General features: G+C 37.6%; 3 protein-coding genes and 1 long non-coding RNA gene across 6 annotated transcripts; 3 read left to right on the forward strand and 1 right to left on the reverse strand.

Moving 5' to 3' along the window:
• The first annotated feature begins 5611 nt into the window (after window positions 1–5611).
• LOC145766885 (uncharacterized) lies at window positions 5612–12386 on the forward strand. Its single transcript, XM_082578585.1, has 5 exons — window positions 5612–5764; window positions 6331–6399; window positions 6919–7007; window positions 9076–9199; window positions 9686–12386. The coding sequence occupies exons 1-5, from the start codon at window positions 5738–5740 to the stop codon at window positions 9818–9820; spliced, it is 444 nt and encodes a 147-aa protein (XP_082434711.1). The 5' UTR covers window positions 5612–5737; the 3' UTR covers window positions 9821–12386.
• Window positions 12387–26761: 14375 nt separating this feature from the next.
• On the forward strand, window positions 26762–31004 carry LOC145765945 (uncharacterized). The gene is made up of 9 exons (XM_082577605.1): window positions 26762–27172; window positions 27280–27348; window positions 27526–27666; window positions 27747–27803; window positions 27977–28070; window positions 28204–28349; window positions 28632–28742; window positions 28864–29016; window positions 29126–31004. Exons 3-9 carry the CDS (start codon window positions 27544–27546, stop codon window positions 29816–29818), a joined length of 1377 nt encoding a protein of 458 aa, XP_082433731.1. The 5' UTR covers window positions 26762–27172; window positions 27280–27348; window positions 27526–27543; the 3' UTR covers window positions 29819–31004.
• A 4544-nt stretch (window positions 31005–35548) lies between these two features.
• LOC145767609 (ATP-dependent RNA helicase DDX19A-like) lies at window positions 35549–41371 on the forward strand. Of its 3 annotated transcripts, XM_082579461.1 has the most exons (6): window positions 35549–36278; window positions 36709–36785; window positions 38646–38846; window positions 39105–39349; window positions 39687–39939; window positions 41099–41371. In XM_082579461.1, exons 1-6 carry the CDS (start codon window positions 35660–35662, stop codon window positions 41111–41113), a joined length of 1410 nt encoding a protein of 469 aa, XP_082435587.1. In that variant the 5' UTR covers window positions 35549–35659; the 3' UTR covers window positions 41114–41371. The 3 variants fall into 3 exon arrangements, with proteins under 3 accessions (XP_082435587.1, XP_082435586.1, XP_082435588.1); XM_082579460.1 differs by having other exon boundaries at window positions 39687–41371; XM_082579462.1 differs by lacking the exons at window positions 39687–39939; window positions 41099–41371 and adding an exon at window positions 39440–39544.
• A 2482-nt stretch (window positions 41372–43853) lies between these two features.
• On the reverse strand, window positions 43854–44588 carry LOC145767610 (uncharacterized). Its single transcript, XR_014288820.1, has 2 exons — window positions 44509–44588; window positions 43854–44329 (listed from the first exon to the last, which is right to left on the reverse strand). It is a non-coding gene; the product is annotated as an uncharacterized LOC145767610 (long non-coding RNA).
• Between the last annotated feature and the right edge of the window lie 27501 nt (window positions 44589–72089).

A 72089-nucleotide genomic window follows, 5' to 3' on the forward strand; every position in this document is an offset into this window, starting at 1 on the left:
TTAGTGCTTGCTAGCTGGACAAAAGTTCCGTCTTTTATCCAAGTAATCTGTTCTGTAGTGACAGTTTTCAGTGGTGTACGCGTTGCACCCCCTCGTTTTCGGTAGCCGTGGGCTAATTTTTACAGAAATACACTTTTTGAAAAGAAGTTCAAGTGTGTGTTTCTTCGGTCATTATATGCAGACGAAAGGATCCGGGAACTTTAAGTTACAATTTTCCCACGAAGAAATTATGGTTTACCGCTGTGACCAACCTGACAGAACAGTTTCTCTGTAGGGGAGATTGTGAAGTCCTTAAATTCATTTACAATCGCTTTGACTTTCGCTGCATTTGATTCTTTCATTTTTGGCATGCTGAACCAGATATTCTCTCTATGTCTAAGTCTCTGTATATATTTAGCTGTTATATTCTTCAGTTTGCTACTAGTTGCAGGGCCGGATTTAGCTGATGGGGGGCCCGGGGCACTTTTAGATCGGGGGGCCCCCGTGCAAAAAATTTTTTGCCCCTATGGCACGAAAAACCACCTCTACGTCCACAGTAGCATTAATCCAGCACTGCACAGCATTTTGCAGAAACTTCGAAGGCTGAAAGAAGAAAAAATAGCACAAAATCACATTTTTTCCACGTAGGGGGGCCCTTCAAAAGTCGGGGGGCCCGGGGCACCTGCCCCCTCTGCCCTCCCTAAATCCGGGCCTGACTAGTTGTACTGTATTTGTATATAAGTAGACCAAGGTTGAGCTTTTTAGCTTGCCTATCCACTGACTGAACTTCACATGACGTCCCACTTCAATGCACAGAAGTAGAACAGATTGTGTTGCAACACAATTAATGTGTGACCTCATAATGCAATGTGTGACCTCATAAAATATAGGTCTGTGACTGTAAGTGTTATGTAGGCTAATCCCACAGTTTGCCTTTGTTCAATCAGAAATTGCCTTACTTTCTTAGTGCTTAATTGCTTCACCGCTTAAATTGGTACTTTTTATTTAAAGTATACAACGGTATGACTTTATAACTTAAAAATATGACTATATAACTTAAAAAGCTGATTTATGACCTAACCAGGAAAATATGACTTCATAACTTTCTTAATATACCTCATAGGGATGCGGTTTTTGCGTTAAAATTGATTTCACGACTTACTGATGCATAGAAAAAAATATGACTTTAATGACTTTAAATGGCCCTAGTAATTACCCATAGGTTAAGAACCACTGAGCTAGACCTAAGCGGGTAAGATGAAAAGCTGAGCTTGTTAAACTGGACAACTGCTGTACCGGTATATAGGCTAGTGATGCAAGCCGCGCCGCGCCGCGCCGCGTACGCGGCCGCTTTTGACTTTTTCGCCGCGTGCCGCGCCGCGCCGCGTGGAAGGTTGAAATGACAAAGCCGCGCCGCGCCGCTTGCCGCGTAAACTTTCAAGAAATTAATTTTTCGTAAACGTAAACTTTCAAGAAATTAAACTTTCGTAAACGTAAACTTTTAACTTTTCAAGAATCAGCTATGAAACTTCAAATTTAAATTGGAAACACGGATCAGTTATTTTTCCCTTCGGAAACCCTAAGATGGAAAGCTATGCAAATGCAAATTGCAAATGGCTTGCAGTTGACAGGGTTTTAGGGCTTGCTTGTCAGGGAAGCTGTACGAATGTTTTTGGTTAGTAGCCTAGCTGATAAGCTCAGTTACCAGGCTATAGGCCTAGCGCAACTACCGCATTATTTACTATATCAGTTAGCCCAGTGAGTTCAGGCTATAAGTTTTACTCTTGTGTGTGTAGTTCATATCAATAGGGGTTGTGACAAATTTGTGGCAGTGGCACCTGCCGCGGCACCTGCCACTAGTTTGCGTGGCACCTGCCACAACTTTGCGCGGCACCTGCCACCAGTTTGCGTGGCACCTGCCACAATTTGCGTGGCACCTGCCACCAGTTTGCGTGGCACCTGCCACAATTTGCGCGGCACCTGCCACAGTTTGCGCGGCACCTGCCACAGTTTGCGCGGCACCTGCCACCAGTTTGCGTGGCATCTGCCACAATTTATGCGACACCTGCCACCAGTTTGGGCGACACCTGCCACTAGTTCGTGCGACACCTGCCACCCATTTGCCCAACTGCCACCACCACTTTGCGCGACTGCCGGCCACCAGAGATGTACATGGATTCAAGGCCAATGAGAGAAGGTATGGCGTACGGTACCGTACCCTTGAGGGCCCAGGCCTGTGATTGTTGGGGGGACAAAATTGTGATTTTTCAGTCTACGCGCAGAAATGTTTGGTTAAGACCATCATAAACGACTAAATTCAAGCATAAAAGTTGCTATTCTTTAGTCCCTGGGGGGGGGGGGGGGGGGACGTACCGTAATGCAGCAAAAGGATCCGGAAAGGTAATTGAGTGCATTGTGCACAAATTAGGGGCCCAAAGTGGTGATTTAATGCTTTACGTGCAAAAATGTTCTGTTAAAAGCACCCTAAATTAAATCATAAAAGTTGGTTATGCTCTTGTCCAGGGGGGGGCATAATGTAGCAAGGCTCAGCCTCAGCATAGAATCAAAGTTAGCTAGACAAGTTCACTTTGACAAAGTTATTAAAGTTTTTGCAGGAAAAAAGGCAAGAAAAATCTGTTTTGCTCAATAGCTTAAATAGATTCAGTGATGTACAAAATACGGTGTTCTTGTAGAATCCGGAATCCGCCACCCTGGTCAATATGACGTCACAAAACGGACGCAACTATTATTGGGAGAGTGAAAAAAGGAAAGTAAAAAGCGGCTAAATGGAGGTGATAAGGCGGAATGGATATGACTTTTTTGACAATTTTACTATGTTTTTACAATAAAAACATTACACCAACGTCGAGAGTTCGATACAAGGCCCTAGGATGGCATAAAACTTATCAATTTGCATAAATTCAACTAAAAATTTATCTATATAATTAAAGTTTAACATCAAAAATATGAAACCTTTGCCACTATGTGTTGTAGCTTTCTCATACTGCTCGGATTTTAATAATTTTACCATCGTTGGAAAGCACGATCATACATCTACCTGAATCAATTGGCTACAAATCCAAAACAAGTACTATTTTTATCTTGTGATGACTTAAACTTCACCAACTTGTACTAATTCTCATAAGCCACCCCCTGTTTGCTGTGATCGACAAATAGTCCTTCCACTAAAAGTGCTGTGGCTTTCTCATTTGTGGTCGGATTTTAACAATTTTGCCATCGTTGGAAAGTACAATTATATATCTACCCGAATCAATTAAACACAAACACAAAGTAAGTACTAGCTTTATCTTGTGATAAGTTAAACTTCACCAACTTGTACCGATTCTCAGCAATTTAATTTTTACAATAAAATTGTAGGGACCCGCGATGTAATTTCCATTGTTTTAATTTCCAGTATGATTTTACCAAAACAGCATGATGACGTGATGTGTTCCAACTTCTATGTGGTTCTCAGCCATTTGATGGTATTTCAGCTCAGTTTTTTAACCAGATTTTGGAAATATCATCAAGATCTAAAAGGATTTTTTTGTATTATTGTCATTTTTTGAAAAGTTTTTTTTTCTGAAGAGTACGGTATCGTACTCTCAAGAATGAAGATACTAGGTTGTGCAATAGCAGCAAGTGTAGGCTGAGTTTTGTGGCAGTTTTATCCATCTTTTACCGAATCCATTACTTATTAAGGAAGAAACCTTCGATCTTGCAGCGTTTTGCCTATTTGGCATTTTTTTAGTTCATTTGGCATTTTTTGACCAGTTGTTTGGCATTTTCTCCATAAGTGGACCTGGCAACCTTGATCTGCAGCAGATACCGGTAACTCAATATCCGTGGCAGTCTTAATATTCGTGGCAGGTAAACTCAATATCCGTGGCAGTTTACTCAATATATCCATAACAGGCAGCTTATATATGCGGAAGTTAACAAAGGCAACATATATCAATGCCAGGATTGATACCTAGGTACATTGCTCCGTCAAGTTCACGTCTGTAGCAATTAACTAACTATCCGTGGCAGTTAACTAACTATTCGTGGCAGTTTACTCAATATATCAATCAGGCAACTTATATATGCGGTAGTTAACTAAGGCAACATACATCTATGTCAGGATTGATACCTTAATACATTGCTCCGTCAAGTTCACATCTGCAGCAGTCAACTAACTATCCGTGGCAGTTAATTAGCTATCCGTGGCAGTTAGCTAACTATCCGTGGCAGTTTACTCAATATATCCATAACAGGCAACTTATGTATGCGGAAGTTAATTAAGGCAACATATATCCATATCAGGATTGATACCTTGATTCATTGCTCCGTCAAGTTCACGTCTGTAGCAATTAACTAACTATCCGTGGCAGTTAACTAACTATCCGTGGCAGTTTACTCAATAAATCAATAACAGGAAACTTATATATGCGGCAGTTAACTAAGGCAACATATATCTATGTCAGGATTGATACATTGCTCCGTCAAGTTCACATCTGCAGTAGTCAACTAACTATCCGTGGCAGTTAATTAACTACCGGTAGTACTGTACCGGTATCCGCGGCAGTTAGCTAACTATCCGTGGCAGTTTACTCAATACACCGTTTTTGGTATGTTGGATTTTTCTACGTTATAGATAAAATAAAGTCAAATGAACTATTCCATATTAATCGGTCACTTCTTTCTTTCAGTTTTTGACAGTAATTCTCTTCCCCATAGAATATTAGCAGTAACTGTATATAAAATATTAAATAATACTATTTCGACAAAACTCTGCACATTGAAAACTTCCGTGAAGCACGAAGATAAGAAATGTGAGTTTGTTATTGATTTTGCATATAATGTTAGTTTACCCTATTGTTAGCATAAATATAGCTTTTGGAGTAGGCTGGTAATATATTTCTGGCAAAAATATATGTTTTACATTCATAAGTCATAATTAAATGTTTATGGGGTTACTTTGCACAGTATATTTTATTACACAGTTACTAACAAAAATATTATTTATCTTAGACTGACAATGCCTAGAAAGCATAAAAGATCACTTGGATCAAGGAGCTACAAGGACTATGATGAAGAGAATTTACAGAAGGCAGTAGACTCTGGTCTGTCTCTAAGAAAAGCTGCAGAGGAGTGTGGAATCCCAATGCGACCTATCAAACATAAGCGACAAGCGTGATAAACGTCATTTACAGATGTTGGAAGACCAACAGCATTTTCAGATGCTGAATAGCATTGCCTTAGTCCACATCATTCAAACATGTGGTTATTGGGGCCAGCCCCTTGATATATTGGACGTCAGAATGATTGGTCACAGAATACTAACACAACAAGGAAAGACTGTTGCTGCCTTTCGTAACAATATTCCAGGTTCTGACTGGAGTTACTCTTTGCTCAAACGAAATGAAGCTGAAATTACCCAACGCCACTGCCAAAATATAAAGCGTGGTCAAGCAGAAGTAAGTGCTGAAACTGTGAGTGTGTACTTTAACAATCTAGAAGAAAGTCTTCTGAATGTGGATGTGGAACCACAGGCAATAATAAACTATGACGAAACAAACTCATCAGACGACCCAGGCAAGAAGCGATGCATATTCAAATGTGGAATCAAATACCCTGAGATAATTATGAATCGTTCAAAAGGATCAACATCTATTATGTTTGCTGGCACTGCATCGGGACAAATGTTGCCAATGTACATACACTGTGTACAAAGCAGAGCACCTTTGGGATACATGGATGGAAGGAGGCCTAACGCATGCACGATATAACAGATCAAAGTCAGGTTGGTTCGACCATGCTTGTTGTAACGATTGGCTTCACACTATAATTTTGCCATATATCAGAAACATCGATGGTCCAAAAGTATTGATTGGTGACAACCTGAGTTTCCATCTCATCTCATTTCGCAAACCGCAATTACCATTAATTGAAATGGCAATTAGGTCTAGGTACACTAAAAATTACAATGATTTAAATTAGGATTATTTAAAATGATCACTTATTCAAGCTATATAATTAAATAACATAAGCACGAAGTTCGCAAATCTGAATGGATTGCTCTGATTACATTTAGTGATGGAAAAGCGAATGGGCCGCTTGAAATGCTCAACATAGCGGACGGGCAGAAAGCTTTGTGGCATTTCAAAATATTGTATTTTACTGTAAATGGTTAGGCGTAAAGTTTCGTCTGATAATTTCATTTGTGGACTGTTGTTTTATAAATAAACTTTCCAAGGAATCAGGTTTTTTCTGGAAGCTCCTACGTTCTTTTCTATGTCAATTCATGTTCATTTCATGTTTTTAAGTTTGAAGTAGATTAGCCTGTCTGATGCATTCACTTTGTTTCAGGTAAATTTTAGCAGGATAGAAGTATTCATGGGAGCTTACAACAAAAGTGGTACCCATTGGAATCTACTGGTATGTATACTTGTGTGGGCTACTCTGTTCTTACCGTATGACTTTGCTTTGCGGTGGTATAATGTAACTTTGCCCATGCGCATGCCCAATGTTTCAGATAGCCTTTATATAAGTGTTATTTTGTACTGCAATAGAAAAACTTTGCTATGTTATCATCACATTTGCAGATTGCAACTTGACCAGGTAAACTTACCGTATTTTACGGACCATAAGACGCACCCGACTATAAGGCGCACTGTCAATAAATTGCTTTGATCAGTTTTTTGTTCATACATAAGGCGCACCGGACCATATATAATAGTAGTATCGGTACTGGTTTTGAGTGTAGGCAATACAGCACTACCGCACTTGATCCATACATTAGGCGCACCGGACCGTAAGGCGCACGATCAATTTATGAGGAAAAAAAAGGATTTAAAGTGCGCCTTATGGTCCGTAAAATACGGTAACTTGTAGGCCTAAAAAGGCTGTTCCTCTCTCTTCATCGTGTGTGTCCAATGCAACTAATTTTGTTCACAGTATGTTCACATACCTTCTTCCACGGTTTATCTGGTTGAACCATATGGGACGACAAAAGAAGGAAGTTCTAAAGCATGTGACAGTTTAAAGTGAGAGTAGGCTATGATTTTTAAAAAGTTTAGCTTCGCATAACTCACATTGTTTTGCATTGCAATGTGTATATGTTCATGTGTAATGTTTTCGCGGATTATGGTACATGTAGGGCGTGAGACCAGAGGGGGGGGGTACCCAAAAAATAGTATATCCAATTTTATTTTATAGATATACTAAATCTAGGCTGTATACCAAATTTTAGGTCAAAATATTGAAAAACCATTCATTAGGGGCAAAAAGTGTGATTTTTGACCCCAGTGAGGGAATTTTTTTCATAAAAATTAATTTTGGTTATAAAATCTGACACAGTTGAGAGAATCAGTTGATTTAAAAGACAGTGTATTCCTACTCATTTTTCAGCAATGAATCCATTTTTGGTGGTTAAAATCATCTATCTCATGTAGAAAGTGGCCAAAACTTGATTTTTCTTCCAAAAATACTGAAAAAATACCCCTCGAAAAATAAATCATTGTAAAAATCTTCTTGCTGTGCCCCCCACATCCCAATTCCAGTATTTCAAGCCCTCTTGTGAGATGGTCAGAATAAATCCAAACATTTTGGTGCAAGAAAAAGTGAAAAAGCTCTTGAAATGGCCAAATGGTACCATTTTTAGTACTAGCGAAAAAAATGGTACCATTTTTACTGCAGGCAAAAGTTTTGAGAAAATTACCAAAATTATTTACCATTCTCATTTATTTTGACAGATTGTTAATATTCTAAGTTTTTGAGTAGTATGGCACCTACATCTACTGATTATGTATTTTGTTTCAATGATAAGCTGCCACTGAAGTATGAAATTGTGTTTGGAGTTATTGACAAATCCAAGAATGGGCCTCCATCTGGGCCGCAAGAAACCAAACTACGGAAGGAAGTTATGATATGTATGACCAAGTCCTTATTGGATATTTGGAAGAAGGCATTTGAAGATGGTGACTTGCTTCTGCCCTATGCACTGGTTAGAAAAGAGCTTGTTAGCCTCTTGACAGACTTTCATAATTCAGTAACTTTCTTACAAGTTGCGCGTGATTGCTGTAGAAAAACCGTACTCCCATCGATTCTTAGCGAAGACTTCACCTTTGTTACGCTGATTCGATGTCATCGATCGTTGAAGCAACGTAAAAATCAAAAGTTTTCCTGCTTGAATGGAAGCTAATGATATCATACAGTATTTTCATTTTCTAGATGCGCGCTAGAATGCGCGGGAAATTATATTCTTGCAGCAATTGTTCGTGCTATGCAATGACGATTTGTATTGCTAGTTTCTGTGTTATTTCTTGGCGGACATGACCGCCGTGTCCGCCGTGAATTTCGAGGCCTGCATTCACCATCAATATTGTTTCTTTGAGTAGTATCATACAACAGAGATGTTTAAGTGTTTGTTCAAATCTTTCAATCTTTTCAACTCTGTTTTATGATACTACTCAAAGAAACAATATTGATGGTGAATGCAGGCCTCGAAATTCACGGCGGTCATGTCCGCCGTCACAGCTGTCCGCGGGAAGTACCATCTAGGTCGGTCATATTTGTCCGCCGAGAAATAACACAGGAACTAGCAATACAAATCGTCATTGCATGGCACGAACAATTGTTGATGTGGATGTGGAATTGGGATGTGGGGGGCACAGCAAGAAGATTTTTACAATGATTTATTTTTCGAGGGGTATTTTTTCAGTATTTTTGGAAGAAAAATCAAGTTTTGGCCACTTTCTACATGAGATAGATGATTTTAACCACCATAAATGGATTCATTGCTGAAAAATGAGTAGGAATACACTTTTAAATCAACTGATTCTCTCAACTGTGTCAGATTTTATAACCAAAATTAATTTTTATAAAAAAAATTCCCTCGCTAGGGTCAAAAATCACATTTTTTGCCCCTAATGAATGGTTTTTCAATATTTTGACCTAAAATTTGGTATACAGCCTAGATTTAGTATATCTATCAAAATAAAATTGAATATACTATTTTTTGGGTACCCCCCTCTGGTCTCACGCCCCTAGTACTTGTTTAAGCAAAGCCTGGTTGCCATTTCTGTGTTTTAGGCTACACAGTGTTTGCTTTAGAATATTCTTTACCACACGAGTGAGCAAAACGGACATGGCGTTGAGAGAGGTGTGCTGGGTACCAGGGGAATTGTTTCATCCGAAACAATACGGCGCCAACAATTGTGGCATTTTTGTGATCAAGGTAAGAATCCAGCTTGCTTAAACAACACAATCATACTTCTAAATTCTTATATTTTCGACAGCCCATAAGGTGATGCTACTAAACAAAAATATGTCAAAAATCCATTTCTTGAAACAACATTTTCTTTTGAGATGCAAGAGAAATTGGTTTGTTATAGTCTAGGAAACATCCGTGGCGACTGACGATGGTACACTATTGGCAACTATTTTGCGTGTTTATCACATACGTAGTCTTTGCTGTAGCCTACATTACTATAGTATATAAACTTATTGGTTAAATGTAGCCCATTCCATACAGATGGTATTGGGCTTGATATTGTTTTGCACTACAGATTGCCGAACTTTCATTGCAGACTTGCAGTGAAAATAGGCCTACTACCCTACATTAGAACAGTTAGTTTCTGGAAAGAGGCGCGCTTTACATCAGAACGCGCCTCAACCCTGGCATGCAGCCTTCATTTTCATCGATGTTTATTGCCCATCACAGATTAACCAACATCTAAACAGACCCATGGCGAAGATGAAGCTACTTGTACAGCTTTTCTGCAAATCCGGTTCTTTTCAAAACTTTAGTGCCCTCATCATTGTTGATGTGTTGAAGCCTAATGGACTATCAAAGTGAAATTCATCAAACATGGAGTCAAAGACTGAATTGTTGTTCACTCTACTTCCAACGGTTCTAGGCCTTCGAAAGAAGCTTCCTTTGTTTGTTTGTTATCTTTATCCTGCATTGCGGGAAAGCGGACTTGAGCGCTATGCATCGGTGTATGCCTTCCGACGCGGACGTACACCTGACCCACGCTGCAGCCGACGACAATGTCTGTTTCCGGTTGTCTACTTTACTTATGACTTAAATTTGGTACTACCCATTACTCGAAATTGATCCCTGGGTAGAGGCAATTATTTCCAATTCCTTATTTCCTCAGATAACGGCAACAGCGAAACGGCAATAAATTTCCTAGTAGCCGAATGTATTGATTTTGTGTGTGTTTTCATGGATTGACATTTTTGTTTGAAATGTTTTGATTTAACGTTTTGTTTTAATTTTTATCTTAAATTCATGCTCTATGCGGAAATCTTGCATTACGGTATGCAAAGACAACTTTGGTCCTCAAAAGATTGCAAATAGGATTGTTCTATTCCCTACGATCGTTTGATGAAGGTCCCAAATTTTTGTGTAATTTTTACAGGTCCCCGGTGTAAAAAGGTTGGGAATCGCTGCTTTATAATTTTGGAGTCGATGTCGTGTTTAATAAGATATTGTGTTTCTTTTAGCGTACCGTAGTAGCCTGATGTGAACCTTCTGGCTTAACATGAAATATAATACAAATAAACCAATAGCCTACATACGGTACTACATAGGCTAAAGAAGTTAAGTATTTATTTTCGGACTAACACATTATCTTGGTAGTGACGAAATTTATAATTAGCAATATGATTTTCAATCCAGTACATCATGAGCTAAGCCTGAAGGTGAAGGCTGACAAAATTTTTTAAGGGCATATCAGTCTGATGTATGTAGGGCCGTTGAGAGGATAATTGTCCAGTTATTTGGTCAAATTGTAAATTAGGCCTACTACGTTTTCATAAATATATTTGCATTGACAAAATTTTGTTTGCACCACCAAAATGGTTAATGCAAAACTGTTTGAACGTTTTATTTTGAATCATCTATTGCCTTTCTTGAATACCAGTGACAATCAATTTGGGTTTAAGTCTGGTCATAGTACTGACATGAGTGTTTTTTCATTAAAACAAGCAGTATCTTCTCATATCAGTCATGACACTCCTGTATATTCTGTCTTTTTGGATGCTTCAAAAGCCTTCGACAAAGTCAATCATCATTTATTGTTTGAAACGCTTATCACACATAACGTGCTTATGTATTTTGTTCGCTAAGGGAACGTTCAAATATTACGTAACGCTTTTTTCCGAATTTTTGACCCCCCTCCCCCATGTAACGCTTTTTCACTACGAATTCAGCACAAAAAACTACTATTTTGTACTCCAAAGCGTTACGTAACGTTTTGCTTGAACCCCCCGATGTGACGCTAACGTAACGCCTTGCATAACCCCCCCCCCTCCCCCTCGAAGGCGTTACGTAATATTTGAACGTTCCCTAATGGGAATACTATTATAGTAAACAAACCATGCAAGTGATGTGGGGAGGTCACTTGTCCCAATCATGTACTGTGTCCAACGGAGTCAGACAAGGTGGGGTGTTAAGCCCCTATCTTTTTGCCGTATATTATATTGATTAGCTTTCTTATGAGCTTTATAAAACAAAAGTTGGTTGCTATATTGGCAACTCTTGTCTAGATCATAGCCTGTTATGTTTGCTGATGACATTTGCTGCATCTCGCCTAGTTTGTGTGGCTTACAAAATTTGTTAGATGTTTGCCACAAGTATGCTGTTGAACATGAAATTACTTTCAATTCTAAAAAGTCATTTGGTATGTTATTCTCCCCAAAAAAATTTTATCTTTCACGTGCTCATTTGCTACATCTAGGTAAATCTGAAATTGTGTTCACAGACTCTGTAAAATACCTCGGTGTATTTATTGAGTGTTCTCTCTCAGATGAAAATGATATTACAAGGCAAGTACGCTCTCAGTACTGTGCTGCAAATAATGCAAAATCTCATTTTTCGAAATGCTCACCCGCTGTAAAAAACATTGTAACTTATTTAAATCTTATTGTATGTCGTTTTACTCATCCCAGTTGTGGAACAAGTTTAGATCTTCTATAATATAATATATTCTATATTCTTGTATAATAAGTATGAAACGATTGCTTGTTGCTTATAATGACTCTTTCAGAATATTGCACAATTTGCCTCGTTATGTCAGTGCCCGTGAACATTAAAGTAATGAATAATGTAGCAACGTTTGATGCTTCATTGAGGAAAAACATATTTTCGTGTATTAACCGTTGCATACACTCCTCAAATCGCTTTATATCAGACATGATGTCATCTGATTGTTTTTATCGTTCTGAATACTTTCAATTCTTCCAACGCTCATTGTATGTAAATTTATAACAGTAGATAGCCTATTTAGTGAGCTTTTAAACCGGCGGCATCCAAAGTGGCTCTCTGTGCCCTTTGTGCATTTGCAGTTTGTGTATTATTTCGTTGTTTTGTTTTGGATATGGACAGCTTTGTCTGACGCAAATAAATAATAAATGAAATAAATATTCTTCTATGATAAATTGTTTTATTCTATGTTTAGCCTAATTCTACGGCTATGATGAAAGGGATTAAACGTGTTTGAAGTTCGCAGTAAGCTCAGGGCCGGATTTAGCTGATGGGGGGCCCGGGGCACTTTTAGATCGGGGGGCCCCCGTGCAAAAAAAAATTTTTGCGCCTACGGCGCGTAAAAACCATCTCTACGTCTACAGTAGCATCAGTCCAGTACTGCACAGCATTTTACAGAAACTTTAAAGGTCAAAAGGAATAAAATAACACAAAATCACATTTTTTTCCACATAGGGGGCCCTTCAAAAGTCGGGGGGCCCGGGGCAACTGCCCCCTCTGCCCCCCCCTAAATCCGGGCCTGAGTAAGCTAGTAGGCCTATACTATAGCTGCGTTAACTCGATCTAGGTTAAACTTTGTTTCAAATAGGCCGATGCCTTTACATAAGATAGGGACAGTGAAAGATCGGGACGACTTGCTTTACTAATTTTTCTTGCAATATGGACAACTGGAGGGTTACTGCGAAATATTTTGCTATATTTTGCGTGAGATTTTGGGTGGTAGAACATTGGCAGAACCTTACTACAGCAGTGTGAGGCTAACTGTTGTGACCACTGTAGCATGAAATTTATCGCTGCATTATTATGACTAGAATAATATTCAACAAACATGATATGACGTATTTTCATGCATACATTTTGGCAAAACACACGCAGCCAAGTCACATACGCTGCACCTTGGTATGCGACATATGGCGGTAGACCTCAAGCTGTATTTGCACCAAAATGTTTCATAGGACTATAACCCTCCAGTTGTCCACCTTCTTTTTGAGTGAACAATCCCCTACTTCTACCATCCCTAACATAACATTATCACCTCTCCCGTTACATTCTCATGTTCTAATTGAATATGAGCAATCATTCAACCAAGCTTATTTCGGTACAGCTCCACATTCACTTGAATGAACGAAAACATAACATAGCCTGCTGTTAGAATACTTTTACTGTATTCAATTAGTGGAAGCTATAGCCTACATAGGCTATGAAACATACATGCGCTTATCTAAGTCAGCCAAAACAAAGCGAAATATTCTTGTTTGAAATGAATTGTGATGGACATGCCTAGGCCTGCAAGAATGGAGGCATCTTTTGTGACATGACCGAGGTTTTGGTCGTAATTGACCAAAAAAGTTCGGCAGTCCACAACCTGTTTGTTCGCATCTGAAATAGAAGAAAAGTTCTACCAGGCTGTCACTGCAAGAGTAAGCCTAAATAAGTAGGCTACTACTCATCGACACAGGCTACCAGCAAACATTTGCTTTAACAATGTTCAATCAATGACGCCAATCCAATGCTCCACTGCACAGGTAGCCTATAGGATGGTCGACTGCTTTAATACAAAGCTCACTGTAAACAGATGATAGACAACAATTTAATATGATTGAACATTATTCAAAAAACAAAGCACCAGTGCATTATACTTAGGCCTATCTGTTTATGGTATTCTGCAGTACTAACTTAATTGTTACTCTTATCTAAGCCAAAAGCTCACTAATTCGTGGAAGTAGGCTATCGGTACAATTAAAACAACTGTTATAAACTTGGATGACACCTGTCACAACCATGGGTGACACCTGTCACAAACTTGGGCGACACATGTCACGAATTTGGGTGACACCCGTAACAAAATCGGTGACACCTGCGACCAAAATCGGTGACATCTGCCACAAAATCGAGGACACCTGCCACCAAAATCGGTGACACCTGCCACCACAATCGGTGACACTTGCCACTAAAACAGTGGCACCTGCCACCAAAATCGGTGGCACCTGCCACAAAAGCAGTGGCACCTGCCACCAAAATCGGTGGCACCTGCCACAAAAACAGTGGCACCTGCCACCAAAATCGGTGGCACCTGCCACAAAAACAGTGGCACCTGCCACCAAAATCGGTGGCACCTGCCACAAAAACAGTGGCACCTGCCACCAAAATCGGTGGCACCTGCCACAAAAACAGTGGCACCTGCCACAAAATCGGTGGCACCTGCCACAAAAACAGTGGCAGGTGCCGCGGCAGTGGCACCTGCCACCAATTTGTCACAACCTCGACTCGTTCATATAGCCACTGGCATTATAATTGCATTATTGCTTACAAAAAGTGTTCAAAAGTCCTGATACTGGATCCAGGAACATTCTATTTGTCTTAGTTTGTATTATGTCTTAGAACTTAGATGCATTGCTGATAAGAGAATATGATCTGGTTAGCCTGGCCAATTAGTGCACAACTGTATTGGTACTAGGTTACCAGTTATATGCCATGGATGCTTTTTCCTACAATTGACTTTCTAAACAATAACTCGTTAAAATATTTTTTTTTAATTTTGTAATTTGCGGTGTGCGGTGCGGTGCAGTGTCAAAGTTCCAGATAAATTGCGGTGTGCGGTGCGGTGCGCGGATAGATGAGTCAGTTGCGGTGCGGTGTGCGGATAAAAATTTTGGGTTCGCTGCATCTCTAATATAGGCTACTTGTTTTCTTTGAACTTAGGGATATTGGACTTAGGGGATCCGAAGCTTATCCGTTTTTTCATTTATTCCGTCCAACTGAAGGGCATGCCTAAATCGTGGTGTGCTCGTTTTTAGTTTGGTTTAAGCTAGTAGGTTATGGATATAGAAGACAAAGTTGTGACTAGTGTCAGTCTGTCAGATAGGTTAGACCGAGCAGATTTTTAATTTTCAAAATTATGTTGATTGGGTGAAGTGTCAATCTGCTATTGCCTGGAGTGGTCATTTTCTAGGCCTCAGGGTACCAGTACGGTATGTTTGTATGTTGGAGGGTTGATTGATTGAATCTTTATCCTTAGACTGGGAAAGCTTCTTGCAGAGCTTAATCCTGGCAGTTTCGCATACTTGTAGAGGCTTTGAATCACTGACGCAGGCCCGGTCACCGAGATTGACAGAGTGAAGTTTCCGATTGTTGAAGTCTTGTTGCCGGGGAACTATTCCATCCATTAGATGCCGCTGAATGGAAAGCAATCCTTAACGTGCGTTGCTCAAGTGCACACCCCGAGAGTCGAACCAGCGCCGCTTGATCTTGAAATAGTTAATTTCATTATAAACTGACGGTCTAAGTTTATTCATAATAAAAACATACTTGAGTTTAGTACTAATCAGCTGGAAGCAGCGAATGACCAATGAGATTAGTAGGCTAACACTGGGGGAGCAAGTCTTTTAGGCACAGACAGTTAGGCGTCGGTCAAATAGACGCGCACACCGTGGCGTCTGGATATAATTAGGTGCGGAGCACAGGGGCGCCCGTTTATTTAGGTGCTATTCCTAGTAAAGTCTGCAGATTGTATCAGCTTGGCAGGTAGGGCAATGCTTTTCACACAAAATGTTATATTGAACTAAAAAATATGTCATGGCTTCCGTAAGTGAAGCTGCTTATGCCGGCAATGCTTTTCCCACAAAATGTTATATTGAACAGAAAAATATGTTGTATTTTAATGCGCGTGTTTGGCATTTATTTGTTGTTAGTCCAGGTTTGCGTCGGCGAAAGTTTTATCAATAAATTATTCAAGTTTCCGAACATTACTGAGTTCACTTTTAGTTAAGTCAAATAATAACTAGGCTACACTAAACATCAGTAAAAAATATACCGGTACCGTAGCCTATATTCAAGCGGGTGGTAGGCTTGAGTGAAGAGTAACTTAGTTTTCTGTCAAAACCCTGACTAGGTTGAATAACGAGCAAAGTCGCACCATTATGCTTGCAACTTGTAACCAGGGTTCACATGCCCTATAGATTAGAAGTGTATTCATGTAGTAGAGTAGAGCATTGTCTCATACGTACTCGCAACACGACCAATCCATCCGAGTAGAAGTAACTGCGAAAGATAACAGATTAAGTAAAGGTCCGTCTGGCTGCAACCTGTGTTCAGGATGAATAGCAAATGTCCTGTGGAGATGAGCTAAAATCAAGAATAGTAGAGCGTTGTCTCGCACCTCATATCCACACGCGCATTAACAAAACAAGATATTTTTCTGTTCAATATAGCATTTTGTGTGAAAAGCATTGCCCTACCTGCCAAGCTGATACAATCTGCAGACTTTACTAGGAATAGCACCTAAATGAACGGGCGCCACAGTGCTCCGCACCTAAATATACAGACGCCACAGTGTGTGCGTCTACTTGACCGGCGCCTAACTGTCTGCGCCTAAAAGACGTGGACCCAACACTGGTAGGTAGGCTAACAATACACAATTACACATCATTTCTACTCGTGCCAATGTATGATATAATGCTACCAAGTCTTTTTCATATCTCATTGTGCATATACCTGAAACTAAGTACTTGTGCTTGAATGTTATAGGTCATTCAAATTGTTTAGCAATATGGGGTTTACCTGTTGCGTTCCTAATTGTAATACTGGTTATCGTTTATCTCAAAGTAATAGACCAAAAATGTAACTTTTTCGATTTCCTCGCAATCAAGATGCAATTCAAGCTTGGATTAAAGCTATTCCTAGAGAACAATATGCAGTCACTTCCTCCAGTAGAGTTTGTGCAAAACATTTTTATGATTCAGACTTTATATAACAAGTACTACCGATGTCCGGAAAAAAAGAGTTGCAAAAAGAGAATTGTTGCAACTGAAAAAGCTTCGCCTAAAGCCGTTAGCTGTAACAAGAATATTTTCTGGTTATCTGACAAAGCAACAGCCACCTAAAAGATCCACTTCTACATCTACAGCGTCTGCAAGACTGAAAAAGGAAAATGATTTAACAACTAACCGAACAATTTACAATTCAAGACTCGTTTAATGATTTGAAAAAAGTGATGAATGCACTAGATGAAATCTTCTTTGTTGTTGCTGTCTTTGTTGACAATCATGTTTGCAACAGGTATTTATGTCTGCATGAATTGGTTGTGATGAGAGCTGGGTAATGATATTTTTGACATACTTTAATTTATCACTAGACCCAGGGTAGTTCCCAGTGTCGTTAAAGGATAATAGTTTGCGCATGTGCGCGCCTATTTGACCGGCGCCTAACTGTCTGCACCTAAAAGACGTCGACCCTTGTAAGTTAGGTGCACTTTTATGCAGTTTGAATGTATATACAAATTTATTGGACAAAAGGTGTAATTTTATTGGTGGTAATGCCTTGCTTCACATCTTTCAAATTAACTAACAATGTACATACTCTTTTATTTAGAAAAATGTTCATGGATATGTGCAGGAACAACAAATTGTCAAGTTGCATTGTGCATCCTACAAGGAAAGAAAAGCATTTGTACCTATTATTTGACTTCACACACAATTTTAAAAATAGTTTCAATAATTTTCTGAATAGAAAGAGAATGCACTTTCCTCCTGTTGGTGAAGATCATAGACACGTCCTTGGTGAAAAATGCACTGCTCGTTTTGAGCATATAAAACGCTTGTATGCTCTTGAGGAACACAAGCCTCTGAAGGCTGCATTTGCACTGAGGAAAGCATCGCTAAATCCCAGCAGCATAGCACGTACATCACCTGGCAACATGCTTTAAGTAAGTAAAGTTGTAAAATATGGTATTAATGACACAGAGACCCATCTGTGAATGGAGTATAGAATTCACTGCCTTGTAATGCATACACATAAATGGTGCTCAACTGGTGTAGTTTCTGTCTTGTATGCAGAAAGGTTTTGTCCGGATGATATGAGCATTGAGCACAACAACATTTTAAAATAGCATTTGAAATTGGTCGGTTATGACATCACAAAGACATATATAAAAGGAAGTAATATAAAAGGAAGTAATAATATGCTAGTAACTTAGGTTAGCACTATTACTGGAAACTGTGTACGAAATTAAAGTCATAGAATAAAAAATACTGAATAAGACTATTTTTGCCAGCCGCAAGCCAACGATGGCCTTTGCTATTTTCAGGTGTGTTCTGTGAATCAACTGCGCAGTGCGCATGCCTTGGAGTTGTATGCTGAAAGCAATGCTGGGTTCCTGGAAACATCAAGATTTGTGAAATTCATATAGAACATTTGGAAAATCATGTCCGTTAAATCAGCATTTAAGGGTATGTCATGTCACTATACTGATATCGCAAATTTTACATATATATAAAGCAGACTTCGTACTACCAACAAAAACAGCTTTTCTGCAAAGTTTACAGAAGTCAGTGGAAGAAGTTAAAAACAGTGAACCAGCATATTTGGATCAATCTTATTGGTGCATGTTACTGCATACGACCCTAAAGCTGTTCTAAAGTTTATTATGCTTCCTGTCCACAACATTACTTGTGAAAATTTTCTGTTTTTTTTCAATCAAATTAGATCATGAGCAAGTGGTTGAATCACTATCACCAGCAACTATTCCAACACATTAATAGCCAAATTCAGGACTTGTAGACTACACGAGGAAACATTTGCTACTGATAGCAATTCGACATGTTACTTTCCAGGCGTCGCACTCTCTTATAAATGGTTACATATTAAAGCAATGTTATTGATGACATTTTTTATTTTTGTTTGTGAAATGCTCACTTAACTCACTGCATTGTGTGTTTTAAAGGTGTAGCAAAAAAGGATGACATGTGCATGCCAAGGAAATTTCCTAAAGAAGGAGAGGATCAACCAAACATTCTTGGCATACATTCAAACGATGACGGCAGTGCCCGAACTTGCTCAGTATTTGCATGACAGTTTGGGATTGATGTACATTCTTCAGTGCCAACAAAGTTGTGCTTTGCTGTAACGACAATGGCTGTTCAGTATTACGATGTCGTACTCAGCAATCCTTCTGCTAAAAAGAAAATGCTCACCCTACCAAACTCACGCTCTGCTTTTATTCGAGCCGTTAAAAATGCAGCAGAGACGTCATTGGGTTTGCAGGCTGATGTGGCTTGTTCAAAAGGCCACTGCAATTTCGTGTTGATTGGAAAAACTTCGTTTAATTGTTTTGCCAAAAATGAACTAAAACGTTTGAACGCTTCCAGGCGCGAGGAACCCGCGAAGATGGCTTGAACAGTACGCAAGCGTACGAGTGGTGGTTCACGCAAGACTGCAAATACTTGAATTTGTGTCATTGCCTGATTGTGGTTACAGTGTGAAATTATGATATCTGATTGTCCAGTGATATTTATTGGTATTATTTTTGTTTGTGTACATAGCCTAGTAGCCAAGTTTATGAACAATAAGCCATTGGTCGTTTTTTTCTTTTGTGGATTCTACATGTAGCTTAATAAATTGGTTATAACTTACAATATTAATAATTTTGTCATCAACATAAGATTGACAATAATGTACAGATACAACTTTTGTGAAACGACGAATAAAACAGCCAGTGCAAAACAAACATTTTCTCGTGTAGTAACACCGCATTGTGCAATTCATTGTAGGCAACATGGTTAGCCCTTCAGTTGGACGGACGGATTTTGAGTTTCGCATCCCGTTAGTGTCTAGGTATCCCTGTTTGAACTCTACCCATACATTCAACTGAATTAACCAACTGTGTTAAAATCTTCAGCTGAATGTCATTGTCAGATCTTATAACATCTCTGACTGAATCCTTAAAGCACAAATTAGCTCCTAACCCTTTCACATTGACAATCTTCCAAAACTGAAGAAACATTTTTATGAACTTATTTTTGTGTTTTGTCAACCAAGGTTTGTTTGAAATTGTTTCAAAATGTTTGAAAAAATACCTATTGACTTGGTTTCGATCTACTGTGCCTAGTTTCGATCACAGATTGTATCACCAATATGTGAACAGCACTGCTCAAGTTTATCGATAATAATGATGATTTGATCATATTGAAAGTCTGCTGTTAAATGATGAACTGGTTTAATTTTTAATAAGAATCCGAGACCGCCAAAAAATACTTAACCATAACTGCTAGAACAGTGGTTACTAATTTTTTAGAATTATATTGAGCTTTCCAAAAAATCTTTCTTCCATGGTAAGACATACTAGGCTTGACGTAGGCCTACATTTCATTTATCAAAAGAAATACCGTAGCCTACTTGTTTCTGGCGACTCTGCAATGTATCTAAAATAGTTTTTAAGTTAAAACCTTGCATATTATTAACTTTTGATGCAATTCTAGTAAGAGCGCTCTCTCTCTCTTCACTATCCTTGGGTAAGAGATACATTAAAATTTTGTTTATTTCCATCGTAACCAGATCTGCATCCAGCAACACAACACTTTCTGCCCATTATCACTTATCACATTAGGGCTAGCGGTGTCTCTAAACTATGAAACATATATGTTACTTTTAAAAGCACACAATTTAGACTAATTAGCTTGGATTCAGTTTTAACTCATGTACTAAACATATCTAACGCACTAGCCTGCTAGCCTCTGCAGCTTTACTACCAGGCTAATCTAGTTTCACACATAAAAACCTCAAATTCTCTGAAAAAACTGCAGTGCCTAGTATAAATTTATTGTTATTAAGCATACTTAGTTCCTTGAATAACAATGCACTCGCAAAAATCAAATGCACTTCGTGTGATAGCTAAAAACCTCGCTTGAACCATCCGCCTCCAGTTTTCGACAGGAGGCGCGCGGTGTCCAGGCCTGTTATAGAGATTGCCTTGTCTGAATTCCACATCCATTCTAAAAGTAACGCAGACGACAGAGTTGCCAGACTGGTTTGCATAACCATTATCCATGAACATTTTGCTGTTCAAATTAAGGGCGTCGAATAGGCAAACAAGTGAAGCAAGTTCCATCATCATATCATCATCCGGCGAAAATTTTCCAGTTGTATATTTTCCGAGAATATATTTACTGGGTGGATATTTTCCAGGGGGATAGTTTCCGCGTAGATGTATTCTGGGGGATATTTTTAACAATTATCGCTTGGAAGGTGTGTTATAAAAACAGTCTTAATTTAGTTCTTGCCGTAAAAAATATGCATCCAAAGGTTCTGGAGAGAAAGAGAGTAAGAAAAGACTTTTTTTCATCTGTGGTGAGAATAGTAGCTGCAGTGCAAGTATAATACTGTACTGTAATCAAATACGAAAAAACTAACACCACCACAAATTAAATAGCACAACAGACCGGAAGCAACAAAAAACTTTATTAATTATCGCGTCAGATGCTTCTCATATTCTAAAGGTGACAATTTTCAAGCATTAGAAAATAGAAATAAGTTAGCAATGTGATGTTAAATTTTAAAAGCAAGTAATTATAACACTTAACTATTTAGCTGCGTGCAAAAATAGTTTGGTTTGAGGTTGGTCACTAGGGCAACACTCCTCTAAATGTGATGATAGCTGCATGGTAAGCACTTTAACGGCAAAATTTCATTAACTGTCGAGAAAACCTCGAGCCAATCAGAAGCTACGTTCTGTGTGACGTGAATCATAAAAAACGCGCGAAATCCCAAATGGAAGACATTTGCAAAATTGCATTAGTTTCATAGCTGGCAGTGTGACGACATTTGCATTAGCTGCAGTGGCGTAGCTAGGGAATGTGCCGCCCGGGGCGGATTCAGATTTTGCCGCCCCTTCAAGAAAAAGCATGTGAAAATGAAATGCGTTTTTTTATCAGCATGGCAATACGCAACGTGCTATTTTCAATTTGCGGTGCAAAGTCAGACGAACGTACCATTATCAGTAGCGTAGCCAGGAATTGTGAAAGGGAGAGGTTTTGACGGCCGGCGGGCGAAGCCCAACGGTGTACTCGCCGAAGACGACACTTATCGGCGGGGGGTCTGGGGGGCCTCCCCCAGAAATTTTTGAAAAATTATTTTGAATTTGGTGCATTCTGAGAGCATTTTCAACAAAAATGTGGGTATAAATATTCCTGTAAAATGGTGCTGTCCGGTGGCATAGCAAAAGAATAAGATCATGTTTTCTTCGGCATTTTTCGAAAATAAAGCTGAAGTCTTTATGTTTTCTTGTTGCTGATTCCTGACTGAGATATTTGAATGTTTGGTATTGGAAAAACTAGCTCTTTTAATGCAGTTTCATTTAAAATTAGGCAAACTTGTTTTTAGAGACATAGGTTGATTGCTTTTTTTTGCGAGATTATTACAGTTTTATTATTTATCAATTTTCTCCTTAGTTGATCCAAAAAACGATCTTACTCCGGTAAGTCACTAACTTTTATATTTTAAAGTTAACCCGAAGTTTAAAAAATGTAACGTCATACACGTCATACATCTTAATGAGTGTCAGACAAAAAGCTTTGAGACAAAGAAGTTACTTTATTTCTGATATATTCAAGTTTTGTATAACGAATCACTGGAATCGGGTATAGGCTATAAAAGGTTAGTGCAATTTTTCACAGCTGTAGATATTGCGGTGTTTCCATCGACTGCACGAGTTAGCTGGATACCATGGATACTGAACAGTTGTAGAGCGGTCACACCCTGCTATATGAATTATGAAAGGTCATTCGAATTATAAAGCATAATATGACACACAAGTTCTTACTCATTTTAAAAGATAAAGCACCAGAATTGCTTTAACATGTCGAATTAGTAAAATCATGCTTACAGCTAACAGCTATGAAAAATTCATCAACACAAGCAATAAGAATGCAAAAAATCATTGATACTGATGAAACTAAAGGGAAAAAGGAAGTCGACGAACCTTTTCACACATCTTGTTAATGACATCCTCAACAGTTGAGACCAATTTTCTATACAGATTAACCAAAGCCAAACCATTTAATCGGTTTTCAGAGGTTGAATTTCTTAAATAAGTTTAAGTCTTCGAAGAGCAGAAAAAGATCTTTCATTGGTGCAAGTGGTAGGCTAACTGGAAGAGCAACCAGAATGCGGAGTAAAATATTAGTGTTTGGAAACGTTGACTGCGGGCAAAATGGCAATGCACTTACAGCACTTTTTGGCAAACTGGTTCGGGAAGAATTGAAAAGACATCGATACCACATATACGCAGTTCAGATATAATAGCAAGGGCTGTTTATACACGGCAGATCTGCTTTGTAAAATTTAAAGAGTGATTCAGTTTTCTCCATTTAGTTTTTCTCAAAAGGGGGGGTTGAAACCCCTAACCCTCCCCACCCTTTGGCTACGCCACTGACCACTATAATTAGTAATACTGAATGCAAAAGCACAAACACTGCTGCAGAATTAAAATAATCAATTTGTAACCTTTCACAAGGCTACCCAAATTTGAAGAGCATGTTTCCGCCTCTGCTTAATAAAGGCTAGTAGGAATTTTGTAACGTATTAAAAACATAACGGCAGAAAAATTCATGAAAATTTGAAACGTTTTTAGATATTTAAGATGTTTTGACAGGGCCGGATTTAGCAGTAGGCAGAGTAGGCAGTTGCCTAGGGCGGCAAATTATTGGGGGCGGCAAAATATACGAATATATTACATTGATAAATGATAATATTGTACGTGAATATAATAATTCACAACAGATATATAGGAATTAATAAATATGTTATCACATCACACACATTTATAAACAGTGCGGCAAGTCATGTATGGCAAGTCATCGCCCCTAGAGTACTTCACGTTTGGTTGGTTTTCAACAATATGTGCTGCTTAGCGCTTGTTTTATTTTTCTGTCTCGCTTAGTATGGAGGACTAGGGTTTGTCTGTGCAATTTTTATTAATCTTTGTTCGGTTTGTTTCACTGTTAGTAAATTTAAAGGAGCCTAGAAAAAATGTTTTTAGTCAATGTTAGGTTGATGGAAAAGTTGCAGGCTATTTTGTGTACTTGCCTTGATGCTTAAAGTATGTAAACCATGAATGATCTCACATTTTTGAGGATTAACTCATCTTTACTTGTTTCTACAGACTTTGAAGAAATTATTGATTTGTTTGCAAGAGAAAAAGCCCGCCGCAAGCGATTTTAAACAATTAGTTCATTATACAATGACATTCATTGATGTATTCAAATAAAAAGTGCAAATAACTTTTTTGTAAGGAATTGAAAATATAAATCGTAGCGCACCATCGAAAAAATTTTTTTGGGGGGCGGCACTTTTCGTATCTGCCTAGGGCAGCGCTTAAGCTAAATCCGGCCCTGTGTTTTGAACGTTGCCATTCTGTTTGCTTTTATTGTTCGTGTACTTTTGCATTATAAAAAAAACGTCCTGTCTGACAGTGCCGCCCCCCAGACGTGCCGCCCGGGGCGGTCCGCCCCCCCCGCCCCCCCCCTAGCTACGCCACTGATTAGCTGACATTTGCATTATTAGCTTCATAGCAGGCAGCGTAGTGCAAGAAAACGCAAGTAGCCCACATCATGAATGATCATCCTGAAACTCAGGTAAGGTTTGTTCCAGTTAAGTCAGATCTATTCTTCAGGGTAAACTATTAATACTACAAAAAGTGCTTATATTTGATTTAGATCTGACAGTATGAGTACTGAGTAGGCTATATATTTTTACTAAAGTAGTGGTATTTGAAGTTCAACAGTTGTCAGCTACATGGCATGTGATTGCACTGTGTTGATTTGCCAGCGCATACAATTATTATTATTGTTGTTGTAGTGGTTCACTTCTGTGGAAGATGGCATGAAGTTCATTGAAGAGTATGCAGAGAAAACTGCAACAAAACTTCTTGTTGCACAGAAACGAGCATATGGTGTGTATGTTGTTTGCTACATAACATCCTACAAAATTCATACTGAACTGTAGAGGTTTACCTTTGTTGACAGTAGAAATTTTGGGTGCAACCTAGTTCGTACCCTGAACAGTTCATACCCTGAAAAGATCGAGAGAAAAAATAAAAAAAAGCTGAAGCCACTGATCGCAGTGATCGCAAAGATCAAGAGAAAAATTGCCACAAAGCCGAAGTTGCTGATCGGAGTTTTCTTTTTTCCGCAAACATTTTAAAATTTCCGGTAATGATCCTTAGAGTTCGCTGATCGCAGTTTCAGCAAACATTTTAAAAGGGTTAGGGTTAGGAAAAGATCAAGAAGAAAAAATTAAAAATAGATGAAGTCGCTGATCGGAGTTTCCACAAACATTTTAAAAGGGTTATGGTTGATCGGAGTTTTCGCAAACATTTTAAAATTTCCGGTAAGGATTCTAAGAGTTTTTGTTTGTTTGCGGAAACTGCGATCAGCAACTTCGGCTTTGTGCTATTTTTTTTTTCGATTTTTTCAGTGTACGAACTAGGTTGCATCCAAAATTTTAAAGTTTATTTAGCCAGGCTATAATGTTATCATAACTTGTGTAAATGTTATCTTTTTACGGCAATTCGACGTATTGGTTTTGAAGTAACGTTTTTAGAAGTAGCCTACTCAATTTTTAAAAAAAGTGGTATCTTCACTTTCAAGTGGCATAAAAATGTAGGCTAATATGTGTCATTACAAATGTTCTTTGTGATTTTCAGAGCTCTGCAGAAGTTGAGGAAAGTGATGACACTGAAAGTCATGGACTGGTACAGGTTTGTAATATACTTGCTGCAATATACTAGGGCCCAACAAGACCTTCAACAGTTCACCAACCAATTCTCAACTATTTTACTGTTTCCAACTTCACACAATTGGTAGCCTATACGTTGAACTCTTCTATAATAGTAAATGGTAGTACAGAACTTGAAAATAACAAGTAAAAGGTAGCTCGAAGCTGCAGTTTTTTTTTTACTGACTCATCAGGAGCTGTCATCAGAATAAAACAAACCTAAATGTGGTGAAATAGTCTATTTATAGTAGAAGGAAAGAAGAAAAACTGGAGCTTCAAACTATCAGCTACCTTATACTCGCTAAATCCAGATTTGTTGCATGTGTGTAGTATTTGCATTTCTTCACTGTTAGGCTATGGCATAAATGCTTTGATTGCTTATAAAAAATAAATTATTTTTTGTTGTAGTGGTTGCCTTCAGTGGAAGATGCCATGAGATCCATTGAAGAGTACGAAGCAAAAGCAGGAACAAAACTTCTTGTTGTTCAGAAACAAGCATACGGTGCCATGTTAATGTTGATTTTTAATATCTTGCCATTGCAATTCATTAGTGTACTAAGTGTTGATATTCATACTACAATAATAAGCCTTTTCCTTGTTGACAAAGATTCTAAAAAGGTTTCTGCAAAGCACAGTGTTTTCACCAAAGTGGAGGTTAGGCATCACAAAAGAGGAAACGGTTTACTAACTGCAATAAAAAGAAAGCTATAAAGATTTGCAAATGTGTTCTGTTTCATCAACTTTTCATCTTGTTTCTCAAAGACACGCGATTTTCAGGTGTAAAAGCTCTTCCGTTGATGCAAAGTAGCCTAGCCTACTTCACTGACCTCTTTTGTATTTTTTCCATCTAGTGTGCCAAATCCATACGCCTATGTGGTGTTATTGATTGGACCAAGTGACATGTCCAGCAGTAACCAAAGGCAGGGTTTGGGTCATAACCAATCTATGTTTTGAGACAATTTATTTTTTAACATATTCACGTAGTAGGCTTGGTGGTTTTCAGTGTTACATACAGTATCGTATATTATTTTTGTAGGCTACTATCAGAAAATGAAAATGTAGTTGATTGCAACTCTTCTTAGATCCAGAGAATAGGCCTATGTTGTACACCATGTTAGTTTGATACAGGTTATTGTTTGTTTGACATTTGTTTGGGTGTTCGAGGTTAGACATCACAAAAGAGGGAACGGTTTACTGGGTGCAATAAAAAAAATGCTATAAAGATATGCCCAATGTGTTTATTTTGTATGCTGTTTTAACTGTTAAACATGTTGCTATGCAGAAGTGCCAAATAGTGTCATTTATTGGCGAGAGCACACACCGTACATCAAGTTGGAATATGTCCAATTCAAATGTCGACCAAAAGAAGCTGCTTCACAGCAAAGCACTCAGGTGAATGCCATAAAGTTTGAATCTCAACCTGCCATGGAATGCACATTGTATCTCACACCTAGAAATGTTTTGGCTATAATCAACTTATCCTATGAATTTCATGACAGGTCATAGTGACGGATCAGTGCAATGCCACAATTAAACTTTGGAAAATTGCTGAATTTCCAGAATATAAGGTAACTTATCACATATATATTGAGTTTCGGTTTTAGCATGATCACTTATCATAATGTTCGTAGTACCCTATTACTCTGTCCATGATTTTTCGTTTTAAGGTAATTGCAATTTTTTAAGTATTTCTATATCATACTCGGTTTTGACAATATGCCACATTTACCTCTGGTTTTGTTAAGGTGTCTACACCAACTTCCATGACCAAATGGGACATGAGCAAACAACTGCAAATAGTATTGAAAGGAAATACAGCAAGGCTAAGCACGACTGGATGCTGTGTTACTTTTCCCAATCTAAATGAACACAACCATCCATGTCAGGTGAATGTCCACAGTGAGGTTGAAAAGGAGCGTATCGGAGATTACTTTGTGTCATAACAAATGTTCTTTGTAACTTTTAGAACTCCGCAGAAGTTGACGGAGGCTACGATACTCCTGAACGTGATACGTTTGTTCGGGTTTGTATTTACAATGATGTATCGTGTACATAAAACTCAGTGATTTAATGTGATTGGTTTTGTATATGATTTTGTATTGTTCCTCACGTAGCTACTTTAATTGTGTATTATGTTGTGTCGGTGTGTCTACTGTAGGTTAGTATTGTCAATTCCTATTAAATATCTTTCAGCAGAACTTACCTTCATTTGATGAGGTTCAATCTTCAGTGCTGCAGTTTGAAACTTCCACATCCACCAAGTTCATCACATACAGCAAAACTACTTGTGGTAAAACTTGACATGACTGTGTAGTTTTTTAGTTTATTTTTGGCAGAAAGAAAGCAGTACAATTTACACCACTTTTTCCATATTTTATTACAACAAATTCTTTAAATGTTGTGTATGTACAATGTATTGATAGATTTTGCAAAGAGTCGTATTCATTGGGATCTTTCATCTGATACACCGTACATCAATTCCAGAAGTGTTGCATTGATGTGTCAGCATGGGAAAGACTACAACAAAGTGCGGAATGATAGAAAACGAGAGTTGGCTGTTTCTCGAGCAGTACGTTACTTTTCTGGATACTTGTGTTCAATAATTCACTTCAGATATGGCTTTGCATTAATTTAAGAGAATAAAGCACCATAGCATTATTTCCTTATTCCATATCATTTATTACTTTCCTGTCAAGCTTTACTGTGATTCCTTTATGTATTGTATGAGTTGTTCAACTTAGCTGTGAAAGTAATAACAATTCAGTGGAAAGTTCTTTAAATGTCGTATAAAGAAGTGAGAACTATAAGGTTCGTTGAAGTGAGAACACTTATGCGACTCATGTTTTCACAGCTATCAGATCACAACATTTCCCGTAGGAACCTGTGCCCGCAAGGTTCAAAGAAGTTCAATTGCTCAGCACGCATTCATGCTAAGGAAGTTACAAAGTTTCCTGAGTTTGCGGTAAGTGACATCATACAGTAGGCTTATCGCTAATGTTGGCGATGCTTATTCTTCACATTTTGTTAGGCCTATAACAATCATTGTTTCAATTAAATGTTTAAAGATTTCATTTTTACTTCAGATTTCTTCATTTCCTGTCTCTGCATCACGCCGTGACATTTGTGAACGTCTCAAACATGCGTTAGCCAGTGATGCTCAAAATGTCAAAAAAGAGGTTTACTGGAATATCAAATTTCCTAATCGCCATGACCACAGCGGCCATGTTGTCGGAGAGGTTGGTTCGCATAATTGCATAGCAATATTGGCTTTTCGGTTGCAGTGATGTCCTAACCGTGATGTAACAGGTACTTCGTGCGTTAACCATCAAACTGTGTTTGTTGCAGAATGCAGGGCCTCTTCAAAGAATCGATGGGAGGCTAATTGCAAAAATACAGGAAATGGTGGCGGACGGAATATGTAGCATCCCAGAACTTCAACGTGGTCTGAAGTCGTATGTTCAACATGTACTGTTCAAAGGTCTTGAAATGCCCCTTGAAACCAATCGGCGGTATAATCCCACCAAAAAGGATATCCAGAATCACTCCTTTGGTGCGTATACGAAGCAAAAGGTGTCCAAAATGGATCTGGAAAATTTACACGTTTTAGTTGAAGAGTGGAAGAAAACGTGCGGGCCTCATGACAATATATTGTTTCGACCCTACGTTGCAGGGGGTTCACAGTCGATTAGCACAAATTCTGATGGACTTCCTGTGATGCAATGCGCCCAGAGTTTGCTATTTGTTCACCAAATGGGTTGGCAAAGACGATTGTTGCATCGTTACGGCCAAGGCATTTGCCTCTTGGATGCAACTTACAAGACGTCCAAGTATTCCCTTCCCCTATTTTTTCTTTGCGTCAAAACGAATGTTGGTTACCAGGTTGTTGCTACGTTTATTATCCAAAATGAACAAGCTTCGGACATAGCAGAAGCACTTTCTGTCATAAAAGGGTGGTCGGAAGACTGGAGTCCTCCGTTTTTCATGACCGATAAATGTGAGGCGGAAATCAAGGCCATCGAAAGCGTTTTTTCAAGTTAGTGAATTGCATTCACATTTTCGTTACTTGTGTGCTGTCTTCATTGCTCATGCATTTGTATCGTCACTGCTAAGTTGATACTACACTGTACCACTCAATGCCCACAACATTCACGAATGTTTGAATCGTATCATTTCATCCCAAGACGTCACCGCAAGCTCCATTGTTCAAGATGGAGATACGTTTGTTGTGAAAAGCACTTCATCAGAAGTACGTTACAGAACAACCTTTGGCAGTTGCAACTGTGTGCCAAACTGCACATGCCAAGATTTCCAACTCAATTTTCTTCCTTGCAAACATATGTTTGCCATTATTCATAATGTGGCAAATGTTCGTTGGGAATCCTTTCCAACGTGGTACACCAAATCTGTGTTGATTGTGCTCGATCCCGACGTGGTTGGTAAGTTAGCGGTGCCTTGCCCATCATATTCTCCACAAAGTGTTGTGCAACCGTCTTTCGATTTTGCCACCAATGTTGAATCCATAAACCACGACGCCCCTGGACCGAGCAATGCATCACCTACCACACCTATGACATCTATGAGGGATGTTCATGCATCTGTAGATCGATTGTGTAATGTTCTGTATCGTGTTAACGATCACACATTGATAAATGATACAGTCACTCGGATAGATGCAATGACAGCTGATGTTCTATCAATCTGCCAAGACGCTGGATTAACAATCGCAAGGGAGGATACTCGGCCTAAATCTCTGAAGGCAAAACGAAAGCGCGGATCGGATAGAAAAGTTGCGTGTGATCCACTGCCACAAAAACGTGCGAAACCAAACCCCTACACTCACCGTTATGGAGAGCATGCGGATGCAATGAGGGCTGCTTATGGTGCAACAACTCTGGACGCAATGAGGAAAGCAACTACATAGAATTGACTTGTTTGCAATCAAACCAGGCGACAATGAGCGATTGGCAAACGCGATACCCCCCAATTCAGGGATAATATGCGTGTCTGTGACCGCAGGGGACCTGGAGCCGAGTTGTTTTGCACGTTGATAACACCGTGCAGTTGCAAGCACAGTTCTGTGATCTTCACACCAAGGTTTTTTTCAGTTGCTAACACGGTCACAAATCGCAGCACATATGCGTGCTTAACTTAACGTGCTAGTGTTAAATAACAGCCTAATGGAAAGTGTTGTGGACTGAATTTGTTAGTTCAAATATATTGATTTCGATGACCAAAGCCTCAAATGAATTCACAAATGTCGCAATTGTTAACGACGACATATAATTGAGGATGTTAATGCACACACAAACTAGGGAAAGTATTGCTTGGAGAGTTAATTCCTGGGACAAAAATTGAAAACTGTAGGCTATGTTGAGCAGAAGCTGGTTTAGTGTGTTAAGGTGGTAAAAACTGTTAGCATGCGTCTACTTACATCCAACAAATAACGAAACTCTAAACTTCTCAGTTTGGTCGGGAAAAAAAGGGTTGCGAGGACAAATGGCAGGTCTCATCTAGGCAAGGGGAGGAGAGACACATGGATGATGATCTGGCCTAACAATAGTGGAAGTGCCATAGTGCATTGGCTATTTACAAAAAGTTAATACCGCACATGCTAAACAAAAATTATATATTTTGGGTACCGCAGCGGCAGAAAAAGTTGAGAAAAGATTTAGACAAAGGCAGTTGGAGCTAATTGAGCTAAACTTTTAAATGTGGCAGAGTGCAGACTTACACATTTCAGCTAGAAGTATGTTTGATTAAAGTAATTTCACAAAGTTATTGGGATTTATAGTACCGAAGATGAAGAGCAGTTTTTTTGTCGTATCCAGGCTCATGCCAGGTGGTTGAAGATTTAGATCAGAGGTGACGAACCTGCGGCCCGTCAAAGAGTTTTGTGAGGCCCGCAAAACTCTTTAACAATCGCTCATGCATTAAAGACATCTCAAAGCTGTTTTATGCATTCACTGGTACACCTTTCCTTTGCTATTTTCTTGCCCTAAACACTAACTTTCAAGGTATACAGTTAGAAAAAGGAAAGCTATAAGGCAAAGTTGTTAAAACACTATTCACCAACTTCACCTTGTATTTTTGGTCGATTCCAATATGTGACGTCATAGAATTTTGACAAGCGCTAAGTTGTGTGGCCCGATAACCATGTGTAATTGACAAAGTGGCCCGCGACCGCAAAAAGGTTCGTCACCCCTGATTTAGATTAAGTGAACGGGAAGACTTATACGACCATATGCTCGTTTCTGTGCAACAAGAAGTTTTGTTGCTGTTTCTCTGCATAGTCTTAAGTGGACTTCATGCCATCTTTCACAGAAGTGAACCACTACAACAACAATAATAATAATTGTATGCGCTGGCAAGTAAATACAGTGCGATGATCATTCATGATTTTGACGTTCTTACGTCACAGACAACGTAGCTTCTGATTGGCTCGAGGTTTTCTCGACAGTTAATGAAATTTTGCCGTTAAAGTGCTTACCTAGCTGCATGGAGTGCAGCAGTGTTGCCGTTTGGTACTCTAACTAGACTACCAAAAAGTTAAAAATTTGGTACTATTATGGTTGCATTAGTACCCTAAAAAATGATTTGGTACTCTGCAAAAATTTGGTACTATTTGGTACCATTTGTAATTTTTAGTTTTTATTATGCGTATTGTACTTTTTTTGCCAGATGAGGGTTTTAAAGGAAAGAATGGGTGCTGATTGGTAATTTGACAGCGAACTTTGCGGGAAGCACGGATTTGCTGAAGAGAAGGTAGTGTGTGGCCTACATGTTAATACTGAAGTTGGTAAGAGTAGCAGGTTTTTGCTGTGGAGAAGGTGAAAGGGGTACCTATTGACGTGTTGGTAGCCTGTTGAAGTAGGTGACTGGATTGGCTGTGACGGTTGAAGGTTTCCGCTGAAGAAGAGCTTTGCAGCAGATTAATAGAATGAACTGCAGGTGAAGTTAGATTCAGCTGAATGAAAGAAAGCCAGCTGAAAGAACTGAACTTCAAAGTAGCCTAATTTTCTTTGTTCAATCAATCGATCAGTTTATTTATTTATCACATTTTTGTCACATCACACATTTGTTCTGATTATTAATCTATGATTTTAAATAAACTGTACGGTATGCCTACATGTTTAAAACTTGGGCCATGGCAGTTGCAAACTTTAAAACCGACTGTTTTGAACCGATAACATCGATACTTGAGTATCGGTACACCACTAATTTGTAGACCTATTGCGCCAGGGTCTGCTACTATTCGGTGAGTCCGATTCGGTGAGTCTGCTTCGGTGAGTCTGATTCGGTGAGTTTCTAACCTCTAACCCCTAACACTAACCCCTAACCCTAAATCAGCAATGATAATTAGGCTACGGTACCCGATAATTTAAAAAAAAATTGAAAAAATCCCCCGTTAAGGGATCAGACTCACCGAATCGGACTCACCGAATCAGACTCACCGAATCGGACTCACCGAAACGGGCCATTCCGATTGCGCCAGTATCTAAATAAATAGTGTGGCCATTGGCCAACTAGCTTAAAACAGAAATAATTTTAACGTAGTTGCAGTAATAGCCTTTTTCAGAAAACATTGGCTAGGTCTGCTATATTAACAATTAATAGTCTAATTGTATTAAACTGCTTATTTCTGTGCACCAATGGGTGACTCTGCGACCATTGCAGTGTTACTTCTAATTTGATTTGCTGTATGGTAGGCTATATGGCAAAAGTAAAAGCAACCAAATGCTATCATAAAAATAGTAAGCATTTGAAACATGGGAAGTTGAATTCACTTGGTCGTGCAGCCCACCTGAATCTAGCCTGGTAAATAACAAAGATAAAAAGATTTCAGCTACCGGTACTGTAAAGTTTGTAACTTTCTTGTTAATCCACATCGATCTAACTTGGTTCGACCAATTCGACACGATAAAAGCAAATTGCACAAAAAAAAGATCATAATTTGATCATGATCATAATGTTGTTCTACGCTAATAAAGTTGATAAAAGTTTTGCTATTTTTAAAGGTGAAAAAAAAAATTGGTACTCTGTTTATCAATTTGGTACCCATTTAGAAAAAAATTGGTACTCATTCATTTAGTGTGGTTGGCAACACTGGAGTGCAGTCGGAGTTTGATTTTGTCGAATTTTCAGAAAATGTAGTGTATTCGGAGTTTCATTTTTCACAATAGTTTCGGAGTGGAGTGGGTTTGGAGCAACTGTTGACTGTGTTTTAGTTAAATCAAATAATTCGCGTATTATATAGTTCTGTTTGTAGAAGAAAAAAATGGAAACTGTCCCCATAATTTTCAACTTTATTTCGTTCTGTATGTCTAAATTGCTTATGAAAGCATTTATTGTGTATAAATTAAGTAGGATCAATTTGTTTGAAGCAATTTAGCAGCCATCTCCGCACTCATGTAGCCTACACTGACCAAAGCCAACACTAAAAAAAAAAAAGAAGGCGAACATCATCAAGTAGGAATTCAGCTTCTAGATTGCGGAAGTAGAACAGATTAATTTATTTATCGGAAGATGAAGAAGTAGAAACAAATTATATTAAAGCCCTGCAGTAGACAATAATATTGATAGGCTACTTTATATTTATAATTATCGGTTATCTATCTAATGTAGGTGAACTACCGGTAATTCACTTTCTTATCTATCTTTGTGGTTAAGTAACATGACATGCATTCTGGTGTGAAGTAAGCTGAGCTATCACAAGATGCATAAGGTAATAATCTACTTTTATAACGTTTCATCAATCAGACTCGACTGACTTCTTTGCTTTGGGGGGCTAGGTTATGTACCGTAGTGACTATCTGTCTAGCATGGCGAAACACAAGACTATGTTGTTGTAAACCAGGGGTGATCAAAGTCCGAACCGCGAGATGTTTTTGTATGGCCTGCCCCTGTTGCACAATGTGTTATTTTGGCTCGCAGACACACAGAAATCATAGTTAATCAAACTTGGATTTTTTTTTTAAATTGATCAGTAGGCTATGTTCTCATCAGCAAATCCCACCAAGAAAAGTTACAATTATTGTTGCGTCATAAATACAAACTCAACTGTTATTGCCTGAAAGTGTTGCAATGAGTGATACAGTCGAGTTCATTCATTTTCTTGCCAGCAAATTCACTGATCGCTGCTAACTGAGCTTCTCTACAAAGACGACAGCAACATCTTTTATCAGTAGCTGGATAAAATAAATTTCCAGAAATGCAATAGTTTGTACAAAAATATATTGAGCTTGTTTGGTTCAACTTATTTGTGTGAGCAGACGTTTTTGTTTATGAACTTAAACAAGAATCGCTTGATATCAAAGCTGAGTGACTTTCATCTACGTGATATTTTATGCTTGTGATAGCTGTGTTATGAAAATGACATTAAATAATACAATATTGTTATATGTACATATTTCTTTACACAAAACAAGATTGCTGGAAACCGTTGGCCCGCGACAACTTCCACATTGTCAAATTTGACCCACCTGGGACAAAGTTTGGACACCCCTGCTGTAAACCAACCAACTTTGCATATTTGGTTGGTTTACAGCAACATGGTCCTGTGTTTCGCCATTGTAGACAGGTAATCACTATCTGACTAGCTCCCTGAAGAAGTCAGTCATGTGGGATTGACAAAACGTTGGAATAAAAGCAGATTATCACCTTATCCATCTTGTGATAGTTCAGCTTAGTTTGCACCAGAAGAACATATATAACATGTTATTTAACTAAGTGCCTGGTGATAGTGAACAGCCTCATTCTATTTTTAGTATCTTCATTTGTGTTGAAAAGTTCTATTGAATAGACAATCAACATTTTAAAAAGAAATAAAAGTCTTGAGTTCGGTATCTTGGATTGTTTGCACCAAAGCATTTTAAAAGAAACATGGCAGATGAAAATTGGGCTCAAGAAGCGACTAAGCAAGAAAGTGTCATGAAGAAAATAGCATCTATTCATTTGCAATCAGAAGTTGGAAAAAGCAATTCACTAATACTGCATGGTCCTCAAAATATACATAAGACATTGGTACATGCTGATGAAAACTTTGAGAAACCCTTGAGACAAGAAGAAACTTCTCTGCTTAAGAAGATACTAAGGGACAAACTTGTACAAAATAATCAAGAGTTGCAAGTACAACAGAGAGATCCAACATCACCACTTTTTTCTGTAAAGTCATTTGAGGAACTTCGTCTTCAAAAGGAATTATTGAAGGGCATTTACAACATGGGATTCAACCGACCGTCGAAAATCCAAGAAACAGCCTTGCCACTTTTATTGGCTAACCCTCCACAAAATATGATTGCGCAATCACAGTCTGGAACTGGAAAAACGGCTGCTTTTGTGTTGACAATGTTAAGCAGAATTGACATGAGTGAAACTTACCCTCAATGTCTTTGCCTATCTCCAACTTATGAACTGGCATTGCAGACTGGAAAAGTTGTAGAATGTATGGGAAAGTTTCTGCCAAATCTCCAAGTGGGTTACGCTGTCCGAGGAAATAGAGGTGCCGTGTATTGTAAACCAAACTGTAAATAAAAAACAAATTTTTCATTTGGTTGTGATAACAGTTCTTGTTCTGAATTTTTAAAACCAAAAGCAGTTTGATTTAATACATAGCCTAACATTTTCATTTAAAAGCATTCAGAAAAACGTAATTATGATATTTTGAAAGGCTATTCATTTTTGATGTACCAGTACTCCAGTAGGTTAAGTTTTGAAGTTCAAAAGTTGAAGCTTAATTAAAGCCAAATTTTGCTGTGGTTGTAAAGGTTTACTTCAATCATTAGTGTCAATCATTCCTTTCAGTTTACAAATTATATATCTCATTACCATGATTCTTAATTTATCTTTTGTTGATTTCCAATTCTAGATTTTACTATTGTCTTATTTTGTCGTATATATCTCTTGCAACTAGTAATTGCGGTTTCTTTCAGTTGAAAGACGTATACAAATATCAGCTCAAATTATAATTGGTACTCCTGGAACTACTCTTGACTGGACACGAAAACAAGTAACATGTTTTTTAATGTTATAGGCATTAATAATGTCATAGACATTGATAAAACTTTTTTTATAACTTAATTTCACCGAAGCAAATTATAAATGTATTAAATGGTGATTTTTATGATAGTTTTCTTCATCTTGAAGAGTAATAAAGATAGACAATGTAACCCACACACTAGCTGCACTTCAACAAGAGCTCAGTATAGTTGGAGAAAACGCTGCTATCTTGGAACGGTAGAAGGATTGATCTTTTGCCCCAGAGTCACAAATGATAATTATGTTGAAATTTTGTGAAGAACAGTATATTGTTATTGGTTTGCCATGTTTGTTTTTTTTTTTATAGATTTTATACCACTGCAATTGATCAACCAAGGCTTGTTACTATGGAGTTCTTGCATTTGAATGGTTAATAATGAAATTATCTGAATTGTACTGTATATAGGGATGGGCAATTCAGAATAATTCACTATTCTAGAATTATTCCGGAATACTAAACCGAATCCAGAATCGAATCCAGAATCCTATTAACTTCCAGGCTCCAGCAACACAAAAAGTAAAAAATTTCAGACACAAAACCTACACAATCAAAGTAAATGTTTGTTGCAATGCAACACATTAAGGCATTCTAAATGACTTCCAGCCAAATGGGAGCAGTGTTGCCAGATGATGGAAGCCGCTTGGCAACAAAAAGTAACTAAAATTTCACCAGATATTTAAAACACCCTAAACAAGCCCGTAGCCAGCCGAGGGCCAGGGGGGCATCGCCCCCCGCCCGGAAAAAATTCCGCCCCCCCCCCCCTGGCAAAATCCCAACATTCTCGAGCAACAGCTATAGCAACATTATCGAGCAACAGCAATTATAATGATTTTGCCCAAAAAAAATTGTCGGCCCCCCCTAAAAAAAATTCCCCCCCCCCCCTTGCTCTGCGGTCTGGCTACGGCCCTGACCCTAAATAAAGCAATTTCGCTTAAATACAAATAGTTTTTAAGACTTAAGACACTGCCACCATCCATATGCAGACCTCTTGCAAAACGTTTTCTATACGAGCAGGGATTATTTGCTAAAAAGTTTAAAAAAATTGAAAAAACTTTCTTGAAAAAAATTGAGTAGGAAAAATTTCACCACAAGGTTATCTGGTTCCAAGGTCAAAAAGCTTGGCAAGAAAGACCTCTAAATTTCACCAGAATTTTTTAATTTGATATTCTATTTCCCCATCTGGCAACGCCGAACGGGAGCGCAGCTTAGTTTCCGTCAAGCCGCAGTCGAAAAGAATCGCTCGAAAGATGCTGAGGTGTTTCAGAGCCAAATCTTTTAGCAAGGGGCATCTGCTCAATGTTGTTACGCCCACCAGTCAAACTATCGCAGAGTCGCATACGCACGTGGATTGAAAAAAAGCATTGCACGATTGTGCATATTGTGTACAAAGCGTGAAGAAAATTTCGCGCTTAGTTTCTTTGGTTGCTCGTGCGAGCGAGTGACGTAGAGTTGCATGAGCGCGCACAACGCGTGCACAATGTTTTTGAAAGTGCGGAACTGCGGATGGTGTCAGTGCGAAGAAAAAAGGGAGTAAACCACACTTTTTTTCAGTTCACTGTCTCCAGCTCGCACAAGACTTATGTTTAAAACCGAATCTTATTACCCGGTTTTATTGCCGTTTTGGATTCGGATAGTTTAGGATCCGAATCCTTCTGGATTCGGTATTCTGAATTGCCCATCCCTAACTGTATATTATATATACTTAAAGTTACGATGCTGCCAATTAAAAGGGCTATTTGTTGTCAGCCTTTGGAAACAAATTTTCACTTTTCACACGCCATGAGATTGAGATTAAAACCCACCGCTTTCATTGGTCACTTTACCTCTCAGGCGTTTGATTTGTCAAAGATCAAAGTGTTTGTCCTTGACGAAGCAGATGTAATGATTGACACACAAGGGTTCAAAGATCAGTCGATTCGCATACAACGTCAGTTACCGAACACATGCCAATTTCTATTATTTAGTGCTACATATGATGCTCATGTGATGAAATTTGCTCAAGATATTGTCAAGCAACCTAATATCATTCGAGTGAGTAGTTTTCAAAACGTTTGTTTTATCCTAAAAATGCTGCTTTTTACCTGTTGGGTTGATAGGTCAAAGTGGGCCAAATAACACTTTTCTGTTTTGGAAAGAGTGAGATAAAGCAGATTTGCTGTAAAGCTAGATGGTGATCCTGTACGGGTAATCGGGTATAAATGCGTTGTTACCATAACTATTAATCATTGGCATAGTTACATGTTGTACTACGACTGAGTAGAATAAATCTCAACAATGATTTTATTTCAGCTAAGGAGAGAAGAAGAGACTTTAGACACTATCAAGCAGTACTTTGTAAGATGTCATAGCATGAATAAAAAGTACGAATCTCTCACCAATCTTTATGGCGTGCTGTCTGTTGGTCAAGCAGTCATTTTTTGCCACACCAGAAAAACCGCCTCTTGGCTCGCCAAAAAAATGTGCGACGATCGTTTTGTGGTTGCTCTTCTGAGTGGAGAGTTGGATGTGATCCAACGAGCTACCATTTTACGAAGGTAGAATTCACTTTAAAACTCTGTACTTTGCGATATACTGTACCAATCAATCTATGGTGATTGGTGAATTTCAATCCTTTTAGTGTTTAGGTACATTGCCAAAACATCTGACAACAAAATCGTTTCAAAATATGCTCGGTTTTTCTTTCTTTGAATGTGCTCAACCGTGAATTACGACATCCAGATCGATCCTAAGTAATAATATTAGTTAAATCAATAAATAACAATAATGTTAAACAATTATTTTATTAATAAAATAACGATGTTATTAAATTAATTTTAAGTACTGTATTTAATGGTATGTTAATTACCAAAATTAATGTTGTTTTTGTGTCAGATTTAAAGAGGCAAAAGAGAGAGTACTTGTCACGACTAACGTCTGTTCGCGTGGCATTGACGTTGAGCAAGTGACCCTTGTCGTGAACTTTGACCTCCCGGTGAACATGACCGGAAAAGCGGATTGCGAAACGTACTTGCACCGGATTGGTCGAACTGGACGTTTTGGAAAATCTGGAGTCGCTATAAATTTTGTTTCCACCGAAAACGACATGAGAGTTCTTGAGGAAGTCGAGGAGCATTTCGGTATTCGAGTAAGTCAGCTTGACACTGATGATTATGTCGACATGGAGAAGAAACTAGGAGATGATTAACATAACAATTGATTGATTGATAGGTTATGTGCCAAAAAACCTGCTGATTTCTTTTAAATTTCTCATTCATTTTCCACATGTTGCTTTCAGAAAGAACCTGTTTTCTTGAAATACCTGTTTACGTTACCACGATTTTTGTTTAATTTCATAAAGCCACATATTGCCTCTCAAGTCTATACAAGGAAGTAAACGAATGGCCTATTGTTCGTAATGTAAAAGTGTAATTATCCGGAAAAGTAGCTGTTTATGACGCCTTTTGTCGTCTCACTGTGCTTTATTTACCATCCAGCAAGCAGACTGTGCCATTTGACCACTGTGCGTTAGAAATTCTTGCCCATACGAGCCCTCGTATGCAAGCGGTGTTATACTATTTATTTTTTGGGGACTTTCGTTTGATTTTTTCATTTGTTGTAATTTTTGTGCTGTAATCGCATTATAGCTTACACTGTGTGTAGCAGCAAGGATACATTGGAGTTATTCTAAAATAAGTCTCGCGGTGTGTATGAATGCGTATCATGTTGATGTCTTTACCTACCCTACCTAATATTGCTCGACTTGGAGTGCTTCACGATTTTTGAAATCAAAAATGCTTGGGGCCTGATCAGATCGGATTTCGGTCACATACACATGCAGTGTGTCACATCACGCATTTTTGATTTCAAAAATCATGAAAAAACAAAACACCCTATTGCCCGTACAATACATTCCACGACCCACGTTTTATCAACTGCAGTTGTCATGATTCTTTATGATGGACATTGCTAACTTGCTCTACATGAGTTTTGCGTAAATTGTAAACGACAGTGAATAACTAAAAGCCTAATCATCTGACTGTGCCAATGAGCGTTGCTGCTCTAAGATTCCAATCACTACTTAATTGATTTATTTTTTTTTGTCATCTGTGTTTGTCTTATAACTTACTTCAGTGCTAAAAATCGCTGGTATTTACGTTTCTGTTTTTATCTTGCCCATGGAAGAACTGGATTAGCCTTGTGTTACAGAGTTTTTGATTTGTTGATATTTGCGTTTCGGTTACACTTCGGTTGACAGAAAATTGTTGAAATGAATCCAAACTAACACTGATTAGCTTTATATTTAGGGCGTAGTTAAATGATGGATCAACGTCTTATCTTTACAACGACATCCACAAGTCGGGCTTTCCCTGTGCTCAGACTAAAATGTGTATCTTTCATGCACGTGATGAACATTGAACATTCCTATTTACGCCTATCTGGATTTTCCGGTGTCAGATTTCCTATTTTTACCGAAGTTCTTCTTTCAATTAATGATAAATCACTGCTTTTGCTGCCCCTGTGCGACAATGTAACCTGACCTTCGTTCGTTTCAAATATATCCAATTTTTTTAGGTGGCTGCTTATTGTGTTAATGCGAACCCCATCATAGAATCTGTTTAGCCTAAGCCTACTCGTTTACGTCAAGACAACAGTTTTAGACTGAATTAAAATTGTAGAAACTTCTGAATGAGAAAGCCTTTTCGGATGCTATTTCCCCGCTTGTAGTTTCACATAGTTGTGGTGACTTGGAACCCCTGACGTAGGCTACTCCGACCGCGGAATTTGACAGAAGTTTCCACTGGCGCTTAAATCTGTAAATTATTCCACTACGGTAGGCGTCGTTGAATAAAGAACTGTTTTTGGAGTGCGCTGCTCAAGCACACATTTCGAAAATGAAACCATTGTCAATTGATCTTTGCCGTTTCTTGATTATCGAAGCCGGGCATTTATCAAACTGAAGTGAGTCAGTTATTGCCGTGAAGCTTTTTTTCGGAACGGTCCGGCAGAGAAAGTTTTCTTGAGATAAGTTTGTGGTGTGACTTCGAACCAGTGGCGTAGCCAGGAACTTTGAAAGGGGAGGGTTTTGACGGACGGAGGGCATTTCAACGGTTGTTTGCCATAGGCGACACCCAGCGACGGGGTGCCTCCCTCAGAAAATTTTGAAAAATTGCTTTGAATTTGGTGTATTCTGAGACCATTTTCAACAAAAATATGGGTATGCATATTCCTGTGAAATGGTGCTGTCCGGTGGCATAGCAAAAGGATAAGATCATATTATTTTCGGTAATAAAGCTAAGTCTCTATGTTTTCTTGTTGCTAATTCCTGGCTGAGATATTTTAGATTCTATTTGAATAAGGATGGAAGCCTAGGTAGCTTGTATTTAAAAACCGGAAAATTTAAGTAGTTTTAATCTTGCCTAATACTTCTTGCTGCTTCAATTACCTTGCAAAGAAAAATGGATAAAGTTAAATGCATGCTGAAGCAATTGTCTGAAGAAATCAAGGAAATTCAAAAGGAGCAAAAGACAATAAAAGGGAAGTACCTGACTGAAATTCCTAAACCAAAAGCTGACTCTAATGGTACATCCTGTTTTGCAGATTTACAAAAAAATCCTGATGTGGAACGACTTGACAAAAGAATTGACCATCTGGTCAATAAATTCAACATGATGTCTTCTGCCATGAAGAAAATTGAAAATAAAATGGATGACCAAGAACAGTATACCAGACGTGACTGCTTGATTCTTCATGGATGCTCAGCCATGCCTAAGGAATCAATCAGTCGCTCTGCTTCTTTTTTTACTAATTTTGTTATCCAAACCATAAATGAAAAGTTAGATTTAAACATCACAGATTGGGACATAAGTACTTGCCACCCTTTATCTAACAGAACTGAAAATGTACCAATAATTGTGAAATTTACTAGGAGGTCAACTCGAGATCTGATCTTCAACTCAAAACGCAAACTTAAAGGAAGCGGGATGGCCATAACTGAGTCCCTCACCAAAAGAAGGCTAGCATTGCTGAATCAGGCCAAGGAGAAATTGGGAAAAAGTAATGTTTTCTCATTCAATGGAAAAATTTATGCGTATGTCCACGACAAAAAGCATTGGATTCAGACTGAAGATGACATAACAAAGTTAAGCAATTAATATTAATTTTTTAAATGATTTCTTCCATACATTAAGCTCCTTAACTGTTGAGAGTTGAAATGTTAAAACCTATTTTAGATGCAGTACTGAAAAGTACTGCTTTTTGATATAGCATTTCTTAAAGTCAGCTAGCAATATGCTGACATAACTTTAAAACCTCCAGTCAACCTCAACTTTATTATATTACCTTAATTACCTTGTTAAACTACTTTAAACTATTGATAATATACTTTTGATTATTGTTCAAATTTTAGCATATTTTTCTGCTTGTTTGTATACTCAGCAGTAGGCTGTATTTAAATATCATGTTCGGTTGATTTCTTCACAGCTACACAGGTAAGTCCATATTATCTATGCCTACATGTAACATCTGTGAGAAAGTTGTTCGCAGCAACCAGAAGTCCATCTCCTGCAGTGTATGTAATTTTTCTAATCATTTTAAATGTACAAACTTAACTCAGACTGATAGATCTTATTTCTGTACAAACTGTTTACATAACTCTTTACCGTTTTTCAACTGTAGTGATATTATATTTACCCAACTTTCTTCAATCAAAACAGCACAACTTCTCAACCAAGAGCCTACATTGCTTAATGAACTTTTTTCATCACTTGAAAATGAAGTTGTAAATACTGAAGAACTCGAACCTTGTTTTCAAGCTAATGATGTGTATATGTATTCTAACAAAGTACATTTTTTGGTAACAAATATGCAAATAAACAAATCCCTAATAACTATGCACCTTAACATTAGATCTTTATCAAACCCAAAGAATTTCTCAAAATTGCAGGCACTTGTAACGTCAATGACAGTTAAACCACATATTATATCTATTAATGAAACATGGCTTAAAGTAAACCAAACTGGTGAATTTACCTCCTTAGAAGGGTATGTTTTTCTCGCAAATAGTAGATGTAAACAAAGGGGTGGAGGAGTGGCTCTGTACATAAAAGATAGCATTATGTTCTCTGTAAGAAATGACCTGACTATTATGAAAGAAAAAATTTTTGAATCCCTTTTTGTTGATATATTTGTAAACAAGAAAAAGTTAACTTGTGGTACTATATATAGATCTCCTCAATCACTTGCTGCTGCCAACTCTGATTTTCTACAAACACTCCTTCCTACAATAAAAACAATATCAAAATCAAATGCACAATGTTTCATAATGGGAGATTTTAATTACAATTTATTGGACCATAATAATTGTCACACCAGCAACTATGCTGATGCTATGTTTGAACACAGCTTCCATCCATTGATAACTAAACCAACTAGAATTACTTCATCCAGTACCACATGTATTGATCACATATGGACAAATGTCTATAATGCCAAAACAAATGCTGGTATAATAGTTGACTGCATCGCTGACCATCTGCCTGTAATACAATGCTCTCAATTAGGTTCAATAGAAGAACTTTCATTAAACAAAGAGAAAAGATGCTACAGCAACATTAACATGTGTCATTTTGTAGAAAAATTATCTAAGCTCAACATTAATAACATCATGAATGAAACCAACACTGATCTAGCTTATAACATGCTTTTCAATAATTACGTTGAAGTATTTAAAAGCAGTTTTCCAGTGAAATCTGTAAGAAATGTAACAACAAAATGCTGGTATGATCATGAACTCAGTGATCTTCACAGAAAGAAACAACTGGCATACAAAAAATATCTTAGAAAATCTTCTGAAAAAAACAAATCTAACTACAATGCTCTAAGAAACTTTTATACCAGGTCACTAAAGCTGAAAAAACAAAACTATTTTAAAACTTTACTATTAAAGCACAAAAATAACCTGAAAAAAACCTGGAACATTTTAAATCAATTATTAGGTAAAACCAGATGCAATGAACAGTCCCATCTTGTTAAAGGTGATGAAGTACTTATACAGAATATTGATAAGGCTAACTACTTCAATGAATATTTCTCTTCAATAGCATCAAATCTGGTGGATAAAATTCCTAATACAAGTACCAAATTTTCAGATTATCTTTCAAATCCTATCAGTGAATCCATTTTTTTGCGCCCCACTTCTGCTGATGAAGTCAAACAAATTCTTTCTTCTTTTCAATCCAAACTTAGTTGTGGAATAGATGAAATACCAACAAAGATATTAAAAGTTGTACCACAAAACATAATTATAGCACTGACCCACATCTTCAATTTATCCTTAACTAACGGTGAATTTATAACGGCATTTAAAACATCTAAAATAATACCCATATTCAAAAAAGGCAAAACTGAAGACTGTAGTAATTACCGCCCCATCAGTCTATTATCTTCCTTTTCTAAAATACTTGAAAAAATAATGTACAACAGAGTGTATAATTTTCTTGAAAACCATAACTTTTTCTACCCCCAACAATTTGGGTTCAGACAAAATCATTCAACTAACCTTGCAGTTTTGCATCTTGTTAGTAAAATTTCAAATGCATTTGAAAAAAAAGAAACCACCCTTGGTATATTTTTAGACCTGTCTAAAGCATTTGACACAATTGATCACAAAATTTTGTTAAACAAGCTTTACTATTATGGTATCAGGGGGGCAGCCCATGACTGGCTCAGTAGTTACCTACTAAACCGATTTCAAGTAGTAGAAATATCTCAATCAATGTCTACTAAACGCAAAATATGTTTCGGGGTCCCCCAGGGTTCAATTCTAGGACCTTTACTGTTTTTGATATATATAAATGATTTCTGCAACAGCTTACAACACTCTGAATCTGTAATGTTTGCTGATGACTCCAATTTGTTTTTATGTGGTAACAGTATCCCCGAGCTTTATGAACTGGCCAATATGGAAATGTTAAATGTAACAGACTGGCTGGCAGCAAATAGGCTGTCGTTAAATGTAAATAAAACTAAGCACATTTTATTCAATAATAATAATACAAAGTGTTTTAACTTCACCCATACATTATCTGTGTACAATCAACCCATTGAACGTCTTAACACTGTTAGTTTCCTAGGCATTTTACTGAATGAAAATTTGTCATGGAAATCTCATATGATTCACTTGCTACTAAAACTGCGACGAAATTTCGGAATAATCTGCAAGATTAAACCTTACTTAAACACTGCGAATTTGATTTCTCTCTATCATTCTCTCATTGAAAGCAATCTAAGATATTGCATTAGTGCTTGGAAGCATGGTCATGTTACCATTGTAAACAAACTGCAAAAAATTTGCAACAAATTCATAAAAATGATCACTAAGCATGAACCACAATACAATGTCGACAGTTTTTTCACAATTGATAACCTTTATACCATCGAAACTAGCAAATTCATGTTTAAACTAAAACATAATCAACTGCCTAAAAACTTTAACTCGCTATTTCAACTTAATAGCAACTTGCATCACATATCAACTAGAAGTAGCAATCGATTTTTTCTCCCCTATTACTCGAAAAAGTTAACCCAACAATCCATCCAATTTAGTGGAGTTAAAGTCTGGAACGATCTCCCTAAACACATTACTGAAATCGAAACCTTTTCATTATTCAGCAGCAAGCTGAAAACCCATCTGCAAACAAAAACTCAAACCGATTAGCATACGTCCATTGTGTAATAGATACCACTTTTGTACATTTAATCGTTCAAGTACTACTGTTTGACACCTAGTATCTGAGCTTATTACAACTGTCAATGTCGTACATCTGCCATCACCACCTTAAACTGTTCAGTTTCAATAGGCTGCTATTAGATACTAATATGTTACCAACGCAATACGCCTTCAATTAGCCAAACTACGTATAATATACTTGTTCACAGAACCTTATAACTCTCTGTTACTTTGTTGTGTAGATTTATTTGGCAAGAGTACTTCAACAATGAAGCTGTAGGCCTATCACTCTCCAGAAGTTTGGTTGGAAATTCATTTCAAGAAACTCCATCCCGCTCCGATACCGAAGTCACCCGCATGCCATCTAGACCATTTTCATAATTATCATCTTCACTACATTTTTCATCATTCATGATCATCAGTGTAATATCATGCTCAAATAATAAGTTAATTAATCTAAAATCCCGTACCCATCAGTTATCAATTCCTATTCAATATCACACCACTGTCGTTGCTGCGAACACTCCATTTTCCTTACAACGATGTACTGTACATAGTATTTTGTATATGTAATATGTTTAATATGTAAATAATATGTAATATGTTTAATATGTAATAATATGCCGTATGTTCATTGTTTATTCTTGAATGCTCGTGTTGTTATTTTTCTTTTTTATATTGGTTGTAAGGTTCAGTCGTCCCCGCATGGTTTCATCAACTGGCACACCTCCAGTTGCTTTAGGTATGTGGAGCCAACTGGTTCTTCCAACTAATTCATCTACTTTAAACTGTTAGGTTTGGTGGCCGTGCTTAATTTACTTTCGTGTACGTAACCTTTAAATTTGCATCGCATGCACGTTTTAAACTTTTGTAGTTTTGCCACCTTTTCCTTTTGTTGGTTTTGTTCCCGTTCACTATTTGTAACTTTATCATTGCTGTTGTTTTCCGACAAAGAAAAATAAATTGAATTGAAAAAAATTGAATTGAATTGAATATTTGAATGTTTGGTATTGGCAAAACTCGCTCTTTTAATGCAGCTTCGTTTAAATTTAGGCAAACTTTGTTTTAGAGATTGAAGCATCATTCTCAATATTGTGACGTCACACGTGTGCCAAAGAGGGATTGTAACCCCTAAAACCCCCCCTTGGCTACGCCACTGCTTCGAACACTGTCTGATATCCCCCTATGGACATATTATTATTCAGTTGCGTCAGACAAAGCTGTTCATCATCAAAACGAAATACCGGTAATACACAAACTGCAAAGGTCACAGAGAGCCACTTTGGATAGCCTATAAGCCAATATTGGATTATAAGCTGCGAATTCTGCTTTCCACTGAGCTCTGACTGGTTACCACAATTAAAAGGTATTAATTATCGGTACTTAAACTGCTGTTTTGTAAGATACAGTAGAACTCGGTTAATCCGAATTCGATTTGACCTGCGATTCCATCCGGATTAACCGATGATGGTTCTATCAAGCCTGACGTTACCTAGATAGAAGGGTATCGGTAAAAATCACCGAAATTGAACGCATTAGTGTGGTCATCTGCCAATCCCGAGACGCGCGATCACCACATTAGCGACCCAGTGATAGAGTTCTTTTGAAATGCATGTAAAAATGAATGTATTTGTAGACTCTGCGTCTAACGGAAGAACACAGTGGCAAAAGTTACATCTTCAGACTTGTGTGTCGGAATAATCTGTAGTCACTCAAAACTTTCGAAAACAGTTACCGAAGACGAGTTTCTATGGAAAACTTACAAAAAATCGGGCAAATCCGGATGAAGCGATAGAGAAAGCGCAACTTTTGTCCGGAATAGGCGAAGATCCGGATAATCCAAAGCTGTTTCTCAAGAAAAAGATTACAAATCATTTGTACTTCTAGTTTTATCCGGATTAGGTGAAGATCCGGATTAACCGAGTTCTACTGTAGTTCCAAAATTAAGGTGTATGTTTATATGCAACTGCACTGTTGCGAGACCATTAGACCTGCGTTTTTCGCAGCAAATATAATCGACTTGAAGAAAAAAATAAACATGACTTTCCTTCGTGATGAAAGGGGCGTTCTTCCCGGCTATCAGCACAAGGCTGAGCACTCACTAGTAGCCTACAGCGAGCAGTTGCGATTCGCTAACCATACCGGTGTAGCTTCCACGCTAGCCATTCAGACCATCCAATCAACAATATGTTTCTAGCCACAAGGTATTCGACCGCCGCTTTACCAGTCAGTTTACTGGTAAAGCGGCGGTCGAATACCTTGTGGCTAAAAGACGGTGCGATACTGATGAGCCCAGCCCCATGGGCGAAACACGTGTCTATCGCTGTCAATTCTTGCTACAAATCGGCTGCCGAGAAACATGACTTTCCTTTGTTAGAAAACTCAATATTGCTTTCAAACAATGTAATGCTTATGATAAAATAAGACCGCATGACTTTAACAAAAAAAACAACTTCAAAAAAATTATTCCGCAGTCTTCACCTCCTGGTTGCACCATCTTCAACACATAATTGTGAGATTGACTCAGAACTTTGTCCAAACTACAGTAGATTGTTCCATTGTCTGCACTGCGCTTAGATAGCAATAAACAATAAGTGAACTTAAAATTTGTATAGGCCTACTGATAAATCTGAAGCTATAATCGATAAAAAATTATACTTGAAGCAAATCCGAAATCAAACTTTCAAAAATTTAAACATGAAAATCGTGAACTAGAATTTCTACACCCTTACAAAATCGAAAAATGTTAGTTTTCCATCGTTACCTGGTAGATACATTTAAGGCAAAGTCAACTTGCTTTGCAACTGCAAATAATAAGTCATCCATGACCATGCAATGCTGCAAGAAGTGCTTCCACTTTGAAGGATTTTATTCCGAAATCGGGATTTTTCAACGCTTTGAAGGATAAAAAAAGGAAATGAAGATCGGAAGGATTTTTCAAGGATTTTTAACAATTTTACAAGGAAATTTTGTCTTAAAAAAGGGAATTGTTGTTTTTAGCAATTTTATTAATATTCCCTTTCAAAATTTCTAAAAACGACTGGAATAACGATGATCAGCTGGTTTCCGTTGACACTGGCCATCCGGAACTCCTCTCAGGCTCTCACTCTCTTTCCCATTCTCGCCTTTCTGTCACTTGATTTCTTTTCTCTCCATTTTTGGAATTGGACGTGAGTGCAGACTGCAGTGAGTGAGTTAGTTCTCAATTCTTTTAGTTAAAATTAGGTAATCCGTTGATGTTGAACTTGAGCAGTGATGTACGCGCATACAAAAAATATTGACACCGTCAGCATAACTGCAAACGTTCGAAAAACCATACGCCGTATGCGTCAACGTAACTTGTAAAAAAAGTTGGCGGCGTCAGCGCATACACTAGCGTAAACTCATTTTGTTTGCTGGGTGCCCAACATTCACACGGTATAAACCACTCGAAACAAACAAGTTTTATTTTGAATTTCCACGAAGAAACACAAGAATCTGAAAGTGTTCATCTGACATTCTGCTGCGTTTTGGTTTCAATATGTCTTTGTCGATTGAAAACATTTTTTCAACTTATTCAAAATTTGGAAAGTTTGATAAAAGAAAAATGCAAACAACAGCTAAGACATTAAAAAGTATGCGTTGACGCTATGCGCTAAAAAATTGTGAAAACTTTACGGCGTAGCCTCAAGCGACAACTATCCAAAAAAATGTGGCCGCAAGCGTTAGCGTAAACAAAAAGTCTACGCCGCAAGTCTACGGCGTAGAATTTGCTGCGTCTGAACTTGAGTAGAAATGACAAAATTCACTGAGCTTCGACGTACAGTTAGTTCAGTTCAGTTCAGTTGTTTTTATTTCTGACCATCATATCAAAACAATACACGTCAACATAGCAAAGGTCGAGAAAAGGGTAGAAGCGACAAAACGCGAACGTTAAAACGTGCTTGAGACCGAAGTAAGTTATTGATTTGAAAGAAATTTGGCACGGTCGCAACACCTTCAGAAAAATTTAAGATATAAAGGGAAAATAAAAAAAGAAAATGTTACAAAAAAACAAAAAACAATTAAACAGCATATATTTAGGCTATAGCTTTATTAGCCCACATAGGTTTAGCTGATATATTTAAGATTTGTATGGACAGTTGCTATGAAGATCGGCCATGGTGCGTTATCAAGAGTGCTGATGGTCGTAAGGGGAACACGTCTTGATGCGTTTAGCTCATAGCAAAGAAGAGCAAGGCAGGCAAAGAAAACCCCACAAAGCAATCCTACCACGGGCAAAGCCATTTCAAGCGCAACGCACCATAGGCCTTGCACGACTCACAAAATAGATAGGCTATAACTTGACGACAGGAAACAATGACAAAAACAAATAAAACAAACTAGCAAAAACAACATCATCATCTTGCGGAAATTCAATTATACCCAGGGAAGTTATATCTTGAAGATATCAAGCGTGCTTTGATAAAACTTGCGTTGATAAAGCGATAATTTTAGACCCCAGTCAGCTAAACTCGTCACCTCCACACTGATCCAACATTAGCAAACGTTGAATTAATGCAAAAACGACAGGCATCGCCAGCTGGGATGTAGTAGTGGCGTGTCACAGTAATATGATAAATTTGGGTTAGGCCACCGTATGTTTTACACGTTAAACCATAACAAAAGTGAAAAAAATCCAATTCGGCATGTTATAAAAATAGATAAACAATCAGACAATAGCATGACAATCCAGTCCAAGATATTGATATAAAACAACTGGTTGGAGCACATTGATTGATTGATTGAATCTTTATCCTCGGACTGGGAAAGCTTCTTGCAGAGCTTAATCCTGGCAGCTTCGCATACTTGTAGAGGCTTTGAATCACTGACGCAGGCCCGGTCACCGAGATTGACAGAGTGAAGTTTCCGATTGTTGAAGTCTTGTTGGCGGGGAACTATTCCATCCATTAGATGCCGCTGAATGGAGAGCAGTCCTTAACGTGCGTTGCTCAAGCGCACACCCCGAGAGTCGAACCAGCGCCGCTTGACACCGCTTCATCGAAAGATGGTGATTGGTCGAAGAGGATGGAAAAACTTCTGCAGACTCTGTAGAACTTCTGTGGACAAAAAAACACAAGAACCAGAAGGCCAGTAAGAGTACTTACAACCTTACTATTTTGCTAATAAATCTACACACATTGGCCTATCATTTCTGGGCAAAAAAAAAATATTAGTAAGTTTGGTGTATGTTATACTTAGATAGGATTATTTCAAGGAAGATTTAGCTGGTTCATTTTTGATTTAAAGCTTTTTAAAGTTTTGCATTCATTTCTTATAGTAGGGGGAAGCTTGTTCCAAACTGTTGGCCCCATGTAGCCTACCGTATTGATTGTTTGCAAGTGTTAATTCTGCAATATATCGGAATATAACGAGAATTACTTCTTGTTGTTAGGCTATTTGATTGTTTACACATAATTATATCATTAAATGTTGTGAGAAGTAGGTTTTTTGAATATTTAAACATGAAAGTTGCAATCTCTGTATTTTTCATGTGGTTAATTGATTTTAAATTATTGAGTTCCATTACACCTTTTATGCTTTCTCTGCGGTCAATGTCAAATACAATACGAAGAAAGTTATTGCATGTACGTTGCAGCTTTTGCAATGAAGTTTTGTTTTCATGACACCATGTTGAGATACAATATAATATCTGACTCTCAACTAGAGAATGGTAAATAGAGAGAAGTGCTTGTTTGTTTAGGAAAGGCTTAATTTTTTTTTGTCACGCAGAGTGTTGATCTTACTTTTTGAAGCAAGGTTTCCATATGAGATTTCCATGACAAATGCTCGTTTACAATTATTCCCAGAAACTTTATTGAGGCAACTTGTTCTACGTTGTTTTTTCGAATATTTAAGGGTGGGTTGCATGATAGTGTCTTGCTTCCTTGACTTGAAAATAATATATGTTTGGTTTTGGTGACATTTAGAGACAATCGATTTGTTGATAGCCATTGATCTATGCATACAAGCTCTTGATTTGCCATATCATATACAGTAGAAACGGTTTTATTTTTATATTTAATGGTGGTGTCATCTGCAAACATAATTGCAGTTCCGTGTTGAAGGCAGTCAGGAAAGTCATTTACATAAATCAGGAATAGAAGAGGGCCTAAGATAGACCCTTGTGGGACACCCAAAGATATGTTGTTAACATTAGAAGATAGTGTGCCATTGAAAACCACTCTTTGTTTTCTATTACTCAGGTAACTCATGAACCAGTCATAGGCCACGCCTCTTATTCCGAAATGATATAATTTAGCTAGCAATATTTTATGGTCAATGGTGTCAAATGCTTTAGATAAATCAAGAAAGATTCCTAATGCAAGATGGTTGTCATTGAGTATACTGGTGATACTTTCTATTAGCATTGAAGCAGCATGGCTTGATAAGGTATGATAAGGATTAGGTATGATAAGCTTAGGTTAGTGGTATCCTTCCCGACCTTCCGGTTTAGAAAAGTTAGTTTTTGCCTATACTAAACCTATTATGGTGTCACAATAATAGAGCTAGCTAGGCTGTGTATTTTCATCAGTCTCAGATGATTGTGATGGATGCAACCCAGTTCGTACCCTCAGTTCGTATCCTGAAAAGATCGATAGAAAAAATTAAAAAAAAGCCGAAGTCGCTGATCGCAGTTTCCGCAAACAAACAAAAACTCTTAGGATCATTACCGAAAATTTTAAATGTTTGGGAAACTGCGGAAAAACGGTTCTATATTTTTCTCTCGATCTTTTCAGTTTGTTTGTTTGTTTGCGGAAACTCCGATCAGCGACTTCGGCTTTTCAATTTTTTTCTCTCAATTGTTTCCTAACCCTAATCCCTTTTAAAATGCTTGCGGAAACTGCGATCAGCGACTTCCGCAAACTCTTAGGATGATTACCAGAAATTTTTAAATGTTTGCAGAAACTGCGGAAAAACGGAAACTGCGATCAGCGACTTCTGCTTTATTCTATTTCTTTCTCTCGATCTTTTCAGTTTGTTTGTTTAACTCCGATCAGCGACTTCAGCTTTTTTTAATTTTTTCTTCTCGATCTTTTCCTAACCCTAACCCTTTTAAAATGTTTGCTGAAACTGCGATCAGCGACTTCGGCAAACTCTTAGGATCAATACCGAAAATTTAAAAATGCTTGCGGAAAAACGGAAACTCCGTTCAGCGACTTCGTCTTTGTTCTGTTTTTTTCTCTCGATCTTTTTAGTTTGTTTGTTTGCAAAAACTGCTTTTTCTCTCGATCTTTTCAGGGGAGAAATTTTAAAATGTTTGCGGAAACTGCGATCAGCGACTTCGGCTTTTTTTAATTTTTTCTCTCGATCTTTTCAGGGTACGAACTGAGGGTACGAACTGTTCAGGGTACGAACTAGGTTGCACCCATTGTGAAGAAGTTACTAACAAAGAGAAAAAAGAGATAGCCTAGCCTATAGTATTAAGTCAAGGAAAAACATAAAGGAAAACTGAACTAAACACAAAAAATAAATTTGTTAATGGATGGATAATTCGTTACTGGACATCTACCACCTGTACATTTTCGGTGTTGGGGATAGGTTAGGAGTCCAGGTAGGAAAGATGAGAGTGGTAATTGGTAAATGATGTCCAGGACTCCAGGTGGTAAATGTCCCAGAACCGACTAACTGAAGCAGTTTTTTTGGCTGGAGAGTGAGCAAAGAAAGTACGGTAAACCATTTTATTGTAAAATATGTGCTGCTTTTGTGAAGCCTACTGTTCTAATAAAACAACGTTGCTTCGACATACCAGCGCTACTGAAAACATTCGAGATTAAAATAGCTTTTACTGAGATTATAATATCTTTAAAGTTGTATTAGCACCTTTTTTAACTTAAATAACGTCAAAATTAACCTCGCCTATGAAGGAAATTTTGAAGGATTTCCGACTGAAAAAAAAGAATTTTTCAGGACAAAAAAGGAAACTGAAGAGGATTTATGAATTGTCAGAAGTGGAAGCACTGGCTGCAAGTGAGATGCAAGTTGGCGATTTTCCCTCAAAGTTGGGCTGCTTTTAGTCTTGACTGGCATTTTATTTTTTAGTTTAGTAGGTGGCGTTTTTTTGGGCTCATTTTGTAAACATAATTTTTTAAGTACTGATGTTGCATTTTTATCCATAACAAGCTTTCAAAATATCTGCTTTGTCAGCCATGGTTAATTTTGATTTAACTTTTCAATTCAATTCAATTTATTTTTCTTTGTCAGAATGCAAAAGAAATGATATTGAGAAAAAGAAATACAGTAACAAAACTAACAAAAGGAAAAGGTGGCAAAACCTTAATGGTTTAAGACGTGCGTGAAAGGATCTAATATTGCGGTATATGCATCAATAAATATAGTCAAGCACGGCCACCAAACCTGATACTTTAAAATAAGTTGATGAATTAGTTAAGAATCAGTCGCCTCCTCGTTCCTGGAACAACTGGAGCGCCAATTCTTAAAGCAATGAGAACACGACTGAACCCAACATCACAAAAACAAACTAATATACACAGTTACACACACATATTGAAATTACATAACGGACTATCAAAACAAGGACTATTTACAGATTTCATACAGAAATAAAGTGTTCGCAGCAACGATATTAAGTAGCCTATATATTGTAGAACAAATACATAATATGGCAGCTCATTATCAAGATAAAATAGTTAAAAAAGCTTTGTTTTTTAAATTAATTTCCTGCGCATGTAAGAGCATAACAAGCATGATGATATAGCAGAGTGTTTTTGGTATTTCTAATAAGAGTTGAATCATCTTTGATAGCGTCAGTGAGGGATGGAGTGTTTTTGGTATCGCTAATGAGAGGTGGAGACTCTTTGGTAGCGCCGATGAAGGATGTAGTGTCTGAGTTGTTTCATGCATCTTTTCCAAACCAACCTAAATAATAATCTTACGAAAAGTCAAGCGATCCTCTGAACGAACATAATAGCTTATAATAATCAGGGGAGTAGTTAGATGCAAGCTGGTAGTAACTTAGTGATATATTCTTATCTGGCAAATATTAAATTATGCAATACGGTATAGTAGCTTACTCATGGAAGAGTAAAGATAGTAATCATCATCCTTATCCGGTCGGGTGTAATATATAAGATATACGTATAGTAAGATATGTTAATGTATAATATAGTAATATATGATATGTAGGATAAATTTACAAAAGTGGCATTTGGAAAGGCATGCTATACCAGGATATGGTGCAACAACCAATAATACAGTCAGATAATTAAAGAGTTACAGCATAGGTTGTTAGAGGTTAATTTTCAAAACGCAAGTGCTTTTTCAGGTTACTGCAAAATATTGAAAAGGTTTCAATTTCAGTGATGGTTTTCGGGAGATGGTTCCACACTTTAACTCCACTAAACTGAATGGATTGTTGAGTCAAGCTTTTGGAGAAGTAGGGGAGGAAAAAGTGATTGTTGCTTCTGGTTGATATTGAGTGCAAATTGTTATTAAGTTGAAATAGAGAATTAAAGCATTGGGGTAAGTGATTGTGTTTGAGTTTGAACATAAATTTTGCAGTTTCTATTGTGTATAGTTCGTCAATTGTGAAGAAATTATGGGATTCAGAGTGATTTGATTCATGTTTTGCAATCATTTTTATAAATTTGTCGCAAATCTTTTGAAGCTTTTTTAAAACAGTTACATGACCATGTTTCCATACACTTATGCAATACCGGAGATTGCTTTCAATTAAGGAATGGTAAAGGCAAATCAAATTGTTGGTGTTTAGGTAGGGCTTAACCTTGCAGATAACTCCAAAGTTTTTGCGAAGTTTTTGCAGTAAAGATAGCATGTGGGGTTTCCATGACAAGTCTTCGCTCAGCAAAATGCCCAGAAAACTAATAGTGTTGACACGTTCAATGGGTTGATTGCATATAGATAGTGTGTAAAAGAGGTTTGAAAGTTTATTTGTATTATTGAATAACATGTATTTTGTTTTTTTTACATTTAGTGATAACTAAATGTAAAAATTACAATATGCGTTTAAAACAACGATTTGACGGTCTACCTGAATGAAATGTTGAAGGTTGAGACTTATATATAGTGTACGCCACAGGTCGGCAACCTTTAGCATTGAAAGAGCCATTTGGTCTCGTCTCCATCAAACTAAAACCTGCTCTGAGCCGCACCATCTAATTGACTGCTTACAGCAAAAACCTAACGCTTGGCCTACAGATCAGATCTTACAAATCAATACACATTTATTTAAATAATGCTGAAATTAAATATTTACTATTTAGCTATACTGACTAGCTACAAATTACCATTACTAGCTGCAAAACAAACCGTAGCTACAAAGGTAAAGTGTAGCGCCTCCTTGTCGCAACTATTCGGTTTTTGATTATTGCACCACAATGATTTAATTGTGACACGAACTAGTACAAAAATGTATCACATGAGCCAGAGGGCAAAGATAAAAAAGCCGCATGCAGCTCCGGAGCCACAGGTTGCCCACCGCTGTTTTGTACGCTAATCAGGCTGACTCAGGCATCAGTAGCCACTTTTTTAAACCACGGTTGGGTAAATTGATTGATCACTGGTTCTCTAAAACCGAGCCGCAGACAAGAAAAACCCAAAAATATGAACAAAACCTATCTTTCCAAGCGTTTTGATCATTCTAAGTGTGCGTAAATTTTTTTAAGCTTGTTTTTTGCATTTTTTGGCTGATTTGAAACCATTTTTTTGCTGGACAATTTTGGGTGCAAGTATAGAATCCGCCACCTTGGTCAACATGACGTCACAAAACGGACGCAACTACTACACAAGGGGTGAAAAAAGGATGCTGAAAAGCGGTGGAATGAAAGTGATAAAGCGGAATGGATATGGATTTTTTGACAATTTTACTGTGTTTCTACAATAAAAACATTAAACCAACGTCGAGTGTTGAATATAACTACCTAGAATGACATAAAATTTACCAAATTTGAACCGGCTCGGTGGCTTAGTGGTTAGTGCGCCCGCCTCTGAATCGGTAGGCATGGGTTCGATACCTTGTCGGGTCATACCAAAGACTTTTTAAAAATGGTACTGAATCTAATTTCTGCTTGGCACTGAGTAATGGAGTGGATTCGGGTAATAATGTACTCAGTTGCGCCTCTATACGGCTGCATTGACACTGCCTGCTTTGTAAAGCGCTGAGGAGCAACGCATTCTGCGATGGATACAGCGCTATATAAAAACTAACATTATTATTATTATTATAAATTGCATCAATTCAGCTAAAAATTTACCCAATTAAACTTTAAAAATAAAAATATGGAACGTTTGCAACTAAATGTGTTGTAGCTATCTAATTTCAGCTCGCATTTTAATTTTTACAATAAAAGTACCAATCTAACGCAACTGCAAAGAGTAGGCCTATGCTTTATGCACCTGGAAAGTTTCAGGTTTATATCTTATCTACAAAACGGGCAATCGTCGTTCAAACGTAGCCGCTCGGCGACACTTTTTTCCAGTGCATTGTAAAGGCGAGTCGATCCTTAGCCTATTCAGTATAAGCCACTCCCTGTTTGCTGTGATCGGTAAATAGTGCTTCCACTAAACTTGCTGTAGTTTTCTCGTTTCTGCTCGGATTTTAACAACTTTGCCATCGTTGGAAAGCACGATCATACATCTATTCTACACGAATAAATTAAACAGTAGCACAAAATAGGTAGCCTACTAGCTTTATCTTGTGATAACTTGAACTTCACCAACTTGTAACGATTCCATAAAAGCACCTGAAAAGTTTCAAGTTTATATCTTATCTACAAAACTGGCAATCGTCGTTCAAACGTAGACGCTCGGCGACACTTTTTTCCAATGCATCGTAAAGGCGAATCGATCCTTATTCAGTATAAGCCACCCCCTGCTTGCTGTGATCGGTAACTAGTGCTTCAACTAAACTTGCTGTAGTTTTCTTGTTTCTGCTCGGATTCACCAAATTGTACCGATTCTCAGCAATTTACTTTATACAATAAAATTATTAAACTTTTGCAAATTGAAAGGGTATGTCTTGCTTTATGCACCTAGAAAGTTTCAAGTTTATGGTGGCTGACTAGATGACAAGGGGTGGTGGCTGACTAGATGACTGCTTATGGTCTTTCGCTACCATCCTGATTGCGCCATAATCTAACCAACAGTTGTACAATGCATTGTTTTGACAATTACATTTTACTCTGATTATTTGTTAATATATGGCGCTGTTAAAACAAAATAAATTGACTTGACTTGACTTGACTTAAATCTTATCTACAAAACGGGCAATCGTCGTTCAAACGTTTTTTTTTTTTTTTTTTTTTCTTGCGCAACGCTCAGAGTTCAAGATGGATAGCCTAACAAAATAGTTCAAGATGGATAGCCTAACTAAAAAAAACAAAATAGGTAGCCTACTAGCTTTATCTTGTAATAACTTGAACTTCACCAACTTGTAACGATTCTCAGCAATTTAATTTTTGCAATAAAATCATTAAATCTTTGCAAACTAAAAGAATATGTCTTGCTTTATGCACATGAAAACTTTCAGGTTTATATCTTATCTACAAAACTGGCAATCGTCGTTCAAACGTAGCCGCTCGGCGACACTTTTTTCCAATGCATTGTAAAGGCTAATCGATCCTTATTCAGTATACGCCACCGCCTGTTTGCTGTGATCGGTAAATAGTGGTTCAACTAAACTTGCTGTAGTTTTCTTGTTTCTGCTCGGATTTGAACAATTTTGCCATCGTTGGAAAGCACAATCATACATCTACCCGAATCAATTAGCTAAAAATCCAAAACAAGTACCGTCTTTTTCTTGTAATAACTTAAATTTCACCAACTTGTAACGATTCTCAGCAATTTAATTTTTACAATAAAATCATTAATATTTTACAAATTGAAAGAGTATGTCTTGCTTTATGCACCTGAAAAGTTTCAGGTTTATATCTTATCTACAAAACTGGCAATCGTCGTTCAAACGTAGACGCTCGGCGACACTTTTTTCCAATGCATTGTAAAGGCGAATCGATCCTTATTCAGTATAAGCCACCCCCTGCTTGCTGTGATCGGTAAATAGTGCTTCAACTAAACTTGCTGTAGTTTTCTTGTTTCTGCTCGGATTTTAACAACTTTGCCATCGTTGGAAAGCACGATCATACATCTATTCTACACGAATAAATTAAACAGTAGCACAAAGTAAGTATTAGCTTTATCTTGTGATAACTTAAACTTCACCAAATTGTACTGATTCTCAGCAATTTACTTTATACAATAAAATTATTAAACTTTTGCAAATTGAAAGGGTATGTTTTGCTTTATGCACCTAGAAAGTTTCAAGTTTATATCTTATCTACAAAACGGGCAATCGTCGTTCAAACGTAGCCGCTCGGCGACACTTTTTTCCAATGCATTGTAAAGGCGAATCGATCCTTATTCATATTCAGTATAAGCCACTCCCTGTTTGCAGTGATCGGTAAATAGTGCTTCCACTAAACTTGCTGTAGTTTTCTCGTTTCTGCTTGGATTTGAACAATTTTGCCATCGTTGGAAAGCACGATCATACATCTACACGGATCAATTAAACAGTAGCACAAAATAGGTACTAGCTTTAACTTGTGATAACTTGAACTTCACCAACTTATAACGATTCTCAGCAATTCAATTTTTGCAAGAAAATCATTAAATCTTTGCAAACTAAAAGAATATGTCTTGCTTTATGCACATGAAAACTTTCAGGTGTATATCTTATCTACAAAACTGGCAATCGTTGTTCAAACGTAGCCGCTCGGCGACACTTTTTTCCAAGGCATTGTAAAGGCGAATCGATCCTTATTCAGTATACGCCACCCCTGTTTACAGTGATCGGTAAATAGTCCTTCCACTGAAAGTGCTGTAGTTTTTTCGTTTCTGCTCGGATTTTAAAGTGCTACTGCACGATGACTTTGACCGCACTTTATCTGAAAGAGCATGTTTCAATCTATAAATACCAACCTCGCCCTTACTTTTTAAGGCTATAATTATCTCAATAAAAATTATCAAAACTATGGTTTTCCACGCGCTTGTATTTTTGGTCACGTTCCGCCTGCATTGCGCAACACGCAGATTATGACGTCAGTTAGAGTCAGTCAGATCGAAGCGACAACTGGTTTTACAAGTCTTTTACTAGTTTTAGGTTAGCTAGTTGTGTTTGTCCTAGACCTAGAGGAAGGAAGTTTTTTTTCGCTGCTTCGATCTTGTTGCACGTGCTTTTTATGTGAAGACAGGTAGTATAGGCTCTTTGCAATCTCGAGTTTGAAAAAAATAAGCCAGGTCTGTTGACTTATCCATTGAAATTGGGTGCTGGTTTAGGATCGGCCGCCTTGGTTAGTGACGTCACAAAAATCTGTGACGTCATGCAAAAAAACGCAACTACTTTTAGGAAGGGTGTAAAAACGCGGAATAGAAGTAAAAGCGGAATGCCTATTGATTTTTAAATATTTGTAGGCATTATTATTGATCTAGCGCTAACTTAAACTGTTACTATTTTGTACCAATTCTCAGCAATTCATTTTTACAATAAAAATACTTGCTTTATTAACGTAACAACTTTCACGTTTACGAGCAATCGTGGTTCAGTATAAGCCGCCCACAGTTTGCTGTGATCGATGAATACTGCCTCCACCAAATATGCTGTAGCTTTCTCATTTCTGCTCGGATTTTAACAATTTTACTATCGTTGGATGGCATTATGCTTCATCTACCCGAATGGATTAATTGCCAATCTAAAGTAGGCATTATATTTATGTAGCGGGTAACTTAAACTTTACTATTTTGTACCAATTCTCAGCAATTCAATTTTTACAATAAAAATACCAAACCAACACAAATTAAAAGAGTATGTCTTGTTTTATTAACCTAACAACTTTCACGTTTATATGTTATCTACAAAACGAGAAATCGTTGTTCAAACGTAACCGCTTGACGAAGCTTTTTTCTAATGCATTTTTCAAGGCGATTCGATCGTGGTTCAGTATAAGCCGCCCACAGTTTGCTGCGATCGATGAATACTGCCTCCACCAAATATGCTGTAGCTTTCTCATTTCTGCTCGGATTCTAACAATTTTACTATCGTTGGATGGCATTATGCTTCATCTACTCGAATGCATTAATTGCCAATCTAAAGTAGGCATTACATTTATGTAGCGCTAACTTAAACTTTACTATTTTGTACCAATTCTCAGCAATTCATTTTTTACAATAAAAATATCAAACCAACACAAATTAAAAGAGTATGTCTTGGTTTATTCATATGTTAACTTTCACATTTATATCTAATCCACAAAACGAACAATCGTTGTTCAAACGTAACCGCTCGACGAAGCTTTTTTCCAATGCATTTTTCAAGGCGATTCGATCGTGGTTCAATATAAGCCGCCCACAGTTTTATGTGATCGATCAATATTGCCTCCACCAAATATGCTGTAGCTTTCACATTTATGCTCGGATTTTGACAATATTCCTATCGTTGGAAAGCATGATGCCTCACCTACCCGAATGGATTAATTGCCAGTTTAAAGTAGGCATTACATTTATGTAGCGCTAACTTAAACTTTACTATTTTGTACCAATTCTCAGCAATTCATTTTTTATAATAAAAATACCAAATTAACACAAATTAAAAGAGTATGTCTTGGTTTATTCACCTAACAACTTTCACGTTTATATGTTATCTAAAAAACGAGAAATCGTTGTTCAAACGTAACCGCTCGACGAAGCTTTTTACCAAAACAATGCAAACACTAAGCGATCAATTTCGAGTGTTCATTGTTAGCCGGCCACAGTTTCATGTGATCGGTGAATACTGCCTCCACCAAGTATGCTGTAGCTTTCTCATTTCTGCTCGGATTTTAACAATATTCCTATCGTTGGAAAGCATGATGCCTCATCTACCCGAATGCATTAATTGGCAGTCTAAAGTAGGCAATACATTTATGTAGCGCTAACTTAAACTTTACTATTTTGTACCAATTCTCAGCAATTCAATTTTTACAATAAAAATACCAAACCAACACAAATTAAATGAGTATGCCTTGCTTTATTACCCTAACAACTTTCACGTTTATATGTTATCTACAAAACGAGAAATCGTTGTTCAAACGTAACCGCTCGACGAAGCTTTTTTCCAATACATTTTTCAAGGCGATTCGATCGTGGTTCAGTATAAGCCGCCCACAGTTTGCTGTGATCGATGAATACTGCCTCCACCAAATATGCTGTAGCTTTCTCATTTCGGCTCGGATTCTAACAATTGTACTATCGTTGGATGGCATTATGCTTCATCTACTCGAATGGATTAATTGCCAATCTAAAATAGGCATTACATTTATGTAGTGCTAACTTAAACTTTACTATTTTGTACCAATTCTCAGCAATTCATTTTTTACAATAAAAATACCAAACCAACACAAATTAAATGAGTATGTTTTGGATTATTCATATGTTAACTTTCACATTTATATTTAATCCACAAAACGAGCAATCGTTGTTCAAACGTAACCGCTCGACGAAGCTTTTTTTCAATGCATTTTTCAAGGCGATTCGATCGTGGTTCAATATAAGCCGCCCACAGTTTCACGTGATCAATGAATACTGCCTCCACCAAATATGCTGTAGCTTTCTCATTTCTGCTCGGATTTTAACAATTTTTCTATCGTTGGATGGCATTATGTTTCATCTACCCGAATAGATTAATTGCCAGTCTAAAGTAGGCATTATATTTATGTAGCGCTAACTTAAACTTTACTATTTTGTACCAATTCTCAGCAATTCAATTTTTACAATAAAAATACCAAACCAACACAAATTAAAAGAGTATGTTTTGTTTTATTAACCTAACAACTTTCACATTTATATGTTATCTACAAAACGAGAAATCGTTGTTCAAACGTAACCGCTCGACGAAGCTTTTTTCCAATGCATTTTTCAAGGCGATTCGATCGTGGTTCAGTATAAGCCGCCCACAGTTTTATGTGATCGATCAATATTGCCTCCACCAAATATGCTGTAGCTTTCACATTTCTGCTCGGATTTTGACAATATTCCTATCGTTGGAAAGCATGATGCCTCACCTACCCGAATGGATTAATTGCCAGTTTAAAGTAGGCATTACATTTATGTAGCGCTAACTTAAACTTTACTATTTTGTACCAATTCTCAGCAATTCATTTTTTATAATAAAAATACCAAATTAACACAAATTAAAAGAGTATGTCTTGGTTTATTCACCTAACAACTTTCACGTTTATATGTTATCTAAAAAACGAGAAATCGTTGTTCAAACGTAACCGCTCGACGAAGCTTTTTACCAAAACAATGCAAACACTAAGCGATCAATTTCGAGTGTTCATTGTTAGCCGGCCACAGTTTCATGTGATCGGTGAATACTGCCTCCACCAAGTATGCTGTAGCTTTCTCATTTCTGCTCGGATTTTAACAATATTCCTATCGTTGGAAAGCATGATGCCTCATCTACCCGAATGCATTAATTGGCAGTCTAAAGTAGGCAATACATTTATGTAGCGCTAACTTAAACTTTACTATTTTGTACCAATTCTCTGCAATTCAATTTTTACAATAAAAATACCAAATCAACACAAATTAAAAGAGTATGTCTTGCTTTATTACCCTAACAACTTTCACGTTTATATGTTATCTACAAAACGAGAAATCGTTGTTCAAACGTAACCGCTCGACGAAGCTTTTTTCCAATGCATTTTTCAAGGCGATTCGATCGTGGTTCAGTATAAGCCGCCCACAGTTTGCTGTGATCGATGAATACTGCCTCCACCAAATATGCTGTAGCTTTCTCATTTCGGCTCGGATTCTAACAATTGTACTATCGTTGGATGGCATTATGCTTCATCTACTCGAATGGATTAATTGCCAATCTAAAATAGGCATTACATTTATGTAGTGCTAACTTAAACTTTACTATTTTGTACCAATTCTCAGCAATTCATTTTTTACAATAAAAATACCAAACCAACACAAATTAAAGGAGTATGTCTTGGATTATTCATATGTTAACTTTCACATTTATATTTAATCCACAAAACGAGCAATCGTTGTTCAAACGTAACCGCTCGACGAAGCTTTTTTTCAATGCATTTTTCAAGGCGATTCGATCGTGGTTCAATATAAGCCGCCCACAGTTTCACGTGATCAATGAATACTGCCTCCACCAAATATGCTGTAGCTTTCTCATTTCTGCTCGGATTTTAACAATTTTTCTATCGTTGGATGGCATTATGTTTCATCTACCCGAATGGATTAATTGCTAGTCTAAAGTAGGCATTATATTTATGTAGCGCTAACTTAAACTTTACTATTTTGTACCAATTCTCAGCAATTCAATTTTTACAATAAAAATACCAAACCAACACAAATTAAAAGAGTATGTCTTGTTTTATTAACCTAACAACTTTCACGTTTATATGTTATCTACAAAACGAGAAATCGTTGTTCAAACGTAACCGCTTGACGAAGCTTTTTTCCAATGCATTTTTCAAGGCGATTCGATCGTGGTTCAGTATAAGCCGCCCACAGTTTGCTGTGATCGATGAATACTGCCTCCACCAAATATGCTGTAGCTTTCTCATTTCTGCTCGGATTCTAACAATTTTACTATCGTTGGATGGCATTATGCTTCATCTACTCGAATGCATTAATTGCCAATCTAAAGTAGGCATTACATTTATGTAGCGCTAACTTAAACTTTACTATTTTGTACCAATTCTCAGCAATTCATTTTTTACAATAAAAATATCAAACCAACACAAATTAAAAGAGTATGTCTTGGTTTTATCATATGTTAACTTTCACATTTATATCTAATCCACAAAACGAACAATCGTTGTTCAAACGTAACCGCTCGACGAAGCTTTTTTCCAATGCATTTTTCAAGGCGATTCGATCGTGGTTCAGTATAAGCCGCCCACAGTTTTATGTGATCGATCAATATTGCATCCACCAAATATGCTGTAGCTTTAACATTTCTGCTCGGATTTTGACAATATTACTATCGTTGGAAAGCATGATGCCTCACCTACCGGAATGGATTTATTGCCAGTTTAAAGTAGGCATTACATTTATGTAGCGCTAACTTAAACTTTACTATTTTGTACCAATTCTCAGCAATTCATTTTTTATAATAAAAATACCAAATCAACACAAATTAAAAGAGTATGTCTTGGTTTATTCACCTAACAACTTTCACGTTTATATGTTATCTAAAAAATGAGAAATCGTTGTTCAAACGTAACCGCTCGACGAAGCTTTTTACCAAAACAATGCAAACACTAAGCGATCAATTTCGAGTGTTCATTGTTAGCTGCCCACAGTTTCATGTGATCGGTGAATACTGCCTCCACCAAGTATGCTGTAGCTTTCTCATTTATGCTCGGATTTTAACAATATTTCTATCGTTGGAAAGCATGATGCCTCATCTACCCGAATGCATTAATTGGCAGTCTAAAGTAGGCAATACATTTATGTAGCGCTAACTTAAACTTTACTATTTTGTACCAATTCTCAGCAATTCAATTTTTACAATAAAAATACCAAACCAACACAAATTAAATGAGTATGCCTTGCTTTATTACCCTAACAACTTTCACGTTTATATGTTATCTACAAAACGAGAAATCGTTGTTCAAACGTAACCGCTCGACGAAGCTTTTTTCCAATACATTTTTCAAGGCGATTCGATCGTGGTTCAGTATAAGCCGCCCACAGTTTGCTGTGATCGATGAATACTGCCTCCACCAAATATGCTGTAGCTTTCTCATTTCTGCTCGGATTCTAACAATTGTACTATCGTTGGATGGCATTATGCTTCATCTACTCGAATGGATTAATTGCCAATCTAAAATAGGCATTACATTTATGTAGCGCTAACTTAAACTTTACTATTTTGTACCAATTCTCAGCAATTCATTTTTTACAATAAAAATACCAAACCAACACAAATTAAAAGAGTATGTCTTGGATTATTCATATGTTAACTTTCACATTTATATTTAATCCACAAAACGAGCAATCGTTGTTCAAACGTAACCGCTCGACGAAGCTTTTTTTCAATGCATTTTTCAAGGCGATTCGATCGTGGTTCAATATAAGCCGCCCACAGTTTCACGTGATCGATGAATACTGCCTCCACCAAATGTGCTGTAGCTTTCTCATTTCTGCTCGGATTTTAACAATTTTACTATCGTTGGATGCAGGGCCGGATTTAGCTGATGGGGGGCCCGGGGCACTTTTAGATCGGGGGGCCCCCCTGTAAAAAAATTTTCGCGCCTACGGCGCGAAAAGCCACCTCCACGTCTACAATAGCATTACTCCAGCACTACACACCAATTTGCAGAGTCTTTAAAGGCTGAAAAGAAAAAAATAACACAAAGTTACATTTTTTCCACGTAGGGGGGCCCTTCAAAAGTCGGGGGGCCCGGGGCACATGCCCCCTCTGCCCCCCCCTAAATCCGGGCCTGGTTGGATGGCATTATGTTTCATCTACCCGAATGGATTAATTGCCAGTCTAAAGTAGGCATTATATTTATGTAGCGCTAACTTAAACTTTACTATTTTTTACTAATTCTCAGCAATTCATTTTTTACAATAAAAATACCAAATCAACACAAATTAAAAGAGTATGTTTTGCTTTATTCACCTAACAACTTTCACGTTTATATGTTATCTAAAAAACGAGAAATCGTTGTTCAAACGTAACCGCTCGACGAAGCTTTTTACCAAAACAATGCAAACACAAAGCGATCAGTTTCGAGTGTTCATTACAAGCCGCCCACAGTTTGATGCGATCGGTGATAGTGCCTCCACCAAACATGCTGTAGCTTTCTCATTTCTGCTCGGATTCTAACAATTTTACTATCGTTGGATGGCATTATGCTTCATCTACTCGAATGGATTAATTGCCAATCTAAAGTAGGCATTACATTTATGTAGCGCTAACTTAAACTTTACTATTTTGTACCAATTCTCAGCAATTCATTTTTTACAATAAAAATATCAAACCAACACAAATTAAAAGAGTATGTCTTGGTTTTATCATATGTTAACTTTCACATTTATATCTAATCCACAAAACGAACAATCGTTGTTCAAACGTAACCGCTCGACGAAGCTTTTTTCCAATGCATTTTTCAAGGCGATTCGATCGTGGTTCAGTATAAGCCGCCCACAGTTTTATGTGATCGATCAATATTGCATCCACCAAATATGCTGTAGCTTTAACATTTCTGCTCGGATTTTGACAATATTACTATCGTTGGAAAGCATGATGCCTCACCTACCGGAATGGATTTATTGCCAGTTTAAAGTAGGCATTACATTTATGTAGCGCTAACTTAAACTTTACTATTTTGTACCAATTCTCAGCAATTCATTTTTTATAATAAAAATACCAAATCAACACAAATTAAAAGAGTATGTCTTGGTTTATTCACCTAACAACTTTCACGTTTATATGTTATCTAAAAAATGAGAAATCGTTGTTCAAACGTAACCGCTCGACGAAGCTTTTTACCAAAACAATGCAAACACTAAGCGATCAATTTCGAGTGTTCATTGTTAGCTGCCCACAGTTTCATGTGATCGGTGAATACTGCCTCCACCAAGTATGCTGTAGCTTTCTCATTTATGCTCGGATTTTAACAATATTTCTATCGTTGGAAAGCATGATGCCTCATCTACCCGAATGCATTAATTGGCAGTCTAAAGTAGGCAATACATTTATGTAGCGCTAACTTAAACTTTACTATTTTGTACCAATTCTCAGCAATTCAATTTTTACAATAAAAATACCAAACCAACACAAATTAAATGAGTATGCCTTGCTTTATTACCCTAACAACTTTCACGTTTATATGTTATCTACAAAACGAGAAATCGTTGTTCAAACGTAACCGCTCGACGAAGCTTTTTTCCAATACATTTTTCAAGGCGATTCGATCGTGGTTCAGTATAAGCCGCCCACAGTTTGCTGTGATCGATGAATACTGCCTCCACCAAATATGCTGTAGCTTTCTCATTTCTGCTCGGATTCTAACAATTGTACTATCGTTGGATGGCATTATGCTTCATCTACTCGAATGGATTAATTGCCAATCTAAAATAGGCATTACATTTATGTAGCGCTAACTTAAACTTTACTATTTTGTACCAATTCTCAGCAATTCATTTTTTACAATAAAAATACCAAACCAACACAAATTAAAAGAGTATGTCTTGGATTATTCATATGTTAACTTTCACATTTATATTTAATCCACAAAACGAGCAATCGTTGTTCAAACGTAACCGCTCGACGAAGCTTTTTTTCAATGCATTTTTCAAGGCGATTCGATCGTGGTTCAATATAAGCCGCCCACAGTTTCACGTGATCGATGAATACTGCCTCCACCAAATGTGCTGTAGCTTTCTCATTTCTGCTCGGATTTTAACAATTTTACTATCGTTGGATGCAGGGCCGGATTTAGCTGATGGGGGGCCCGGGGCACTTTTAGATCGGGGGGCCCCCCTGTAAAAAAATTTTCGCGCCTACGGCGCGAAAAGCCACCTCCACGTCTACAATAGCATTACTCCAGCACTACACACCAATTTGCAGAGTCTTTAAAGGCTGAAAAGAAAAAAATAACACAAAGTTACATTTTTTCCACGTAGGGGGGCCCTTCAAAAGTCGGGGGGCCCGGGGCACATGCCCCCTCTGCCCCCCCCTAAATCCGGGCCTGGTTGGATGGCATTATGTTTCATCTACCCGAATGGATTAATTGCCAGTCTAAAGTAGGCATTATATTTATGTAGCGCTAACTTAAACTTTACTATTTTTTACTAATTCTCAGCAATTCATTTTTTACAATAAAAATACCAAATCAACACAAATTAAAAGAGTATGTTTTGCTTTATTCACCTAACAACTTTCACGTTTATATGTTATCTAAAAAACGAGAAATCGTTGTTCAAACGTAACCGCTCGACGAAGCTTTTTACCAAAACAATGCAAACACAAAGCGATCAGTTTCGAGTGTTCATTACAAGCCGCCCACAGTTTGATGCGATCGGTGATAGTGCCTCCACCAAACATGCTGTAGCTTTCTCATTTCTGCTCGGATTCTAACAATTTTACTATCGTTGGATGGCATTATGCTTCATCTACTCGAATGGATTAATTGCCAATCTAAAGTAGGCATTACATTTATGTAGCGCTAACTTAAACTTTACTATTTTGTACCAATTCTCAGCAATTCATTTTTTACAATAAAAATACCAAATCAACAACACAAGTTAAAAGAGTATGTCTTGGATTATTCATATGTTAACTTTCACATTTATATCTAATCCACAAAACGAGAAATTGTTGTTGAAACGTAGCCGCTCGATGAAGCTTTTTTGACAATTTTACTGACGTTGGAAAGCACGATACTGCATCTACCCGAACCAATTGGTTGCATGTCCATTGTCCAAGGCAGTAGCGTATTTAGGGGGGAGAATAAAGGGCGATGGCCTCCCCCTAATGATCAGGTAAAAAAATAAAATACAAATTTTGCAAAAAAAAAAGTTGTAGCGCAATAATTGCTTGGATGATTCATCCTAGCGCGGGGGGCGGGGTATACTTTTTGCAATGTAATTTATCAACAGTTTTTCTTCCTTTTCTTGACAATTGCATGACACAAATTCACGATAGATTCAATGAGCACTGCTCAGCTTTTAAAGTCAGCACATTTCTGCCTTCATTGATTCTTGAAGATGAGGACTGCACGATCGACGAGATTTTCGACTTCTACCATGGAATGCTGGATGTTGAACCAAGCAATTGCTTTGCAGCTACTATTGAATTGCGAAGATGGAGAGCGAATTGGCTTGCAGTTTCTGTGGATAAACGACCTGCGACTCTTGTGGATGCGTATCAAGCGGCTGAACAACTCGGCACTTATCCGATTATCCATAAATTATTACTTCGAATCTTTGCTACGCTTCCAGTTACAACTGCCTCCAATGAGCGATGTTTCAGTTCAATAAAGTACCTGAAAAATTATTACCGCACGACCATGACCGAGCCACGTTTGGATGGTCTAGCTCAGATGTATTTAAATAAGGATATTGTACTCGAGTATGATGCAGTCATTGATATATTTGCCAAGCACAGCCATCGCATTAAAATGTAAATTGTCATTGCGAATCGCAGAGAATGTTCAAAAGGTATTCGAGGTCGGGAGGACTAACTTATTGTTTATGTTCTGAAGTGTTTCATATCTTTTGTTGGTTCATTGATCGGAACAGTAACTTACTTCTGCGGATTCGCTCTTGATTTTGGACCCTCTCTCCCCATATCTGACAGTTTCAGCTAACCCCCTCCCCCCGTTCTGACCCATCATATGACATTTTGATATACCCCACCCCTATTTAAAGGCTCAAACAAGTCTAATTTCAACCCAAGTAGAAAAAATTTAAACCAATTAACTGCCATTTTCATCAAGTTTGAGCTTTCTGTATAGTACCGTTGACTACCCCGTGTGTACTACACCCAGACCCCCTTTGGACTCCAGCCGCCGATTCAGCCGCTGCGCGGCTGACTGACTGTAGATGAAGCCTAATGCCATCCAACGATAGTAAAATTGTTAGAATCCGAGCAGAAATGAGAAAGCTACAGCATATTTGGTGGAGGCAGTATTCATCGATCACAGCAAACTGTGGGCGGCTTATACTGAACCACGATCGAATCGCCTTGAAAAATGCATTGGAAAAACGCTTCGTCGAGCGGTTACGTTTGAACAACGATTTCTCGTTTTGTGGATAACATATAAACGTGAAAGTTGTTAGGTTAATAAAACAAGACATACTCTTTTAATTTGTGTTGGTTTGGTATTTTTATTGTAAAAATTGAATTGCTGAGAATTGGTACAAAATAGTAAAGTTTAAGTTAGCGCTAGATCAATATAATGCATACTTAAAACTTGCAATCAATGAATTCGGATAGATGCAGTATCGTGCATTCCAACGATGGTAAAATTTCTCAAATCCGAGCAGAAATGAGAAAGCTACAGCACATTTGGTGGAGGCAGTATTCATCGATCACAGCAAACTGTGGGCGGCTTGTAATGAACACTGGAAACTGATCGCTTTGTGTTTGCAATGTTTTGGTAAAAAGCTTCGTCGAGCGGTTACGTTTGAACAACGATTGCTCGTTTTGTGGATTAGATATAAATGTGAAAGTTAACATTTGAATAAACCAAGACATACTCTTTTTAATTTGTGTTAGTTTGGTATTTTTATTGTAATAAATGAATTGCTGAGAATTGGTACAAAATAGTAAAGTTTAAGTTAGCGCTACATAAATGTAATGCCTACTTTAGATTGGTAATTAATCCATTCAAGTAGATGAAGCATAATGCCATCCAACGATAGTAAAATTGTCAAAATCCGAGCAGAAATGAGAAAGCTACAGCATGTTTGGTGGAGGCAGTATTCATCGATCACAGCAAACTGTGGGCGGCTTATACTGAACCACGATCGAATCGCCTTGAAAAATGCATTGGAAA

The sequence above is a fragment of the Aplidium turbinatum genome, chromosome 3, assembly GCF_918807975.1.
Source record: "Aplidium turbinatum chromosome 3, kaAplTurb1.1, whole genome shotgun sequence".
Taxonomy (NCBI): Eukaryota; Metazoa; Chordata; class Ascidiacea; order Aplousobranchia; family Polyclinidae; genus Aplidium; species Aplidium turbinatum.

Excerpts from the sequence above, each read along its gene's own strand:
- LOC145766885 (XM_082578585.1), top strand. The coding sequence starts at position 5,738 with ATGCACGATATAACAGATCAAAGTCAG. Across the intron at positions 5,765-6,330 it reads ATATAACAGATCAAAGTCAG|GTAAATTTTAGCAGGATAGA; the intron begins GTTGGTTCGACC and ends ACTTTGTTTCAG. Across the intron at positions 6,400-6,918 it reads GTACCCATTGGAATCTACTG|TATGTTCACATACCTTCTTC; the intron begins GTATGTATACTT and ends TTTTGTTCACAG.
- LOC145765945 (XM_082577605.1), top strand. The coding sequence starts at position 27,544 with ATGACCAAATGGGACATGAGCAAACAACTGCAAATAGTATTGAAAGGA. Across the intron at positions 27,667-27,746 it reads AACACAACCATCCATGTCAG|AACTCCGCAGAAGTTGACGG; the intron begins GTGAATGTCCAC and ends TGTAACTTTTAG. Across the intron at positions 29,017-29,125 it reads GCGGCCATGTTGTCGGAGAG|AATGCAGGGCCTCTTCAAAG; the intron begins GTTGGTTCGCAT and ends TGTTTGTTGCAG.
- LOC145767609 (XM_082579460.1), top strand. The coding sequence starts at position 35,660 with ATGGCAGATGAAAATTGGGCTCAAGAAGCGACTAAGCAAGAAAGTGTC. Across the intron at positions 36,786-38,645 it reads TTGACTGGACACGAAAACAA|GCGTTTGATTTGTCAAAGAT; the intron begins GTAACATGTTTT and ends TTTACCTCTCAG. Across the intron at positions 39,350-39,686 it reads CGAGCTACCATTTTACGAAG|ATTTAAAGAGGCAAAAGAGA; the intron begins GTAGAATTCACT and ends TTTTTGTGTCAG.